Genomic DNA, 71,547 nt, shown 5'->3' on the forward strand with positions numbered 1-71,547 from the left:
TTAAACATATTTCAACACGATTTAAAACTATTTAACATGGGTCAAAATTGTTGGAATGTTGGTCTAATTAGGACTGTAAATAAGTCGAGCTGAATTAAATTTTGAGATGTTCAAGTTTATTTGATAAGGTAACGAAGCTGAGCCGAACTTAAAATGAACTAAGTTTTTTAAATGAGTGTTCAAGCTTGGCTTGGTTTATTTTTTATGAGCTTGAGTTTGTTTGAAGCTTGGCTTGAGCTTGGTTCGTTTAGATGTTATCAAACTCTCAATTCAAACTTGGCTTAAGCTTGGTTCAAGCTTGGCTCGAGTTTGGTTCGTTTAGATATTATCAAGCTCTCAATTCAAGCTTATTTGATTGTTTGAAACTTTTAATTTTTTGATTGGTTATTGAGCTTGATAATTTAAATTTATTTATTTATTTTATTATTTATTTAGTATATTGAAAAGAGTTTTATTAATAAATATGGTTCATGAACGTTATTCACGAACATTGTTCACAAACGTTAACGAGCTGAACACATATGTGTTCAAGCTTATTTGTTTAGCTTAATTAACGAGCTGTTCAATTTTATTTGTTTAATTAATCTTATGTATATTGAATAAACATAAACAAGCTCTTACGAAATCGAATACAAAACTTGTTCACGAACGCTTGGTTCATTTATAGCTCTAGGTCTAAATCGTCCGTTCTAAACAGTGGCCGAATCTAACGCGCTGGAGAACAAATCTGATGGGCCAACAGTGGATGGTTAAGTGCATAGGTTGCACAGACCTGATTGACAAAGCAGATGGGATTAGCCTACCAAACTTGCATATCAAAAAACTTGATCTCAAATAGGACTTAATAGTTTGCCAAATAAGACTTCACAGTTTGCTAGATTACTCCCTCACTATGTTTTTTTTTTAATTGGCAAGGGGTACCCAATTTACCTCCATTAATTAGTGATTGATTTTGTCCTATAAAATTTTTTTATCGATCATATATAAGTTTTTTATCTGAATAAATCGAGAAGCACTTGCTATGATCAATCTAATATTCTTAAATCAACCGTTTATTAAAAAAAATTTATTCATTAATTCATCGAGAACTCAATCCTTAGAAATATGAAAAAGAAGATATCATACAATTGCAACCCGTAGCTACTTTTCATTGATTATTTTTTTAAATTGGCACTACATATCCAAGCTTTTGATTCAATTAATCCAGGGAGTGGCCGATCAAGTCCTATAAAATTTTTTATCATCATCTGACTAAATTAGTGAAATATATATAGAAATTTATTTGGCAATTAATATTCTTACATCGGCTGTACATCGGCTGTCCAATGTGGAGAAAATCAGCTCCCCACTAATTTGATCAGATGTGAGGTGTTATTTAATTTTGATGATAACGGGTTGGCTACTTGCTGACAGAAAGTGAGATGGATCAGTTCGTGATGTCAGATTTCATGAATGGGCCTTTTGTTTTGCAGGTGTGGATTTAATAAGCGGTGGTGCTTCATGTGATATCCCATACGCGGTGGTCCAAGGAATTCAACAAAGCTCAAAATCTTGCCAAACATTTTCATGTAACTGATTGTTTTCTTCCCAGAGGTTGTTCATGCATCTAACTGTGATTGTTTTTCTGCCAACAGGTTGTTGCACATGATTTCAGAATCAACGTGGTAAAAGGTGAGTCGTTTATCCTAGCGTCCCTCAACACGGAAGAAATAAATCACAGATTACTATTAGCTATTAGTGCAGTGGCCATGACACGGGAGAATACATATTCAAACGCGCCGAGTTTCAACCCTATGACGTAATATGACAACATCTCATGCCTTAATCATCGTACCGTCCCAAGAGGACATATAATTTCATAATCAAGTGACAAAAGATGATTCGCTCGTCCCAATACCCTCGTCAACTCGTTTCTAGGTCAACACAAAGGAGGTAAATCACAAGTAACTATTAGTCATTAGTGCATGTGGCCAAGACACGAGAAAAAGCATACTCAGACACACCGAATTTTGATCCCGGCCAAAAACTCGTATGACAAGACCCCATGTCTCAAGCACAATGAACCGGTTGGCATCTTAATTGTGCTCTAGAACCGAGTAATGATCGTGAAATCTCCATGAAATTGACTTATATATATAAACTATTTGTGACGACTACATTCTAGCTATAATCTACTTCTTAGTCAACTAATTTTTGCCACGTAGAGTCATAGACCGTCTCTAGATATAGAAGATGTCATCCATCGAGTGTATCTTTAGTTTATTAGAATACTTGGAATTGTTGATGTCGTTCGAGGCGATGAATAATGATTTGCGATTTCATTCGATCGTTCTTCGTTCATTGTGCTTGTCGATAAAGAATTAAACCTGCAACAGAAAGATACAAATACGAGAATAAACACTACAAGAAAATTAAGATTTTACAATATTTAAAAGACAACGTTTTTTTTTTAAAAAACATTATCTTTTTTTTAACAACGCTTTTAGTGAAAAGTGTTGTCTATTTCTTTATTTTTTTACTAATAGACAACGTTTTTTTAAAAATCGTTGTCTATTAGTGATTGTTATGGGTCAAACATAATATTTTTTAAAAATCTATTAGTATTTTTTTAATGTCTACGACAACGATTTTTAAAATATGTTGTCTATTCTCAAGCCTTCATTTAAATCTGGGATGATTTGAACCGTTAGATGCAACTAAGGAGTAGAAAAGACCTAAGTTTCACTTTGGCACCCACATTTCTCCCGAATCTCTCCTACCGAACCCCTCTCACGCATAGTCTTCTCCTCCCAAATCTCTCCTACCGAACCCCTATCACGCGTGCATACTAGTCTCCTCATCTCATCTTATGCCCTCTCCGTCCAACCCCTCTTTGACGAACCCTCTTCGCGAACCTCTCCTCTGAACTCCTCTCCGTCTAACGATATTCTGTTGAATCCCTCTCCCGCTGAACCTAAAATCCAACTTCCGAATTCAGGAGCCATCATCTCTTCATGCTGCAAATTTCTCCCAATCGGGAGAAGTGCTACAACCGGCTTCATCAATCCATAGCCTCTTCGTCGACAGATCTCTTGTCGGAGAAGCTTCATCCAGCCATCCCACACAACTTCTTCGTCACGAGCACAGCTCAACCCACTCCATCCGGATCACACTCGCAATCCCTCTCTGATCAGCTCTTTATCTGTAGCTCTTCTTCCAAGAATCGAACAACAACCATCTCTCCGTTCAAGCCTTCCAAGCTCCTCAGATCAGTTCCATCTGAAGCTTCCAACAATAACCTTCAAGATCCGGATAACATTGGTTCGATTCCTTGTATGACTTGTTGGTTCTTTACTTTTAAGTCTTGAATTGTAATGGAGTTGTCATTTCCTCTTTTGATTGCATACATTTTGCCTCTTTTGTTTCTTGCATGTTAAGTGTTTGAAGAAATGCTTGTTACATTAGATTCATTCAATTTTGCAATGTTTTAGTTTAATTGCTTGCAATATCATTTGTGTTGAATTGTAGGTTGGTTATGTTTGTTAATTAGATAATGTTGCTACAACTTGGTTTGTTTCATATCATCCATTTATCATCATCGTAGTTAATTGTTAGGTTTCATTTAAAGTACATTCACTTAGTTGTTCTTATTTGTTTATTGAACCTCAATTTACCAAAAGCATCTTGTCTAAGGATTAACACTCATTGTCATACTTCTCAGTACATGCATTATTTCATGAGGATGACCGATCTTACATCAGGTCATCTTGTCTTTTTGTTTATTAGAATCTTAGTTGTTGAGTGCTTAATTCTTTAAGTTTACAATGGTCATACATTATTAAACTTACAATGAACATACATTATTTCATAAACGATGATTGACACATGACCTCTTAATTGTCTATAGTTTTGCTTAATAAGATTTTTAGTTGTTAATTACCTCATTCTTTAAACTTATAGTGAAACATACGTTATTAAATTATTTCAACTAGTATCAATGTTTCATATCAAATCTTAAACTCATGATTTTACAATCAACTTGTAATCCAAGCATACGGGTTGTTATCCAAGTCTATGTATATTGGTGAGGACCAACTGATTTAATAGTTATAGTTTTTTTCAAACTTGCTGTATCACATTTGTCATATTACATTAATTGTGCCCACATGATCTGGTGTGAAAGATATTGCTAATGGGTAATTAAGTATCTTGTGCTTTTATTGGCCTTATCTAAAAGTGAATGAATCATGCTAATTTACAATTTGGTTGGCAATGTTTTGTTTTGTCTTGTTGATAATTGTATTTTATCTTTCAGATTTTGAAGATACCAAAAGTATGAGACACTCGAATGCAGACAAGTGATAATTAGGCTTAATCTATCAATAATCATTGCCAACCCATGACGATTATGATTAACTGTTCTTCATAAGCTATGCTATCATTCATTTTTTTTTGCAATCTTATTGATATGTTTGTTCTGTAATATTACAGGAGCAGCAATTACATGCTATGTGGCACTGCATCCGAACCTCAGGGGTGTGACTGGGAAGTACTTCGACGAAGAATTATCAAGAAGGCTTTGAGATTTAAGCGAGAAGATGTTAAAGCCAATGAGTAAAGAACATTCAAGTCAAGAGGATAAGTAGCATCTATCAAGATCCTTTAAGTTCATGCAATAAAATGTAGTCAATAGAAGTAGTTTTGAGTGTCTCCTAATTAAAATTTTTTGTATTCGAGTAATTATGTTTTTATAGAAGTGTAAGGATGATAATTTGTATATTTATCTTGGTTGATTATTTAATAATATGTTATTCATTGAAGTAGATTCGTTTTCATTTATCTTTTATTTATCTTTGATATTAAAAGACAATAGTTTAAAACCTATCTTTTGCTAAAAAAGATAATGTTTTTTTATGCGTTGTGAAACTGTTGTCTTTGCTAAAAAAGACAACGTTTTTTATGCGTTGTCTTTGCAAAAAACAACAACGTTTTTAAAACATTGCAAAAGCATTGTCTTTGCTACAAACGACAATATTTTTAAAGTGTTGTCTTTAGTAGACTTTTAACAATAGTACTTTTAACAACGTTTTTTCAACCACAAAAACAACGCTTTTAAAGCGTTGTCTATTAACTTTTTTCTTGTAGTGAAAAAATACAAGCACCATACCTGGATTTTTTGTGACTTAGAACCCTCAATTTTTACTCCACGGTCTAGTCCTAGTGATACTCTTACCATGCCTTCTCCTTATGAGACATCCAAAGAGGTAGAGAAACTTCTTACCATATCTGTTCTTACAAATAATACAAAGCAAATATAAATGCACAAATGAAATCATAAGAAATCGAACTAATTAAATGTATACAAAAGAAGTTGGCTTTGCTCGTTGATCACGTTGATTTGCCTCTTGAGGTCTGTAAATATAACAATAACTCCTCAAAAACCTCTGAGAATCGACTTCAAAAATCTTCTTGAAATCCTTCACTTACCATTTTCATGTCGGGACTAATTTTTACTTATTAATCAACTATTCATCACTATTAGTCGATTGCTTTATTAAACATTAATGTTGCAATTAAACAATTAAAAGACCTTATTCTTATTTTTGAAGAATATAAAGAGTGTGTATTTGATAAAGCCATGATAGAAGCGAAGCAAATGATGAAAGAAATAGAGATTGAAGCTACATTCAAAGAAAACGTATTATTCAAAAAGAGAAATAATTTAATGAAAATAATAGTAAAGATGTAATGCAATCAGTGAAGAAGAAAGAAACAATAGAGTTAACTATTTCTCTTCTTAATGGATCAAGTTACATCTTCACTAAAAATTCGATTTGAACAATTTTAGAAGTATAAAAAAACATTTGGATGTTTGTTCAATTAAGAGAGATTGACATTTATAAATGATAATAGCATAATGAAATCTTATAAAAATCTCAAAAAAAAAAAAACTTTGAGATATAATGACAAGTCATATATTGATGGAAATGATTTGTATATGAGTTATCAATCTTGAAATAGTCTTTACCAGTGGAAGAAAAAAAACATTAGATGTTTTAAATTATCTGAAAATATAGATAATGTTATCCAAATATTCATATTACCTTGACTATATGGTACAATGGCATTTGCAAAAAGGAATTTTTCCTAGTTGAAGTTGATTAAGATATATTTTCGATTAATCATGTTACAAGAAAGGTTAAATGGATAGATGATATTATCTATTAAAAAGAAAATAGTTAAATATTTTAATTATATAAACTTAATTGATATTTTTATCACCAAAACAGCAAGACATGATCCATTTAAATGATTATGACTAATATTAATCTTTTTTATTAATTATATTTTCTAATATTAAATGTTATTTAATTTCATATTTTACTTTACATGTTATAGGCTCACTAAAATATAATAGTAATATGCATGCATTGTCCTTTTTAGTTAAAATGGAAGCAAAACTTACTGTATTAAATGATTATTGGTAACATTTATTTTTTTTATATTTTGAAATATTCATGTTAGTATACATTTTGTAGGATCGCTAACAAGTTTTTATCACACGTTAAAAGGATGACCATATTTTAAAGTGTGGATGATTTTTATAGTTAAAATAGTAGTAAGGTATTGTAAAGGAGTCCTTTATTTTTGAAGCTCGACTCATGCCATTAAAATCTCATATAAGATACCGATGTGACTATTTGGTCTTTAATCTATTAATGATCTTTCTATGCTCCCATACATGCATTTGCTACTACAAGATATAGAAATATGGACTACAAATATTTTTATGATTTTGTTGATACTTCTACCAACCATAGCAACGAATTATTCTTGTTGGAGTAAACATTTTTGAGGGTCAAAAGTTGATGATCAACGTGTTCTATTACCTAGAGTTTTGCTAAACATAATGACAAAGCGAAGAATAAGTATGGGAGATGCATGCAAACAAGTCGACCATAACTAAAAGATCTTATAAATTTCCTTTAGACGAGAGTTAGCTCTACAAATAGTTCTCGTGTGATTTAAATTTAGGATATTGTTTGGCTAATATATAATCACAGTCCTTTACAAATTTCTCACTCAAAGGCTATAGATGTATCTAGACATGTCAAAATAACTACAAATATCCATTCTTAGGGGCTTAGAAATGCTCTTGTACTAGCCAAATGATTCAAGATATATAGTATTACACAACTATTTTGCAATTATACTATAAATCTAAATTATATCGATGCAATACTATATATGGGTTTAAGTATTTCATCTACGGTTTTACTTTGCACTACAACAAAAGTGATTTTCCGCAGCACATCATCAACGGCGTACAATTAAAGCACGCCGTTAATAATCGTTTTTACAGCGTGCACAATTATGTGCGCTGCGAATAGTATAATATTTATACAAACGACAGCGTGTAGAAAAAGTACGCTGTCAATAAACTTTTCTACGGCATGCAGAGTGTGCTGTTAAAACTTAATATTAACGGCATGCGGAGCGCGCTGTTAATAGTTCACTACAACAAATATGACTTTCCATAGCACGTTATTAACAACGCATGGTTAGGGCATGTCGTTAATGATAATTTTTATGGCGCGCTCAATTAAGTGCGCTGCGGATAATATTATTTTTTTATAAACTGCAACGTGTAGAAAAATATATACTGTTAATAAATTTTTTTTATGGCGTGTAAAATACATTGTTAATATTTAATATTAACAACACATTTTTTAAAATATAAATATTAACAGTGTGTGCAAAATGCACTGTTAAAAATTAGAAAAAATGTAGTGCTTTTGTAACCCAATGTACCACACCAGAATTAATCCGTGAAACCCTTCCTATGCCGCCGCCCATCCCTTCGCGCCTTTGCCTCTACCCAAAACCCTATGCACGCCACTGCCCTGCGTGACTTCGACTTCGTCTTCCTCTCTGCCCTTCGCCTCCTTCGTCCCTAACGCTAAGGCGACCTTCACACTACCCTCGAAGATGAGAACGAGGAGGAGGTGCCAAAGAATGGGGAGGATTTCGATTTTGACGGAGCCGTGGCGGAGAAGGCAGCCGGCGCGATCGGGGTCAAATTAGGGTTCCATGGGAAGGGACAGGGAGAGGGATTGGGTGATCGAACTCATTGTTCTCTGGCTCCTTCCTCAACGCCAACGGCCAGTCGGATGCGGTCGTGAAGGTGGGCCGGATCTACTCCCGCGGCCTCCTGCCTCAGCTCATCTCCTTCACCCTTTATTACCCAATGCAACAATTCCTATAGGCTCAAAACATCATCAACCCCATGGCCGTCATCGTCGTCGCCGTCCTCCTCTTCCATATCCTCATCTCCTAGCTTGCCGTCTTTGTCCTTGACTTCGGCCTCCTCGGCGCCTCCATCACTCTCAGCATCCCTTGGTGGGTGCTCGTCCTCTCCACTTGGCTCTACATCATCCTCATCCCTTCCTGCAGGGCCACCTGGACTGACCTCTCTATTAAGGTCTTCACCGACATCTGGCTCTTTTTCGAACTCACTGTTTCATCAACCATCATGCTCGTGTAAGTCAACCCTCCAACTTTCTCCCCCTCTCTTCCTCTTCCCCCTCGCTCAAACTCACATTCATCATAGCTTGGAGATTTGGCACATCCAAGGTTTCGTGCTGATCACAGGCTACCTCCTAAATCCAGAAATCTCACTCAATGTCATATCTATCTGGTAATCAATGACCACACAGCTTATCAATTCCTATCTAAATTTCTTACTGACAGTGTGATCGATTCCAGTGCAAATTAGTGGAATTGGGACTTCATGATCATGCTCGGCTTGAGCAATGCCGCAAGGTTTGATGACTACTGCACTTGCATCAATCTCCATGAATCATTCACTAATAACCAGAGGTTGTTTGTTGAAGTGTGAGGATAGGGAATGAGTTGGGGGCTGCTCATCCTCGAGTCGCTAAGTTTGCAGTCCTTGTTATGGTGACGACCAACTTGATCCTTAGCTTGATCATCAGTGTGTTGGTCCTCATACTGCACACGCTCTTGCGCAAGCTCTACACCAGCAATCATTAATCTAACTCCTCTACTTTCCATCTCCATTTTATTGAATGGAGGTTTGTCAATTCTGTCTAGTACAACATTGATCTAAAATTCTATAATTATTTTTTTAATGGACGACTAGCTTCAAGTGTTCACGAGGATGGATGATGTAGGAATTGCTATTGGAAGTGGGTGGCAAGCCATAGTGGCTTATGTAAATGTGGGTGCTTATTACCTGATTGGACTTCCCATCGGCATTGTTTTTAGATTCAAGTAGTTTAGCTACTACTGTAAGTGAAAACTAAGATTTAAATTACTCTTTTGATCTGTTTTGATTTAGGAAAAATATTAAACAATTGTTTTGATGCTGCTGTGGCTCAAGGAATATGGTGGGGATTGATCATTGGAGTCTTTGTTCAAACGATCTCTCTCATCGTCTTAATTGTCAGAATAAACTGAAACAGAGAAGTTCTCAAACTGCTGCTCACCCATGAAACACTTTTTTTTCATAAAAAAATATCAAAATTTTCATTGTCTGAAAATGGTGATAGAATTTTTTTCCCCTCTTTTAGCCTAATGAAATAGGACATATGAGAATGACCTCTGTTTGCAAGTGGACAAAGCGATCAAACACTTGAAGCATTCTGTTGATGAAGATACTTTAGCGATAGTCGGCGACATCAAGTGACTAGTCAGCAAAGTTAAGTTTTGTGAACATTTCGTGTAGTATGTGATTTACACTGAAAAAGAATTCTTTCATGTTGTTCAGTCACTTTGCTTATTCTTCAAATCCAGAAATATATTATACTTTTCTAGCAACTTCTGTAGTACAACTTAGGCATAGGAATAACTACTAGACTTACTAATGTAGCTGCATATGGTAGTTGCAGGTCTAACCTTCTGTTGTATGAATCTAGACTTGGGATGATTAGGTTTTGGTTCAAGTATTCTTGTTAGGTTTTGGTCCATAGTAAGCTACATTATCATTCTCTGCTTGAAATGGAATCACATAATTAGTTGTTACATTTTGATTTAGAACATTTTTCAAGATATACTTATTGTTCTTGTGAGATGCCATATTGGTCTATTTGAAATGGAATCACATATTGTAATGTATGTTTTTTTAGTATAGTTAGCAACTTCTATGTTCTCTTTGTGCAACTACTTTTGAGATTCCAACTTACTTTAATTTGTTGTGTAAATACATATTGTAAATATTCACATTTGCAAGGCATGATATATTATTAGTTTGGGTGAAAGACAAGGTGCTTCCCTCTAATTTTCAATCTAACTGTTTCAGATTCTTTACACACCTACAAGGTAGAAAATCTGCAAAAGCTTGGTGAAGATGAAGAATATGCTCGAATTATGGCAAGACTAGAAGAACTAGAAAAGATAGAGGAGCTTGAAAATAGAAATACTTCAAAAGATAACACTCAAAAGAATGAGCACAGTTCGTGATGGAGATGGGGGTAGCAAAGCTAGAGATAAAGATAAAGATGAGGACATTGAGGTTGGTCATAGTCTCTCGACATCAGATCATAAATATGAAGCTGAGAGATGAAGGCTAAGATAGAAGTCTTGAAAACGGCACAAACACTTGTGGCAAGTGGAATACTTGGATGCATATTAGATTAAAGCAGTGTTGGAACATTGTTGACAGTGAAATCTTTGATTGTTAGAAATTCATGATTTTTGTACTTGACTTGGAGAAATTTGTGAGCTTTGTAAAATTATTATTAGATGAATAAAAGTTATGTATTCACATTTTTATTGTATTTTATAATTTTTTATTTCTATTTTAAGTGATCAATAAATTATGATAATTTTTAAATTTTAAATTTAAATTATATATTTTAAATAAATATTAGTGATAATTGTATGATATTTTAACTGCAGCGTGCATCGCGCGCTGCGAATGTTGTTAACAACAGTGCACAATGTGCACTGCAAATGTTGTTAACTGCAGCACATGGTGTGCGCTGCGAATGTTTTTAACCGCAGCGCGCGATGTGCGCTGTCGTTGTTTTATGACTTTTAACAGCTTGCAGTTATGCAGCGTGCAATGTGCGCTGCGGATAGCATATTTGCACCCTGCGGAAAGTCATATTTGGTGTAATGTGTCCAAATGACTAAAAAGAATGCCCATTTTATGAAATTAAATTTTACCAATATTAAGGATTTTTTTATCTTTCTGATACGGTGGTAAGGAGGGGTCCATCTTAGAAAAGGTCTTCGTAACAATGAAGGTCAAAGTTAAGACGGTCAATGTCCCTATCACAGGCCGAGCAAGCAAGTGGTTCGCCCCACTGAGATATGAAAAACCCGATCCAATATCATCACTAGCTCGGGCACTAGCTAAGCTAAGACACTCAAGACAGGAAGAAACATAAGTATCTGCGGAAGCAGGCCGAACGACTACCCTGCTCGGCCTTACATCAATACCCAGATCAGCGGAATAGAGTCATAACCGAGCAGACTACACGTGGACAACACTACTACAGCCGAGCGGCTATCCCGCTCGGTCAAGATACACGTGCCGCAACCAGACAATGGAAGTATGGACCGAGCGACTACCCCGCTCGGCCAAGAAGAAGATTCATCAGCTAAACAACGGATACTTCAGCCGCCCCGAGAATGGACGACACATGGACAGGAAACTTCCAGCCGAGCGACTATTCCGTTCGGACGAGGAACAGACAGCAGGATATCCTTTAACATCCTTTTGGGAGTGAGTGCCGCCGACGGACGGCGTGGTCAAACAGAGAATCATACGGCAGAAGCTTCTACTGTCAAGGACACTTTATTGACATGTCTCTTCAAAGAAAGTTTGGGATTACGTGCCCACTTTAAGAAGTATGCACACATGCTATAGGAACCCTATATAAAGGGGGAGTCCAGACATCGACGGAGGTATGCTTCTCGTGATCTCTACAGTTGCGCTATAGTTTTTGTTACTTCTTGCTTCGCCGGAGGTTGACTTGAGCATCAGAGGGTCATCGTCAGGATCCCTTCCTTGGCTCGACACTGACGTTGCTTATGTTGCAGGCAAGCGTGGAGTCCCTTGAAGGTCAGTAGGAGCATCACATCTCTAGCATCCACCTCCCCGACTTTCAGACAGGATAACTTTCCATAAATTGGATTAGCCAAACATTTTTAGATTTTTATAAGAATAAATTGGGCAACATTTGATTTTATTAAAATATTCTATTAATAAAAATAAAAGGGTATCATCAATAAATAATTTTAAAAATTAGGATCGCCTTTTAATCTTTATCCTTAAAATGTGAATGATGGGGGTTAAATTCAGCTTATATTAAATTAAGTGTCAAATTGGGTAATTAAGAGTTATTAAGTAGTTCTGAATTCATAAGAGAGAAAGGTTCCTAAATGTGGCACGTGGCAAAAGGTAATTTATTTATCTTAATATTCCTATTAATCCGTCTCTATATTAATTTAAAAGAGAAATTATAAATGACTTGAACACATTAGATTTGAACCCTAAAATTTTATTTTGTAATATTATATCTCTCAATCACCACACCAGCGCGAGGAGTAGAGAGAGATTCCTTAAATGAACTGACGATGATAAATGATGATAACCCCTTTCTATATGATCTCCTGACCCAACCATCTACCCACTTCCTCTCTCACCTCTCGACCCATAGTCCCATATAAATACACCCTCCCTCCTAGAGAGAGAGAGAGAGAGAGAGAGAGCGAGCTGTGCTCAGGTTCATCGCGATCCATTTCGTTGCTCTCCTGCTCGCGACGAAGGCAAGAAGCGATCGCTCTTCCTCTGCGATTCTTCACCGGTCCCTTCAACGGAGACTTTCCCACTTCTCCGTGGCCCCGGTAGCCACTTCGCCTTCTTTCTCCGCGCCGTAGAAGCTCCTCGTCCGTTGCTTACACAAACCCTCGCCCCCTCTTCTCGGGTGGACTTTCGCTTCCGAGGCTCGGATCGGCGCCGCTGTGTCTCTTCCCCCAGCTGTGTCCGGGTTTGGGTTGCGAACTCCTCGGCCGAACTGTCCATGGAGAGATTCTGGCTGAATCTAAACCCTTTTCGGTTCAGGCTGCTGCGTCGGGATCGATTCCCCTGATAAAGGTGATGCCTGTGAGGTTTTATTGTTTGCTTGGCTCCCTTTTTGTTGGATTTAGGTGCTCTCTTATTTGGGAAAGGGCTTCCGAACCTTACTACCTGTGCTCACTCCCATCCCACCCCCGCGAAGATATCGTTGCCTCAAGCTCTTAGTGCTTATGTGAGCTTTGTGGTTTTGGAGCCCGATCCTACTTCGACTGGGATTATGTTTCTGGGAAGTTGAGATTTCCTAAAACTCTTTTGTCATCGAGTTGTGTAATGGCAAAGATTAGTGTACTTCCTGTGCTTAGGTTTTCTTTTTAGTTTGGAGTGCTACTTTGATTCGGAGCCATGACCATGTTGGCAAGTGGCCCTGATTTTGTAAAATGGAGCGAGAAGTTCATCTCTCAGGAGCGAGGGCATCGCGTTGTTCATTACTACCTTGAGGATTCTTCGGGGGATTCCTACCTTGCAGTCGTTGGCACTGAACGCAGTCTGAGGCACATGCTTTATGTTATCGCAGACGAATTTTGTCAGATGTATGAGGCTGATAAGTTGCAGTTATCTTCCCTCAAATGGAGATCGAGAAGAGAGGTCGTAGATTGGCTTGCTTCATTCCTTCCAGCAGAAGTCTGCTGCCCTCATAATTCAAGTATTAATCTCACTTTGTACTTAATAACTGTTTGTCTTACGCTGATGTGTGTACTGATTTCCCCCCCCAAGCTTAGATGCCTTTCTGCATGACTTTTCTCATTGATTCTGTATTTCTAGATGTACCTAGTTTGCATCAGTGCCATGCACGAGTGTATGTGATTGAAACCTTGTATTCGATCCGGATTTTTTTTATCCTTGTATCTAATTGAGCCAAATTTTCTCATGCCGTAGCTATAAATATAAGTCATCAGTCTAAAGATTTATGTTAGACTCAAGACATGCTTGCAATTAATTATAATTAAAATGGATTAGTAATGTTTATGATGTGTGTGATGTTGTCATTGAAGAACTTAAGGGTTCATTTTAAGCTTATTTTCTTATGTTGCAAATAACCTGTGAACTCATAATCATCTTTTGATTTGAGAATCCTCTCTTACATTTCTTTCTTCCACTAGAATTGGTATATCTTCTCAATATAATTATCTGCTTTGGTTCTGATTCTGCTGAAGGGCGTGTGCCCTGGAGTTGTGAGATACACAGATGACAGTTTAGGAATTTTACTATTTTTGAAATACTAGAAATGAACCGCTGCATAGTTACTTCTATACATCCCATTAGCTTTAACAATTGCAAACAACAATTTATGCGAACTTGTTTCTTTAGGAGCTTTGTTATTTTGGATCCTCGTAGATGTCTAAAATAAATGCTTCTGTGATCTGTTCTTTAAACTTAACTTTACACACTGTAATGGAAATAGCTGAATATCTGATTTTTCTTTATTCGCAAGATTTTCTATTCCATGGTTTTGCTTAGTTTATATTCTCAAAGGTTTCAGCAATATCATTGCGATTTATGCTGTCAAGGACTTATCCAATAAACACCTTATGTCACAGAGTTGCCAAAATTTCCATTGAAGCATGTTTTCAGATCAGGAATGGAAGTTAATAGATGCAATGATACTGGGCGCCACTTACTTAATATGGTGATAATTTTTCTTAGTCTTTTTCTCACATCTACATGTTGTTTGATTTTTTGTAGAATATTCTTAATGTTCTCTCAGGGAAAAAACAATCAATCTGAAATTTCCTGGTCTGGTGCTTCTTGGACTTGTGGAAAGCAGCTCCAGCATTACCGAGCTTTTTCTCGCAATGGAACTACAATAGTAGTAAGTTTGAACATCTCTTGTTTTTCTGATACAGTGTCATGATTTGGTGCTCAGTGATTAACCATCTCTTTTGTAGGCCCATTCTTTTGTCCTTGTAATGTCTGAGGAGGAGACTAGATATCTTGCTTATTTAGAAGATATGTATGAGGATAAAAAAGGGGAGAAGAAGGTTAAAGTACGATGGTTTCATCAAAATCAGGAATTTGCTTGCACGATACCAGCACCTGCCCCTCATCCCTGTGAAGTCTTCATAACACCTTTTTCTCAGGTCATCAGTGCCGAATGTGTGGATGGCATAGCTACTGTATTGACTCCTGGGCACTATGAAAAATGCATGGAGTCAATTTCTTCGTCTGCAGGACTTCGACTCTGTTTTCGCCAGTACAACAAAAATAAATTCAAGCCTTTTGATTTAAGAACTTTGCGTGGTTATTTTAATCAAGATGTTCTTTCATGCTTTGGTATTTGTAATGAGACTGGAAAAGGTGATGAAGAAATAGGCTATGGTTCATTGAAGGAGCAATTTGGTCCCAGGAGAACTAGATTTGTTAAGGTGCGGAACAAGCTTTTTGAAGAACATTTAAGTACTAAACTATCAGGACTTTCAGGTCATGCAGCAACCTGCAGATCTACTTATCAGGATGCAGGGTATGATTTGCTTCAAAGGCCTTTCCCAATGAATTTTGTTGGGTCTCCTGATTGGGTTGCCCCTCCTTTTAAGGTGGGAGAGAAGATAGAGCTTCTTTGCCAAGATAGTGGTATCAGGGGTTGCTGGTTCAGGTGTACTGTTTTGGAATTATCACATAAGAAATTAAAAGTCCGATATGAAGATGTACTAAATGTTGATGGATATGGAAATTTGGAGGTAGGAGTTGTTTTTCTTTTAAAGTTTTGAAGTGAATCATGGACTATTTGCTAGCATGAAAAAAAATGATCTTTCTAGAGATGTTGCTTCGTGGATGTAATTAAAACATTCTTCTTTAGGTATCTTCAGTTGCATTTAGTTCATCCATACAATTATGATGTCTAATACCACCACTAGAACGTAACTGGTAGTGTATTTAGCTTTATGTATTTAATCAACCTTGTTCAAGTTTTCTTTTGTATTAAAATTGCCTCCAAGGCTCCAAGAAAAAAAATCATATAATTATTTTATTTGGATGAATATTTTTTATGAAAAATGATTTTTTTTTTAATGTTGATTCCCTGATTTTCTGCATCTACTATTCAGTAAAGGAGATTTGTTTTCACAAACTGTGTTGCTGATGTATGCTTATTATTATGGTATAGGAATGGGTACCTGCCTTCAGAACCGCAGCTCCTGATAGATTGGGCATGAGATATTCGGGTCGTCTCACTGTTCGACCATGCCCTAATTCTATTGATTTGCTGGATAATGTTGCTCTCCAGAAAGGAATGGCTGTTGATGTAAGCTGGAGTGATGGTTGGTGGGAGGCAGTAGTTATTGAGCTGGGCGACAGCATTGATGATGATGTGCAACTATATTTGCCAGGTACATTCCTAAATTGCTTGAAGTTACTTATTTTTTGTTGTCTAAGGTTTTATTCAAGTGAGTATTGGCCATCAATACCATACCTATTTTGTTGTCTAAGGTTCCCTAACAAGAGAATTATCTGTTTTGCACCAACTTTATCGTAGGTATTCTTTAGTCTGTTGGCATTTAGTCTAAAGTGTCGATAGACTAAAGATGCTCTTCTATTTTGCCCAGACGAAGCTATTTAGAGGGATGATAACTCTATAATCACGAGGAAATAACTTATAAAGAATTGTAATTTGTATTTAATCTAGTACTATTAGTCAAGATGGGTAGTTTGCTACAGAGAAGTCGTGGTAGCTTTAAATATCGTAAACACTTTGATTAAAAGAGTTGAGAATGTAGAATCACCTTATGGTGTATCATTAACTTTACCTGCCTGTATCTAGTCGGGGGCCGGCAATACTGGGACGTTTGGGGTGAGTGTTATCACCTTTTACCATAGATTAACTACACGATTGAAAAATGCTCTCCAAGCTTGTAATGGACATGCTCCTGGTATTCATCTCTCAAATAGATTGGAGCTGCCATTATACCTGCAATTTATGTCTTTTTATCCTTCTACCCTTCAAAATGTTCACTCAAACTAGTTATGGAACTTGGATCAAATTAAACAACTGGATATTATTTGTCGGAAATATGGACACTTTATTGTCTTGATGCAAGGAATTCTCAGGCCCACTTGTAGTGACATGGAGGTAGGCAGTACGCAACTAAGACCGCCCCCCTTGATTTTGCCCTTAATTTTTGGTGTTCATGCTTACAATTACATCCAGTTTTATGTTCCTACTGGATACACAATGCTTAATAGAGAATTCCAAACCTGCTACCTGAAATGATACTGCAATAGCGTTATAATTTCTGTTATTTTGACTGTTGGGTATAGGAGCATCTCTGCTGCCTAATTTGGGACCAGTAGCACTCAATGTTTCCTAGTTTTTTCTTGGAAATATTTTTATACTAGCACGATTGAGATTATGTTGAAATACAACGATGATGTTAAGACTTCTTATGAGTGGCATGGGTGGACCTATACCAGATGAATTGGGCTGATCGGGCCATGCAGGACAGTCAGTTCAGGTGGATCAAGTGTGCCAGGTGGATTGTATGAGCCCGGTGAGCAGGGCTGGCTGGTTAGATTGAGCTGGCTCATTGGGATGGATTGATTGGCCAAGGCAATTGAATTGGCCGGTTGGTTATGGTTTTGGTAGTTTGTCGTGCCGATTAGATTATTAGATGGGATATTTTTCATTGTAAAAACTATTCGTTATCTATTATGTAAAACATTCTTGCAAACTAAACGTAGGAATTCAAATAAAACACCTAATTCCATCCCAATAACCTAATTCTTTTTCATTCCTTGTCAATTCCATTATTATGAATTAGTTATTCCATCCTATGAACAAAACTGGCCCATTAGCCTTTGCAACTATTGGCATCAGTTTCCTTCTGTTGTATTTAGTAAACAATCAAATTTTCCTAGTAACCCTCCTGATCTTGCAGGTGAAGACATATTCTTAATATGTGAACTAAAAAGACTTAGAATATCTAAAGATTGGATGGGGAACAGATGGGTTGATATCACCTCCAAACCCGATGTCTTGTCCACAATATCTTCAGTTAGCCAAAGGACAAACCCTATTTCATGTCCTCTCATCATCAAGAGGGCGGAATCTCGTGGCTCTGCAATGTCTGATCAAGAATTTATCACTAGTCAGGCAAATTCAGTTGAACAGGATAAACAAGTTGAAGCCGGCCTGGTCGCTAATACTTCTATGCCAATAAGACAATGAAGCAAGTCATGCCAAGGAAATGGTTGAAAGGTGAATTGTAAAGGCAAAGGAAGCGGTGTTGGACCAGTATTAGTGCTTGGTGTATGTGGTTTTGGCTGTGTATATAGTCGAGGATTAGTGCTTTAGTAGTACATAAGCACTTGATTCGCTGAGCTAGCTTTGACCTACTGAAGTAGTTGGCATGTAATCCCCAGCATTTAGGTTAAACCATAATATCTGGAAGGCATGATAGTAATGTTTGTTTTGTCACGATCCTTCATGGTGCCCCAATATTATTGGTACCATGCATCATATGGAATGGACGTCATTAGCATGTTTCTCTACGTTAAATTCTAGTAGTTGTATCAGTTTTGACTGCTTTTCCTTTCTGTAGTGAATTTGCAGTTACTCGATAGGCAGAAGTTAAGTTCATTTGTACGTTTTCTACAAGTTGCTTTTCAGATTCTGAAAAAAGCTTGTTTGTCCTAATGTTAAAGTTGACTATCATCACTATCTTCCAATCATGAATGTCACAATGCACTCCCTGCGTCTTAGTGCAAAATTGTCGCAATGCACTTTCTTTTGGAAAAGAACGAAAATTGTCAACTAGAGTTCATTGTGGTGGTATTACGCATCTATGAATTCCTAGCTAGCCCTCCCTATAGCTGACAATTTTTTGTTAAAAAAAATGCCTCAATTTTATAATTATATAGGTTAAACTATTTTTAGACTTAGGTTAGTGCAAATTATAGTAAAATTCTTAATGTGTTTCCTAAATCTACCATAACCTTTTTATTTTGTACAAATCTTATTTATTTTACTCTTAAACAAACCTTATTAATCATCACTTAGCATCAACATTGGTGTTATAATATCTAAAAGGTGTTACAAATTAATATAATATTGATGAGTCTTATAATATGTACACATTAAAAAATATTCAATTCTTTAAATACTGAGTGGATATTATCTAAAAAACAACGGCAATTTACCAAAAGGCGCACTTAAAAATCTGAATTTACCAAAAGGCGTACACTACTTTGGTATTTACCAAAGAGCGCACTTTTTTAAAAGCATTTCCTATTTTACCCTCATGATAATTTGACTTTTCCTATTGTTTTTCTTTTCTTCATTATATTTCTCTCACTTCTCTCTCTCCTCTGTCGGCAGAATATAGGAATAGCATTAGTCAATCTTTAATCACATTTTAATACATTTGAAGAAAAAAATAATGTAAATACGGAACTCCTCGCAATTTTAGAAATCCACTGAAATGGGTGCAATCGAGCTTTGAGTCGATCGGTGGGTTTCGGCCAAACCCAATTGATGGACCTGAGAGCTCGATTGCACTATTTCGGTTCCTGGATTTCTAAAATTGCAAGGTCCAAATATGGTGTCCATTATTTTTGCTTTATAGATGTTAACAAGCAAAATCAAAGAATCGGCATAAAGCCCGTTGGGCCCGATATCATTCCATATCGGCCCGTTGGTTTGATATGATTCCATGCTCGGGCCCAATGTGGGTTTGCCAATTCTTGATTTTACTGTTAACATCTATAAAAGCAAAATAAATAATGGACACCATATTTGAACTCCTGCAATTTTAGAAATCCATAGAAATTGAAATGGGTGCGATCGGAGATCTCAGGTCCGTGGTGGGTTTGGCCAAACCCACCGATCGATATAAAGCTCGATTGCACCCTTAGTTTCTATAATTTCTAAAATTACAATGAATTCAAGTGTTGAAAGAAGCTAACCAGAGGTTTTGAAAAACCCTAAATCTCTCTTTCTTTTTTTTTTTCCTTTTTTTTTGTTTAGGCTTGATATCAAGAGCTCTCATGCCCACGTTGTGCCTGGTTTTTCTTCTTATCAGGCCCAATGGGGGCTTGCTATTTCCCCATATCAGGCGCACTGTGGGCCTGATATGGTTCATATCAGGCCTAAACAAAAAAAAGGAAAAAAAAGAAGAGAGATTTAGAGTTTTTCAAAACCTCTGGTCCACCACTAGAAGTGCCAAAAATAATAATGGACACCATATTTTCACTCCTTGTAATTTTAGAAATTCATAGAAACTGAAATGGGTACAATCGGAGCTTTCTAGAACGATCAGTGGGTTTCGGTCAAAACCCACTGATGGACTGAACTCGATGCACCCATTCTGTGGATTTATGATGTTGCGAGGAGTTCAAATATGTTTATTATTTATTTTGACTTTTATAGATGTTTATACATAAAATCAAAGAATCGCAAAACAACCCATGTTGGGCACGATATGGTCATGTCGGGGCGCTGATATGGAATGATATCGGGCCCACGTTGGGCTGATATGTCCATATCGTGCCCAACATGATTCTTTGATTTTATATATACATCTATAAAGATAAAATAAATAATGAACACTATATTTGAACTCCTTGCGAAATCCAAAGGCTGAAATGGGTGCGATCGGGCTCTCAGGTCCATCGGTGGGTTTGGTGAGAGTCCGATTGCACCCATTTCAGTTCCTTTGGATTTCTGATGTTGCAAGGAGTTCAAATATGGTGTTCATTATTTATTTTGGCTTTTTATAGATGTTTGTACATAAAATCAAAGAATCATAAAAAAAACTCATGTTGAACCTGATATGGAATTATTTTAATACATATGTTGCATTTCTTTGATTTGTATGTATCCTTGAATCAGTAATAGTTACATTCATAATACTGAATACATAAACTTATAGTAACTCCATTTGAGATAGTGATAATGAATGTTGTGCTGGACTGAAGGGAGATCAATTGGGATAGGGACACAGCTCCAACCCTGACCAATTGAACAAGTTATTCACAACCTCAGAGTCCAACCGAGCTTGATTTAGTCATGCAAAATTCCATTCATCATGCAGTTTTCACTACGAAGGAGCATTCCCATTCATCACCTACTGATCCATTTGTTGCAACTCAACATTCCGAATTAATACTTTTTGCAAGGAAACACACGAGAAATGGAATTGTGCAACCGAAATAGAGAGGAATAATTTATTGATCTAGGCATAGATTCAGGCAAAGAATGTATTAGAGAATCACTGAGAGTCCTGTTGGACCTGATATGCTTTCATATCAGGTCCAAGTTGGGCCTGATATGGAATCATATCAGGCCCAACATGGGCTATTTTTGCCGATTCTTTGATTTTATGTATAAACATCTATAAAAAGTCAAAATAAATAATAAACACCATATTTGAACTCCTTGCAACATCAGAAATCCATAGGAATTGAAATGGGTCCAACCGGAGCTCTCTAGGTCCATCAGTGGGTTTTGGTCAAAACCCACTGATGGACCTAGAGAGCTCCGGTTGGACCCATTTCAATTCCTATGGATTTCTGATGTTGCAAGGAGTTCAAATATGGTGTTCATTATTTATTTTGGCTTTTTATAGATGTTTATACATAAAATCAAAAAATCGGCAAAAACAACCCATGTTGGACCTGATATGGAGTCATATCAGGCCCAACGTGGGCCTGATATCATTCCATATCAGGCCCAACGTGGGCCTGATATGACCATATCAGGCCCAACATGGGTTGTTTTTGCCGATTCTTTGATTTTATGTATAAACATCTATAAAAAGCCAAAATAAATAATAAACATCATATTTGAACTCCTTGCAACATCATAAATCCATAGGAACTGAAATGGGTGCAATCGGAGCTCTCTAGGTCCATCAGTGGGTTTTGACCAAAACCCACTGATGGACCTAGAGAGCTCCGATTGCACCCATTTCAGTTTCTATGAATTTCTAAAATTACAAGGAGTGAAAATATGGTGTCCATTATTATTTTTGGCACTCTTAGTGGTGGACCAGAGGTTTTGAAAATCCTAAATCTCTCTTTATTTCTTTTTTTTTTTAATTTTTTGTTGTATCTAGGCCTGATATCTCCCATATCATGCCCACATTGGGCCTGATATGAAGAGATATCAGGCCCAACGTGGGCATGATATCTCTTCATATCAAGCCTAAACAAAAAAAAAAGGAAAAAAAGAAAGAAAGAGAGATTTAGGGTTTTTCAAAACCTCTGGTCCACCACTAGAGTGTCAAAAATAATAATGGACACCATATTTTCACTTCTTGTAATTTTAGAAATTCATAGAAACTAAAATGGGTGCAATCGGAGCTTTCTATATCGATCAGTGAGTTTCGGTCAAAACCCACTAATGGACCTAGAGATCTCCGATTGCACCCATTTCAATTTCTATGGATTTCTAAAATTGCAAGGAGTTCAAATATGGTGTCCATTATTTATTTTGGCTTTTTATAGATGTTAACAAGTAAAATCAAAGAATCGGCATAAAAGCCCACGTTGGGCCTGATATGGAATCATATCAGGCCCAACGTGGGCTTTTATGCCGATTCTTTGATTTTGCTTGTTAACATCTATAAAAAGCCAAAAAAAAAATAATGGACACCATATTTGGACTCCTTGCAATTTTAGAAATCCACAGGAACTGAAATGGGTGCAATCGGAGCTCTCTAGGTCCATCAGTGGGTTTTGACCGAAACCCACTGATCGACCTAGAAAGCTCCGATTGCACCCATTTCAGTTCCTGTGGATTTCTAAAATTGCAAGGAGTCCAAATATGGTGTCCATTATTTTTTTTGGCTTCTTCAAATGTATTAAAATGTGATTAAAGATTGACTAATGCTATTCCTATATTCTGTCGACAGAGGAGAGAGAGAAGTGAGAGAAATATAATGAAGAAAAGAAAAACAATAGGAAAAGTCAAATTATCATGAGGGTAAAATAGGAAATGCTTTTAAAAAAGTGTGCTTTTTGGTAAATACCAAAGTAGTGTACGTCTTTTGGTAAATTCAGATTTTTAAGTGCGCCTTTTGGTAAATTGTCGAAAAAACAATTAAAAATAAAAAAGATAAACTTTGGATATAAAAATAAAAATGAATAAATAGATAATAGGACCACAAATAATCAATGTTAATATTAAAATGAATATGAGTATGCTAATAAAAGAGATATGTTAGTATAATTGATATATGACATGTTATTTAAAAAGATGATATATATAAATGTTCAAACGGATGCCTTCTTTGTACTTAAAATTTATTTTTTTAATTTTTAAAATTTTTATATATAATTTACTCATTAACGGTGTCAAATAATTGAACGTGGTTAATATATGGATATTATAACAATCATCCATATTGATTTATAATACTAATTAGATATTATAACACTGATATATTGACACTAATATAGATGCTCTTAGGCAAATATGTTGGCAAAAGATGACTTATTCATCCCAACACCCTAGCTAATTCGTTTTAAGACTAACACTAAAAACATAAATCATAAATAGCTAAAATACAGTTCACACGTGAGTATTATAATACTTATCTTTATTAATTATAACACCATTTAAATATTATAATACCCACTTAAATATTATAAAATCATCCGACTTTCTCCTCGGATGGGTCTAGTGGCTAGCACATGAGGTATTGCCATTAATGAGGTCTGAGGTTCGAATCTTGGTAAAGCCGAGGTAAATGTCTCCCTTATGTGCTAGTCACTATTCCAAAGGCTAGTAGCCGCCCGTGATTTACCTCCTCCGTGTTGGCCCTGGGACGGGTTGGCGGGGGCACTGGAGGCGAGCGTATTCGCCTTTTGCCATTAATGTCTGAAACCCTAAACCCTAATCATGAGGTCTGGGGTTCGAATCTCAGTAAAGCCGAGTAAATGTCTCTCTTATATGGAGTCGGATCCTCTGGACCGCTTTTTGCGGTCCAAGGGATGATCCCTAAACATGTATTGGTGAGGATGAATGGTCCCCATCTATTTTATAAGTGGGGACGATGTATTCCACCAATGCATGTTGATCCGCCGGTAAGAATGGGGAACTCACTTCCTGAAGGGTCTCAGCTTGAGGACCGATGAAGGGCTGACTAAGCGGTTAATGGCTGCGCCGAGCAGCTGAGTAAGTCCGAGCGGATCTAGAGACAACCCATCCAGGGGCTTGGGTTTCCGACGCCAAGGCAGGAGGATCGAAGGGCCGAGCGGGAGTCCGCTCGGCTGGGGCCAAAGGGCCGAGCAGGTTGTCCGTTCGGCCAAGATAAGGGCGAGGGTACAAAGGTGGCCGAGCGGCCTATGCTCTCGGCTCGGGATATGGGATATCAGCAGAAGCATGTCTAAGATCGCACGATGGAGGATCTTGCTGTCACATCGTGGAAAGGTTGATACAGTAGCAGTATGGCCTCATGGACGTCTTCCTGCCAGGTCCATATCTGGGCATGGCCCTTCTGACAGACCCATGCCTGGGCATGGTCAAAGGCAGGTGGTTGCTTTGATTGGCGCGCCCAGGCTTCTTCGAGAGGCCTATATAAGGCCTCCATTTCTTCACCGGAGGTATGAAAAAAGTCTTCATCTTGAGGCCACCCTTTTGTTATTCCTCGCCTGACTTGAGCGTCGGAGGGCCGCCGCCGGGACACCCCTCCTGGCTCGGTTTTTGCTGCAGGTTCGCCGGAGCATTCGAGGATTCAGCAGGGAGCGCCACGTGCCCAGTGTCCGTTGACTCCTGGTTCGGACAGGATCAACTGGATTGATGACGTTTCACTGAAGAACTCGAGATAAGGTTGAATGAATATGTCAAAAACAGAAAGCAGCAGCCGAGCGGCCTGAGCAACAAGCAACATCTGCGTCAGGTGGCCGAGCGGAAGCACCTCCAGCCACCGTCGCATTCCATCGGGCCTTGTTTCGCACCCCTGAAGTCGTACCAGCTCGAAGAGATAGGGGATCTTCTTCAGACGAGATGCCTAGGCGAGATGACAGAAAGGGGAAAACCCCCTGAGCGGATGCATCCCCCGAGCGGATCAATCGCCAATTCTCGGAGGCTATTCTATGAGACCCTCTGCCCAAGCACTACGTGCCTCCGACGATCGGCGAGTATAATGGAACAACAGACCCGGATGATCATCTAGGTAAGTTTGATAACACAGCTACACTCCACCAATATACAGATGGAGTAAAGTGCCGCGTCTTCCTTACAACTCTCTCGGGATCGGCTCAACGGTGGTTTTGGAGGCTGCCGGACGGATCCATCACAAGTTTCAAAGACTTCCGAACGGCCTTCCTCCACCACTTCGCCAGCAGTCGGCGTTATCAGAAGACAAGTGTCAGCTTGTTCGCCATCAAGCAGGAGCCGAGAGAATCACTTCGAACTTACATCCAGCGGTTCAACAAGGTGGCAATGGATATTCCAACGGCCACATCAGAGACCATGATGAATGCCTTCACACAAGGCCTAGTGGATGGGGACTTCTTCCGGTCGCTCATCCGAAAGCCGCCCCGAGATTATGATCACATGCTACACCGAGCCAATGAATACATCAACGTAGAAGAAGCGCAAGCCGCCCGGAAAAAGGAAACTCCAACCGAGAGGACGCCTATTCAGGCCGAGCGGAAACAGCACGCCGCTCAGCAGCCACCTAGAGGACCGAGGGCCGAAACAATCCGATCCCCCCACGCCAGGTCGCACGTACAAGAAGTGGCTGCTGCTCGGCCCAAGCCAAAGAAGAGGTGGACCCCTATGTTCTGCTCCTTCCACCAGACGGATACGCATAACACGAGGGATTGTCGAAGTCTTTCCTTCGTGGCTAATCCTGTGCCCATGAAGGCTGAACTACGGTCTCCTTCCGTCGACTGAAGACAAAGGACCCATGAAGCCGACCGGATTCACACCGAGAGGCGACATCAGCAGACGCCCGATCGGCACCGATCTCCAAGACAGGAGAATCGCCGAGCGTCCAGAGAGCGGTCCCGGCCGTCCGCTCGGGAAGAGGAAAATAGGAGCAACACTTCCCGAGGCGAGATCAGCGCTATTGCTGGTGGGCCGACCGGAGGAGACTCCAACCGAGCCAGAAAGGCGGGCGTCCGGCAGTTCCAGATCCACGCGGTCGGTTGCAGCCAGGAGCGGGCAAGTGGACCGGAAATCACCTTCGGACCCGGGGACTTAGAAGGAGTTGAAGTGCCCCACGACGATGTTCTACTCATTAAAGCGGTAATAGTAAATTACACTATCCACCGCATATTCGTTGACACAGGGAGCTCAGTCAGCATCATATTCAAGAAGGCGTTCGATCAGCTGCAAATTGATCGAGCCGAGCTGCTACCCATGACAACCCCGCTCTATGGGTTTACGGGTAACGAAGTTCAGCCGGTCGGACAGATCCGGCTGGCCACTTCGCTGGGAGAGGAGCCGCTCAGGAGGACTAGGACCATAAATTTCGTGGTGGTCGACTCTCCCTCATCCTACAACGTCATTTTGGGACGACCGGCGCTCGGCGAATTCCGAGCGGTCGTCTCAACCTTCCACCAGAAGATGAAGTTCCCCGTGGAGGACAAAGTGGGAGAAGCAAGAGGAGATCAGCTAGCAGCTCGGCGATGTTACATCGAAATGGTCAGAGCAGAAGCTAATTCTGCTCGAAAAACGCCTCGGATCGAGGTAAACGCCATCACCGAGAAACCTCCTGCTTTAATTTATGATGAAAAGGAGGAGGTTCAGATCCATCCGACCCGATCGGAGGCCACGACTTTTATCGCCTCTGATCTGGAGGAGGAGCAGAAGGAGGAACTGATCCAATGCCTCCAACGAAATCATGATGTCTTCGTCTGGTCGACACATGAGTTGCCCGGAATTTCGTCGAGCCTGGCGCAGCATGAATTGCATGTCCGACCGGACGCTCGGCCAGTGAAACAGAAGAAAAGGGATTTCAGTGCCGAGCAGAATGTCATCATCCGGGCGGAAGTAGAGAAACTTCTGGAGGCCGGCCACATACGAGAAGTGCAGTTCCCGAGATGGCTGGCTAACGTAGTATTAGTCTCCAAGCCGGGCGGCAAGTGGAGAGTCTGCATCGACTTTTGGGACTTAAACAAAGCATGCCCCAAGGACTTCTATCCTCTGCCACGGATAGATCAGCTAGTGGACTCTACGGCCGGCTGCAAATTAATTTGCATGCTTGACGCCTATCAAGGATATCATCAAGTGCCGCTCACCCGGGAAGATCAAGAAAAAGTAAGCTTCGTAACGGCCGACGGCACATATTGCTATAATGTGATGCCGTTCGGATTGAAGAATGCCGGGGCCACCTATCAGCGCTTGATGAACAAAGTGTTCAAGGAGCAGATCGGGCGGAATCTGGAAGTCTATGTGGACGACATTCTTATCAAATCCGTCCGAGCGGCCGATCTTTTCCAGGATATGGAAGAAACCTTCCGAACACTGCGCAAATATGGAGTCAAGCTAAATCCCCAGAAGTGCCTGTTCGGAGCAAAAGGAGGGCGTTTCTTAGGGTACATAGTGACCGAGCGGGGAATCGAAGCAAATCCCAGCAAGGTGAAAGCTCTGCAAGACATGCCGCCCCCAAGAAATACAAGAGAAGTGCAGAGGTTGACCGGTCGGATAACTGCTTTGTCCAGATTCATCTCCAAAACCGCCGACCGGAGCCTTCCATTCTTCAAGATCCTGCGCAAGGCTACTAAGTTCCAGTGGGATGAAGAATGTGACAGAGCGTTCGAAGAATTGAAGACTTATCTTAATTCTCTGCCAGTGTTAGCCAAGCTGATCGGGGGTGAGTCACTTTATATTTATTTGTCATCGACTGAGCATGCTGTAGGCTCAGCACTTGTGAGGGCAAGCGGCGAGGAGCAGCCGGTGTATTTTCTAAGCCACATTTTAAAAGATGCTGAATCTCGTTACACCGGGCTCGAGAAGTTGGCCTTTGCTTTGGTTCTAGCCGCTCGGCGCCTTCGACCGTATTTCTTGGCTCACACCATCATTGTCCGGACGAACAGTCCACTCGGAAGAGTACTGTTGAATCCAGAAGCGTCCGGACGGCTCATCAAGTGGACGACAGAATTAAGTGAATTTAACATCCAATATCAGCCCCGCTCGGCGATCAAAGCCCAATCCTTGGCTGATTTTGTGACCGAAGTGCAAAGGCCAGAGCCGGAAGCTATGTGGAGAATATATGTGGATGGGTCCTCCACTCGGCTCGGAAGTGGGATTGGAATATTGCTGCTCTCACCTCAAGAAGAGAAGATGCACCTATCCGTCCGGCTGGATTACAAAGCTACCAACAACGAAGCAGAGTATGAGGCCCTCATAGCCGGATTGCAGGCAGCCCGGCATGTGGGTGCCGGTAGGGTGACTCTCTATTCGGATTCACAGTTGGCCGCTCAACAACTTTCTGGCACCTTTGAAATCAATAGTGTTCGGCTTAAACTCTACGTTGAGGCCTTTGAAAAACTCAAAGCTACTTTCCGAGAGGTTCTTATACAGAAGATCCCCCGAACGGAGAACCAGGCAGCAGACGAGTTAGCCAAACTCGCGAGTTCAATAACACCAGCTGCCATTCAGCAACCAATTGAAAAAGTACTGCTGGTGGAGCACGTCGATCGGATGCAAGGCCTCACGTTTCCAAGCGACTGGAGGACACCTATTATAGAATTTCTCCGTTCGGGTACCACACCCTCCGATGAATATGCAGCCCGGCTCCTCAGAAGAAGAGCCGGTCGGTTTACACTCATCGGAGATCAGCTTTACAAGAAAGCTTTCTCGCGCCCGTTGCTGAAATGTGTAAGCTCGGAGGACTCAGCTTACATCCTCCAGGAAGTACATCAAGGGTCATGCGGTGGTCATCCAGGCGGGCGCTCGTTGGCCAAGAAGATCCTCTTGGCCGGATACTTTTGGCCAACTTTACAAACAGATGCCGCTCGGACAGTATCTACTTGCCTTTCATGCCAGAGGTATCACAACTTCTCCCACCGACCGCCCGAAGAAATGAAGGCGTCAAGCGTTTCATGCCCGTTCGACCAATGGGGAATGAATATTGTCGGTCCATTTCCGATGGCGGCCGGGCAGAGGAAATTCTTACTAGTGGCGGTAGACTATTTCTCCAAGTGGGTGGAGGCCGAGCCGCTAGCAAAGATCACTGAACAAATGGTCAAAAAATTCATCTGGCAACACATCATTTGTCGGTTCGGCATCCCTCGCCGACTAGTGTCCGACAACGGGCGGCAGTTCACAGGGAAGATGTTAGAGGATTGGTGCAAGAGCTATGGGATTGAGCAACACTTCACGTCCGTGGCTTATCCTCAGAGCAACGGTCAAGCCGAAGTGACCAATCGGGAAATCCTTCGCATTCTACGCACTCGGCTCGACCATCTCGGAGGAAGCTGGCCAGAAGAGGTACCGGGCGTCTTGTGGGCCATCCGAACGGCTCCAAAGGAAGGAACGGGTGTTATGCCTTTCCATTTGGTGTACGGCGGTGAGGCAGTCATTCCGGTAGAAGTCGGCGTTGAGTCCGTCCGGGTCCAATTGTATGATGAAGGCAACGCCGATCGGAGGAATGTGGAGCTGGATTTGATTGACGAGGAGCGGGCCAAGGCATCCGTTCGGCTGATGGCGTACCGTCAGCGGATGAAGCAAAACTACAACCGGCGTGTCATTCCCAGATCATTCCAGGCTGGCGATCTTGTCTGGAAGAAAGTCAAGCCGGTCGGCGACGTCGGCAAGCTTGAAGCTCCGTGGGCAGGTCCCTTCAAAATCATCGAGAAGCTCCGCTTGGGTGCTTATTATTTGGAGGATGAGGAAGGTCGGCAGCTAGATAGGCCGTGGAGCGCGAACCACCTCCAGCCTTACCGGGCAGGGTGAAAGGTGTGCCTATGTAAATCATCTTGTGTACTTTTTTCGACTGAATACTTGAAATGCAGAAACGGAAAATCAAAAGAACAAATAAGGCACCGCCAACAAAAAAACGAAGGCCCCGAGCCGCTCGGCCGGAGGTAAATGGGTCGAGCCAAGCGCTCGGAAATTGAAGGCCCCGTACCATTCGGACGGAGGTATATTATCCTAGCCAAAATGCTCGACGAAGCAGACCCTGAGTCGGTCGGCCGGGAGTACGTTCTCCAAGCTAGGGAGCAAAAAGATGAAAACACATGGAGCATTCTCCGCTGAACGGCGTATGCATTTAGATTCGTAAGCAAATGACCCGTGCCGGTCAGGGATAAGTTATGAAGGCCAAGGTCGCTTGACCTGGTAAGGAGTTAGCCTTGAAGGTCGTCTAGCCCAGACGTTAAACCGTAGAGCCGCGCCGACCGGCTATAAACATCCGCGCCGACGAGCACCGTCGTTAAAAATCGAGAGCCGCGCCGATCGGCTATAAACATCCGCGCCGACGAGCCCCGTCGTTAAAGATCGAGAGCCGCGCCGATCGGCTATAAACATCCGCGCCGACGAGCCCCGTCGTTAAAAATCGAGAGCCGCGCCGATCGGCTATAAACATCCGCGCCGACGAGCCCCGTCGTTAAAGATCGAGAGCCGCGCCGATCGGCTATAAACATCCGCGCCGACGAGCCCCGTCGTTAAAGATCGAGAGCCGCGCCGATCGGCTATAAACATCCGTGCCGACGAGCCCCGTCGTTAAAGATCGAGAGCCGCGCCGATCGGCTATAAACATCCGCGCCGACGAGCCCCGTCGTTAAAGATCGAGAGCCGCGCCGATCGGCTATAAATATCCGCGCCGACGAGCCCCGTCGTTAAAGATCGAGAGCCGCGCCGATCGGCTATAAACATCCGCGCCGACGAGCCCCGTCGTTAAAGATCGAGAGCCGCGCCGATCGGCTATAAATATCCGCGCCGACGAGCCCCGTCGTTAAAGATCGAGAGACGAGCCGGTGTCTATAAACGTCCGAGCGGAAGGTCGACGAGCACCGTCGTTAAAAATCGAGAGACGAGCCGGCGTCTATAAATGTCCGAGCGAAAGGTCGACGAGCACCGTCGTTAAATCGAGAGCCGCGTCGATCGGCTATAAATATCCGCGCCGTCGAGCTCCGTCAAAGATCGAGTGCCGAACTCGCGACTGTGAACTTGGACGGAACTGAGGACGCCAAATAACGAGCGTTCGCAAGTACTAAATTAATTAGGTCCGATCGGCCATCGGCTTGCCAACACTTCGCATTCACTGGATGCAAGCAGTGTAGCCAAGCGTTAAACGATTTCGAGGAAAACGAGTCTACCGATTAACCTGATCAGTCGTTTGGTAGGAAACATGAGGAGCCCAACTGATTCTACGAATAAGCAGCAACACACTAAAAGGAGACAATGAAGGGCAAACAAATACAAGCAAAGGGGCATCGTTTCATTAGAAGAAAAATTATGCCGAACGGCATGTACAAAAATTTTACATCCGCCGAGCGGATGAAATACAGAAAGTACTTGAAATAACCCGCATCACTCCAGATCCTCAAAATTAAAAAAGGCGTCCGGAATGTCATCAATCATGGCCGCCAGTTCAGGAGGGGGAATGCTCAGGTCAGCAGGAAGGTGCCCCCCCTTCTTAAAGTATGCCGTGGTGACCTTGACCGCCTCGATGAAGGTTGAGGAGACGTTGCCACCGAACTTTTCGCCGAACCGTTCCGAGCGGAGGTATTCTTGGCGCGCTGCTACGGCTCTCCCTCCTTATATTTTTTGAGTGCCGCTCGAGAAGCGGTTAAGGTATCTTGGGCGCCTTCAAGTCCACCTCGGCTTTTGTGCGTTCTGCCGAACGGTCCTCCCGCTTGGCGTTCAGCTGGGCCTTGGATTGATCTAGGGCCCGGACTTCAACCTTCATCTTATCCGGATCCGCGATCGCCTCTTCTGGCTCCTGGTGCGCTTCACGTCTGCGTCGCGTATCTTCACCAGCCTTCAAGTCGAGCCACCTCAGTAGCTAGGTCGGCTTCTGTTCGACCTCGAGGGCTTGTTTCTCCCGCTCGGCGTGGGACCCCGACACTTGAAGTTTTCGGAGATCCTCCAACTCGGCTAGCCGATGGCTAGTGGCGATTTGCTCGGCCCAATGCTGTAATAATGAAATCGGGAACCAAACAGTAGCATGGCACAGGAAGAAAGATGAATTTACAGAGTGGCCTGCTGGTTGTTGTCGCCGAAATGCTTGGGCGTCATGAGGGCCACTTGAATATGCGCGTCCTCAAAAGCTTGGCGACCGGACCCGTCAAGGTTATTTCGTGAACGGGGCTCGGAGTCGATCGGCGGACAATAAATATTCCTCCGATGGGAATCGGAGGTAGTCTTGATGGTTGGATGACCGGACGGCGCTTCTTGATCGCGGCGCGATCTGAGGACTCCCTATAGTGGAAGTTTCCCAACCCGAAGCGTGGCGGACGAGTCCGGGAGGAGGCCGGAGGGCTGTGCGGTGGCGAAGCCACGGGGTCCCGATCCGTGATGGCGTGCGGCAGCGGTTACGCCGATCGAGCTGTTTCCCCTCTTGGGTCGGAAGGTGGAGTCTCTTGACGTTCCGCCGAACCTCAATGGTGGATCTCCAACTGGGGGCCTCGGTGGGGTGAGGAAGCGAGATCCGCCTCAACCTCCGTTGAAGCGGATGGGGCAGCTTCTGTTTCCGGGGCGGACTGTGTCCCCCCCTCTCCTACATCCGCCGGGCGGCTAGGGATAAGACCCCGCTCGGCGAGTTCCTTCTTTGTGGAGGCCTCAATCTCCACGGCCTTCAACTTCAGATGATCAGTAGCCTTGGAGCGCCACATGACTTCAGCTGTAGGTAAAGAAATTAAAATCAGTTAGATAAAAAAGGCGTAGAGAGTAAAGAATCCTTACTCATGCGGAAGGGGAGATTTGCCCGAATGGGAGACAATCCGAAAATATACAACACCTCCCTTGAGCAGCAACTGGTCGATCTTGTATCGCTGACCGGACAACCAGTTCGCCGCATGAAGATAGGCTGGATTGCTTCTGAACTTGCCGAGCTCCGGCTGGGTTGGCACAGCGGTCTGCCATTTGGTTCGGAATGCTGGCCGCTCGGGAAGTCGGATATAGAAGAAAAACTCCTTCCAGTGTTTGTTGGAGGTCGGCATATTATCAAAAAATTTAAAGTCTATTCTACTTTCGAAAATAAAAGTGCCCGGCTCGGATTGTTTGGGGTAGAAGAAGAAGTGGAATATTTTGGGGTCAAGAGGGATACTGTGCAGCTTGAAGAGGACGACCACCCCGCTCAGCAGCCTAAAGGAATTCGGCATAAGTTGGCCGAGCGAGATGCGAAAATAGTTACAAACCTCTAAAATAAAGGGATGGGTAGGAAATCTAAGGCCGCCCTGGAATTGGTCTAGAAAAAAAACAAATGGTGCCGATCAGGGGGTCATGGGGCCGGTCAGTCGGGTCGGCTACAACTATTTTATAGTTATCAGGAATCCCATACGTCCGAACAAGGCGCCGAGCACCCTCCTCATCAAATCGACTCTCCATGGTCAGGTACTAGGGGCCATGAACACCAACAGCGGGTTCGGAGGAGCTTGCCATCTCGGAGAGGCGAAAGAATAGCAAGAAATCGAAGGAAGGGGAACGAAAGGGGCGAAATGAGCAGAGAAGACCTAGTAAGTGAAGGAAGAAGACTCACTGGGAAGGAAACGGGCGGAAAGAATCACCGATGAGATGATCGCCGCCTAAAAACAGACACTGGATCGCCGGAGACCGCAGCAACAGAACGAAACAGAAAGACAAAGCGCGAGCAAGTGGCTGGCCAAAAAAGGGGACGGAGGCTTTATACGGCCGAGGCCGGTCAGCCTCCGCCGTCCGATCTAGGTCACGAGAAACGAGGACGCCATCGGGCCATCCATTTCAAACGGGGGCGTCCCATCGTAAGTGACGCCGCCGCCACACAATGGTCGACACGTGGCGCCCTGTCACCGAGCGCAATTAATGCGCCCATACCGCGCACGCTTCGCCTTAATGAAAAAGATTGCACGATTTCCGAGAAGATTTAGACAAGCAAACACCCATGTTGAGCGACAAGACAACCAAAACGAAGAGCCGAGCGGCCGAATTTGGCAGAAGGGTCGAACGGCCCCAGGGATATTATAAGCTACGGAAAGGCGGCGACCGCCCGCTCGGACACATATAGTCCAGTCAGTCGGACTCACTTCCTCCTTCGACTAGACTTGAAGGGAAGGCAAGTGATCCGCCGGTAAGAATGGGGGACCCACTTCCTGAAGGGTCTCAGCTTGAGGACCGATGAAGGGCTGACTAAGCGGTTAATGGCTGCGCCGAGCAGCTGAGTAAGTCCGAGCGGATTTAGAGACAACCCATCCAGGGGCTTGGGTTTCCGACGCCAAGGCAGGAGGATCGAAGGGCCGAGCGGGAGTCCGCTCGGCTGGGGCCAAAGGGCCGAGCGGGTTGTCCGTTCGACCAAGATAAGGGCGAGGGTACAAAGGTGGCCGAGCGGCCTATGCTCTCGGCTCGGGATATGGGATATCAGCAGAAGCATGTCTGATGATTAGGCCGTACACAAGATCGCACGATGGAGGATCTTGCTGTCACATCGTGGAAAGGTTGATACAGTAGCAGTATGGCCTCATGGACGTCTTCCTGCCAGGTCCATATCTGGGCATGGCCCTTCTGACAGACCCATGCCTGGGCATGGTCAAAGGCAGGTGGTTGCTTTGATTGGCGCGTCCAGGCTTCTTCGAGAGGCCTATATAAGGCCTCCATTTCTTCACCGGAGGTATGAAAAAAGTCTTCATCTTGAGGCCACCCTTTTGTTATTCCTCGCCTGACTTGAGCGTCGGAGGGCCGCCGCCGGGACACCCCTCCTGGCTCGGTTTTTGCTGCAGGTTCAACGGAGCATTCGAGGATTCAGCAGGGAGCGCCACGTGCCCAGTGTCCGTTGACTCCCGGTTCGGACAGGATCACATGTTTAGGGATCATCCCCTGGACCACAAAAAGCGGTCCAGAGGATCTGCCCTCCCCTTATGTGCTAGTTATTATTCCAAAGACTAGTAGCCGTCCGTGATTTACCTCCTCCGTGTTAGCCCTGGGACGGATTGGCGGGGGCGCTGGGGGCGAGCGTATTCGCCTTTTGCCACCATGTCCGAAAGTTGATGAGATGAATGTTGGGGATGTGACGCTCACGCTGACCTCCTGTGGACTCCCAACTGACGTCAATGCCGAGCTAGGGAAGGAGTTCCCAGCAATGGTCCTCCAACGCTCAAGTCAGTCTCCGACGACGAAGAAGAAGAAGAAACAGTAAGCGAAATAACAAGAACTGTAGCGCAATAGTAAAATATCGTATCCCTCCGTCGATGCTTGGACCCCTCTTTATATAGAGCTTTGGTAGCGCGCGTGCACGCTTCCCAAGGTGAGCACGCATCTTAAAGTTTTTCTTAAAAGACTTATCAGTAAAGTGTCTCTCACACAATACCTTAACGGACCGAACATATCTTTGAAGTGACAGTGGAAGCTTCCGTCGTATGATCTTCTGTTTGACCATGCCGTCTATCAGCGGCACTAGCTCCCAAAATGATGTCGAAAGATAGTCTGTTGTGTATGTTGCTTGGCCGAGTGGAATAACCTCTCAGCTGGAACCCCACTTTCCATGTGTTGTCTGCTGTCGAGCCGAGCGGGATAGCCGCTCGGCCGGAAGTCCACTGTCCACGTGCTGTCTGCTGTTGGGTCGAGCGGGACAGTCGCTCGGCTGGAAGTCCACTGTCCTCATGCTCGACTGATGTCGTGTCTACTGCTAAGCCGAGCGGAGGAGTCGCTCAGCTCGGTTTCTGCATACTGCTCCCTTTATCGTACTCTTATTTGAGCGTCAGGTGCTCGGCTCATGGCCGAGTCAAAGGTGATATCGGATCGAGCCTTTTTCTTCTCGATCAGGATATACTCATCCAATCAATAAATGACTTCTAAGCGTTGATCATCTTAACTCTGATCTCCATGTGATAACTATCTTCCGAAGGACGAGGTTCCTTCTCATCACCACATCACATGTTAATAGGATACTCTTTTATTCGAAAAATATCCAATCCTTTTACCATCCTCGCGCGGTGCGGTCAACATGCGATTGGGGCGCAAAAACCTGCGTCGCGTTTCGACCAAACCCGGAAGAAAATTAGCGCTCGACCTCGGTCAACGGCCGCGCGTGGCCGAACAAACGAATAGCTTCCATGCGCAAGAAGAGATAAGGCGAACCGCGAACGGATGTTGTTGCCCTGCTCCCACCGCTGCTGCCTTCCTAATCCTATCCACGCCATGGCGACTGCTAGGCTGCTTCTCCCGCTCGCTTTCACCTCCTTGCCTCGTCACCTGACTCCTACCCTTCGGCGGCCCGTCGTCTGCAAGGCCAAGGACGCCGGCAGCGGCAGCGGCAGCGGCGGGGGCATCGAGATAGCGGCGGGGATTGGGGGCCTTCTTTCCTGCCCGGTGATTGGAATTTCCCTCTACGCGCTTAAGACGACCGGGTGCGGGCTTCCGCCGGGACCCGGCGGCTCGTTTGGGGCGGCGGAGGGAGTGAGCTACCTGGTGGTGGCCGGAATCGTCGGGTGGTCCCTCTACACCAAGGCGAAGACCGGATCGGGGCTGCCGGCGGGGCCCTACGGCCTGCTCGGGGCGGCGGAAGGGCTCTCTTACCTCGCCTTGCTCGCCGTCGTGGTCGTCTTTGGCCTGCAGTTCTTGGAACGGGGGTACATTCCCGGGCCTCTTCCAGGCGAACAGTGCTTCGGCTGAACTAAACCATTCTCCCTCATCTCTTTTTCTGTACTTTGGTCGATTGATGCTTCGATATGTTTATATTTGATCATCATTTTGTAAACAATGGATCGTCTTGTACTAGATTGCTTATAGTGTTTTCAGAAGGCTATTTGTTTAATTTGCACTGGATAGATTATGCATATATTATTCATGAAGAACATAATTATACAGTTTGATATCGGTTTCAATTTTTACTTTCAGCATTTCCTCTTTTGATTCTCAACTTTTTTTTTTTATCTACTTTTGACAATTTAACAAATACCTAAATTCACACCTCAAAAAACTCACTGAACCAAAACGAAAGCACAGAAAAAAGCTAGAGCTAAAAGAATTGGATTCCATGATTCCAATTAAGGATTTGGTTGTGTGCTCTCAGACATAATTTGTAGAATCATAATCATAATTGTAGAATCAATTTGAAGTTAGGATCAAATCGATCGAATAGTATATTCTATCAAAAATCCTAGATGATTAATGATTAATAATTATTTTTTTTTTAAAAAAAAATATTTATATATAAATAGATTAATAATTTGATGTTATTATCTATATACATTTAAATTAACTAGTAATTTAACTATTATTCTAACACAATAACCCTCAATCATATTTATATTTTCATATTATAAAATAAAAAATATAAAAATTTTATTAATACAATAACAATAATAATCACATTCAATTTACAAGATAACCCAACTAAAAGGCCAACAAATTAATTAACAACTATTAAATCCTTTAATTTGAACACAAATAGTACAAATAATTTTCTAAAAACGGATTGATTCCGCTTAATAATAGGCAATATACATCCAAATACAACTTATTTTGAAGAAAAAAATGATAAAATATTATTGATAAATTACTAACTAAATATATATTTAAATAATCTCAAAATATTAACCACAAAAGATGAAAAAAGATTAAATTGAGTATGAAACTGGACGGTTAAAGGTAAATCTTATAATTAATTATAAATCTCTAAATTAATTTCAATTTGATAGATTAAATCTCATGGTTCAACATAAATAAAAAATTATGATGCTACTCTGATACTAACGCAAAAATCACTTTTGCACGATCCAAAATCAATTTGTACTTTTGGATCGTGCAATCCTACAAAAACAGGCTCACAATTTTACAAACTATACTCTAGGGAGTATTGTCCCTACGATGGTAAATTTAAATTTATTTTACCATTTAATAACTTATAATTTGCTACTTAATGATTTTCAAGAGACTTTTCAAATACTTAAATACGGTTTAATAGATGAAAATAAAAGGATTTATAATCCCGATTCATTCAGGCCCATCATTTTGAATCCAATAATAAAATCTCAATTCTTTTAATCTGAACACTAGTTGATCAGAACTCTTAATAACGCGTTAATACTTTAAGAGTCCACGGATAAAGCTTCACGAATGAGGTTGTGAGTGAGACCCTTTGCAAGTCCCATGACACTGTCCGTGGCTCCTATCTGCAACCAAAACCGCCATGCATGGGCACAAGTAAATAATGTTGCCGAAGTTTAACGAAATTGATGAGATTTCAGTGACTTCCATTGTTACTAACCACTGATTCAACAAATGGCAAGATATATGGGTGTTCCAGCAGCAGGCCACCAGCAACGTTGAATACGACACCCTCATCGATCTGCACCAAGAAGAAGATACAATGCACACAAAAAAAAAATTCTAGGCGTAAATAATGCAGGAAAATACATAATACAAATTATGTTACAGGAGCTGGAGGGGAAAAAGAAATACCAAGTTCTCGATGATCTCGTCTGGTATGTCATGAAAATATACCTAGATGTGTTTAAAGAGGTTGTTAGACAGCTATTTTTTACATGTTAACATCGACATGAAAAAATGGTGGCCTTCTGCCATGCATATTTCTGCTTCTAAAACACAGGCATGTAAATAAGTTTGCACGAACCTCAGCCTTATCTAAACCTCCAAATCTCCTGCCAGTCTTTAGATTGGTAACAAGAACTGAACCAACTGTTGATACGTGGCCTCCAGAATAGCCTGTGGAAGAAAAAGCATGACTCTACTTGCCTTGGAGAAAAGAAAGATATATTTTTGATAAATTTTGAACAAGAAGTTGAGTGGAAGTCATGTAGATTTAACCTTTGAGGAACTGCCGAGCTTCTTCCTTGCTGCTAGGCTTTTCTCTAATTATCCCTTTATGGACCACCACCTCCAAATCAATACCAACATAGCACTCAAAACAATTCAATTTATTATGCATGAAGCTCAACGGGTGAAACCTTGTTACCATTTAAGCGAAAAGATAGCTGAACTACATGCAACGATAGATCTTGTGTTTGCTTAATCTAGGTCTATGGAACAATGAATATCAAACAAGATAACTCTTTGGTCTAACATTCTTATGGTGAGTGTCTGATGAAAACATAACAATATTCAGTCACCACTCACTACTTAAAAAAGTGCATTTTTAATTATCAAAATTTAATAATATATTGTTAAAAGTTTTTGGTGATAAAAATTGTATAACTAACTAGATTCATCAGCCTAACTCCCATAGTAAAAAGTAGTAATCATAGCATTAAATTGACCCCTCATAAAATGTCCCATTATTGACAATTTTTTCACAATTAATTGACAATTACATTTTATAATATTGCCACAGAGTGATATAATAATGATAATTTTTTTTATCATATATAATTATTATCCGTAACTTTGTACCATAAATACTTTTAGTGTCAACTATTTTGCATTGGTTGTGGATAAAGCATAAGCATTAGTTATTGGGTTTCTATAGGCCATAACAATTATGATGTGTTCCTATACAGCATTTCATCTTAAAGGACATGGTTTCGAGCGTTGCACCAAGCTGCCAAGTAATAAATATCTTTTTCGTGTCCTATAAATAAGACATGTACTATATCAAGGACGTGACAGTATGAAACAAGATCCATGTTACAAGCACACTAGCATGGCTTTCTTTCTTGCAGATATAGTAGACAAGATCTTGGATGTACAATTAGGTAGCCATAGTTCACCAAGAAAAAGAAATAACTAGCACAATAACAACAACAATAATCAAGCTTTTATTCTCACTAAGTGGGCTCGACTATATGGATCCTCTTATGTCAAGCCCCTACTATAAAAGAAATGAAAAGAAATAACTAGCACAAAAACAAAATAGAAAAAGACTTGATAAAAGGCAAGCTTATCAAAACATCATCATAGACATAGATAGACAAGGGTTTTTGAGTAATCTCTCTCTCTCTCTCTCTCTCACACACACACACACACACAATATCAAAATAAAAAAAATTAGCATCCGCAATGGAAAACACATCTAACCTCTAACTGGCCTGTAACAATTTGTCCAATAGGAAGCCAAATGGACTGAGTTCAGGACAAATTCTAGTTGAAGCAGTCAACCATTGGTCCAGTCCAATTCTTAAAAAAACAACCTAAAGATGAATTATAGCACAGTTCAAAGTAGCAACTCACATAGAAGATAATTTTATTGGAGCACGAGTACATAATAAGATAAACAGAAGCTGAGATGAACATAATTAGTAGCAGGGTTACTTTTTTCCCCTTTGCATTGCTAATCTATAATTATAGCATGCCAGCATGAAAAATAAGAAAACAACGGTCCAAATATTTTAGCATAAAACATATGGAGGAATCATAAGTATATGAAATGCACCGTAAGCAAAGTTAAGACATACTATATCAGAAGTAATCAAGAGGGTTGGTTCCTCAATCTTCTCTATAAGACCTTCAACATTCATCCTTGATATGATAGCATCTGCCTGACACAATATCATACATCAGTACAAGTAAAAAAAAAAGGAAGATGAGACTGTAAGGAATAGCATAAATTTTTACTAATATGATAGGATGTACAGTTGTTTAATAGAACAAAGATTATCAAAGCCATTGACTTAGGGCAGAAATCCAAAGTAAATTTCCTCTGATTCATTGGAAGAAGCCTACTACAAAACCATAGAAGTTGCAGATTACCAAAGCCTCTACGTTTCAGCATACACCTCCCACTAGAACCACACTATCCTAAAGGGCATTTCAACTAGAAAAAATTGTTAACTCAATCTTTCCCAGAACTGCCATCTAACAGATAGAGGTCAACTCAAAAACCTAGAGAAGGTTACCCTGACTCAAACCCAAACCAAATTTGCAATGTTATGGGCTATCATGATAGGGATCATGTAGCATAAATGCATGCCCAAAGTACTGTCCATAGAACTTGTGCACGACTCTAAACATGAAGACACATACTCCCCAACCATGGGAAGTGATGACAATATTGGAACCACAGACAAACTCCTACAAGCTAAAAGAAGTGAGGGAAAAGCAATAGGTTTCATATAGTGCACCTCATCTTGTACACACCCACAAGAGATGGCACGTGTAATCATACTTCGACAAAGTGTGGAGATAGAACATATAAGATTGTTATAGATACTTAGAGTTGCATGAGTGTAATTTCCACACAAGCCCTTTCTATAATCCAACTCACAATAATCTACTTCCCTTCTTCTACCTTTCTTTCCTCTTCAACTTGCATTTCCTTCAAAAATTTTACTTCATTTTTGCTACTCAAAGTTAAAAGGGTCTTATGGACATAATAGCACTATCAAAAGGGTGACATAGACAATATCCTTGGGGCATAAGAGAATTAGATTCAACTGACACAGAGGTTATAATTTTGAATTAGGACGAGCTTTGGCTTGCCTCCGCTTTATTTTATATTTTTCCTTAATTTTATTTTGCATAATTAGCATAAACAAAATTTGTATCAGATATCTTCTAGAATTGATATTTAGTTCTAAAATCATAATCAAGCCTTCTATAAGATCTTAGGTTACTTAAAGAAGCGCAAAGAAACACATTGGAACCTAATTTGAAGAATCTTAAGATGGTAAAATGTGTCATCATCACTTAATCCCACATTATGAGTTATAAGCTAGGTTAATTAGCTTATATGAATTAACTACTATTAAATAGCTTTAAAATTTTTGGTCATTGATTGAACCTGACAAATTAATAGATTAATTTTCTTATCCATGTGGATGATGAAAAATGAGAGCATATATCCTTGGCATGACGGGTTGTTGGAATGAGTTGCTTGTGTATAGAAAATTCACTGTTGGGCCTCACATGTCACCAATTAAGGATACTCTAGGTTATCAAATTGGTCTTTAAGTCTTGACATGAAGGTCAAGCTTTAAATGAGGCAGTTTGTACTACCCTAGTTTAGTCACATATGATGAGTTTTGGGCTAATGATGAGGGATAAGTTTAGATGAGTAACTTACTATTAACATAGGCTTAACATTTTGGATGAGTAAGTAACTATTAACATAGGCTTAACATTTTGGATTAGTGGTTGGACTTGGCAAGTTATTACATCAACCTTTTCTGTATCAGAAGCACATCAAGACTATTATGGAGTTAAATATGTACATAAAAAATAGGACCAACCATGCTACAGAGGCAAAATAACAGTTTTTGAACACAAAATGGGTACCACACAAATAAATCAAACACGTATAAACACAAGAGGACCCTAATCTTAATGTGCTAGTGAAAGTCAAGTTAAAAATCAATCTCCAAATTATTTTTACTGTACTTTCACCTTGTTTTACATTGTTATGCAATAAAAAAAATACTTGGACTAATAAGTTATCAAGCATAAATGCAAGTGAAGCCACGGAATTTCCCATATTTAGGCTACATACCTTAGCTTCAGCAAGAACCATGACCAATTCATCTGGATTTTCCCTACGAATACTCTTCTCGTCAATGTCTGCAGTCTAGAAATAAACCAAGTTAATATCTCTATCCCTTGAAAAGAGGAATGCAGATCATTGTTAACAAACCATGACATCGAATAGAAACCCCATCTCTTTTAAGATGTGACGACGAGCCACCGACATTGATCCCAATATCAACTGCCACAAGCCAATAACAAATTAACGAAGTGACAAAAATGGGTCAAAAAGAAAGAAAAAAACGGCACCTTTTATCCTATCGTAGTAGAAGAGATTAGAAATCCCACAATAAAAGAAGGAATCGCAAGTTTTTATGTGATTAGAACTAGGGTGACACGATAAAATAGTAAATTCATACAGAGAAGGAATTAGATTGGAGCATACCTTAAACGGAGGAAGAGTAGGAGGATTTGCAGTCATCTTTGTAGATCCCAGTAGCGAGAGAAGGGAAGGGATGAGGAGAGACGCGACTGGGGAGAGCAGACAGCAGCTAGCCGTGGAGGTTCCAGCGTCAGGCAGTAGGGTCTGCCGGTTGGGATAGAATCCGATAGAGGTGATCGGTTTCCAATGTCGGCGACGCCGAATATTTCCTTCTTCATTGAATCCAGACCGTCGATCCTGCCGAAAACATCTACTCGGATTCATCCTATCACGTTGTGTTAAAATTGCGGAATTTAAAAAAAAAAAACACATCTACTTTTCATATTTGTCAAACGACGCACTTATTTCTTATTTTACCCTTCCAATTAACTATTATAATGCTGCATTTAAAAAATCAACACTATTATAGTGTTATATTTTGAAAAATAATACTATAATAGCATTATTTTTTGAAATCTAGCACAGGTGGTGTGATTTGGACGGAAGAGGTAAAACGGAAAATAAATATATTTTTGAAAAATATAAAAGTTTGGTGTGTTTTTTGGGAAATTCGTAACTTTAATTGCACGTTTTGGTCCATTTAGGAATATAATGGAATCGAATCAAGTCAAACTCTTAAATATTTAAATTTAACTTATTTATAATTGAGTCGAACTCAAATTTTATTTAACTAATATATTCATAACTTACAAATTTATTTGAGTTTTTATCCCATTTAAACGAGCTTAATAAATATAAATTATAAATTTAAATACTCATAAAAAATTAAATTATATATTTAGAAAAAGTTATAATATTCTTATTAAAATATATAATTTTATTCTAATAAATAAATTTAATATATTTATTTATATTTTTTATAAGTATGGTGTAAAATCTATAAATTTAATATGAAAATTATTATTTTTATTTAAAAGTTGATTCATGAGCTTATTAATAAACATGTTCACAAGAAAACAAGCCGAGTAATGTTAAACTTGAACTTGGTTTGTTTATCTCAACGTCTCATTAAACAAGCTCAAACGAGCTTTTATTAAAACGAGCTTTGAATAGTTCATGAGTGAGTTCATTTACACCTTGAGATTAATTATTGATTTTTTTTTACGACATTTCACTAAACCACATGAAAAATTTCAATGTTATTCATTTCACGTATCTAACTTTCATAATTTTAAAATCATGCAGCATATTCCTATAATACTCCTTTCACTGTTGTCAAAAGTTTATCTCTTTTTTAAATTTTTATTATATCCATTCCAAAAAGTATTGCTCTTAATATATCTGAGACTGACTAATAAATCTAGAAAACTTTGAATTACTTTAAATCAAAATCAATGTACTCAGAAGTCTTTTTAATGTATATACGCCCATATATCTTAATTTGATGGTCTAAATTGGGAGTAGTAATCATAAACTCATTATAAGACATAGAACAATAATATTCACTAATCAACATCATCAATGGGTTGTCAAGACTCTCATGATTTAAAAAATATTAAATTTTAAAATTTTCAAATGGTATAGATTCATCAATTAATTTCATTTAAAATTAATTGATGAAGCTAACAGATTCTGAATCACTTTAACCAAAACTAATATATTTCGAGAGCACTCCTTCAACAATGTAAATTGAATTTTTAATTTGGTAAAGAATTGATAAAATTTATCATAAATTTATTATAAAGTTTAGGACAATATACTCACTAGTGACACCATCAATGAGTTACTAGGACTCTCATGATTCAAAAATAACAAAATTTTAAATTTTTAAATAGTGTATGTCTAAAATGAGTGTACTCCTGTCAGCATTCTTAATATACTTATGCTCTCATATTTGAATTTTACGTTTAAAATTGAGAGCAATAAATATGCTCTCATATTTAAATTTGACATTTAAAATTGAGAGTAATAAATTTTTAAATAATGAGATAGTGATCAGATTGATAGAATTATAAAAATTGAGTATATGAAAGGGATAGTATTGAATCATTCTTTTTCTTAATCATAATTATTTTAATATTTTTATAATGATTGTAGTTATAGATGTTAGAATATGGAGGCCACATCCTGTGGGTCAGGATTTTCTGGACCAAGGGAAATCTTGCAAGTTTATTAGTTGGGTAAATTGGACCCTACTTATTTAATATATAGGGTACAATCCATTTTACCCATGAATACATAAGGGTCCATGATTAATCTAAGGATCTTGGTCAATAAGATCTTTGCCTTAGAATATGAAGTTTGTTGTAGAGTTTCACAATTATAATAAAATTATTTTAACTTAATTAAATTATAATAAATAAAATATTTCTATATCAAAATATTTTTTATGAACTTACTTAAAATTACTCTACCTTTATTAAAATAGATTTAACATTATTTAAACCACAACATTACAATAGTGCTAAATAAATTTTATTAAAATAGCTTTAACATTATTTAGACCACAACGTTACAATACTGCTAAATAAATTTTATTAAAATAGCTTTAACATTATTTAGACCACAACGTTACAATAGTGCTAAACCAATTTTAATCTTTAGAGTAATTTTATAAAATAATATTTTATCTTGATTAAGTTAGAATAATTTTATTTCATAGTCAACACAGTCATAATTACTGCAAATAGTATTAGAATAACAATATTTTTAAAATAAAAAAATGTTGGAGTATTATTTTCACAATTTTTTTGAAAAAAGATGTTTTTTTTACTAATAAGTCTTTTTCATCATTTTTGCCCAAATGTAAATTCCATTCAGGAAAGAATTAGTTTTAATTTTATTTAAAAAAATGAATTAAAAATACAAAAATTTGTCATCCTTGGAATTAAAGATGTTTACGGGCCTAGTTCGGCACGGGCCTGCCAAGCTCATAAGTTTCGGTCGTGGTTAGGCTTAGTCCAATTCTTGCCATTGGGTTGTCACAACAACGTCTAATTCTCAATCAAGCTTGAGCCCATTAAACCCCCATTCAAAGTATAACATTTCAAATAATGATAAAATTTGGACTTTCAAAAACCATTTTAAATTAAATTTGATTCAGAATGGGGTGAGCATGATGCAAATCGGTGGCACCTACACATCAATACCATTTTGTGGTTCAGGCCGTCATTCCATTTCGTCTGTTGGATTGATCAGAGCCATCCATTTGGCACGTCAACCCTTGGCTCTTTGTAATCCTCTACGTCTTAATTTCAAAGAGAGAGGGAGAAAGCGTGCACGCAGAGAGAAATCACTTTAGAGAAAATTAGATGCATGTCTCTGCTATATGTCATACGTTCATTATACTTTTGACCGTAAAATTTCTTTCATTTTCTAGTTATTCAATGGTCGATTACAAATTAAATTCATAATTTACTTATTTTCATATAATTTGAGGATATGTTGTAGAGATCGTTTGAGATGAGTATAATCATCTTTGCTACAATTATACTTTTGATTGCGAGCAATTGATAAGGCTTCTAGCGAACTTTGACCTTCTCCTTCAATTGAAGTAGCGACTTCTCTTAAACAAGTTATCCATAGGTTGGAACCTCACCTTAACATTATCATGATAGCCAAGTAAAGTGGTAAAATTTTACAGCACCCACGTGTCTTATGAAGTTAAAAGTTATACTAAGTTGTCAGCTAAAGTCAAGTTAAAATGGACTTAGCTCATAGGGGGTCAAACGCAGTCTAAAAAGGATTTGGGTCTAATAGAACTCGCTCAATACACTCGCCTCGAAGGTTTAAGTCTAATCAAGTTCAGATCTCGACATCCTACTAATCTCGACCTTAGTCCTCGATATTGCTTCCTTCTCGGCTTCAAATCCTAACACCTCACTGATGTCTCAGCTTCGGTCGTCAACATCCCCTCCAGCTCAGTCTCGAATCCTGCATCATCCATATCTCAGCCTAAGTCGTCGACATCCTACATGTCTCGAATCTTGGCATCACTCGGCTTCAATCGTCGGTATCCCCTGCCGTTGTCTTAGAACTCAACATCATCCATGTCTCGACACAAGTTGCCAACATCCTACATGTCTCGAATCCAAGCATCACCTATGTCTTGGTCTCAGTTGCTAACATCCCCTTCTAGCTTAGCTCATGATCTCGACATCCCACACATCTCAGTCTTGGCCTCAATTGCCAACATCTTCCCAGTCTAGGTTTCACTCGCTGACATTGTTTATTCTCAAGGTCACTCGACATCAATGCTATTTCTTCATCCGTCCTTGGATTGAACACCCTCTTTGTGGGGTCCGGTTATGATCATTTCTCCCTAGAGAAGAGGACAACGGTCGTGAAAATTTGACGACACGCGTCACCGAATGAATGGAGAAGCAGTTACGAGATTGTTAAATTTGGTTTCCTAGATGCCCTCCTTTAAACACATAACATTTAATAAATGGAGAAGCAACTAATGATGGGTCGGATTTGGTCCCCTCACTGGCACATACACGGATATAGAGGAGCATATGGGCTTTGCAATATTTGACATGGAGATGCTCTTGTGACATTACAGGGGGCTCTGCCTGATTCTATAGGGACTCCACCAAGTTCGATATTTCTTCTCCATCTTCTTTCTTCATCATACCATCTTATGTAAACTCTAACTTGAGTGTCGGAATGGCCTGTTGGGATTCATCCCCAACGTCATTTTAATCCTCTTTTAGAGTGCATCTCAGGTCCCTTCACCCTCTCCACTGACGATCTCTGTAGAACGCACATGTTAGTTCATTCATTGACTAGTTGCTTGACTATCCATGGTATTTGACCTGAAATTCCTAGCTCTGTGCTAGCGGATCTCTCAGCCTTCCTATCCCCTCGCTAGTGGCTTCGCCTTATGACATGCCCAGAATTCCTAGCTTTGCGCTAGCGGAGCTCTCGACCCTCCTCATCCTTCGCTAGTGGCTTCATCTTACGACATACCTAGAATTTCTAGCTTCGCGCTAGTGAAGCTCTTAGCTCTCCTAGCCCCTCATTGGTGGCTCCACCTTATGACAGACCTTTTTTAACTCCGTGCTAGCAGAGCTCTTGGTCCTCCTAGCCCCTCACTAGTGACTTTGCCTTACAACAGACTCAAAATTTCTAGCTCCACTCTAGCGGAGCTCTCAGCCCTCCTAGTCCCTAGCCAGTGGATCCGCCTTATAATAGGTACGGTGCTCCTAGATCTGCGCTAGTGATTCAATATTACAACAGGCCCAACACTTGGCCCTCTTAGCCTCTCGCTAGTGGATCCGCCTTATGACATGCATAATGCTTCTATTTCTTCAGCCTTACGATCGACCTAGTGCTCGACTTTCCTAGCATCGTACATGAAACTCAACCTTACAATTGACCTGGTGCTTGTCTTTCTTAGCACCGGACATGCAACTCAGCCTTACGATAGGCTCAACTTCGGACATCTCGGACTCGACCTTGGGTAGTCCATCCTTCCCTTCTTAGTAACTTAAGGCTTGTATATAGGACCAAAAAGACGTTAGAGAGGGAGGGGTGTGAATAGTAATCTTCGAAAATTGATAGCGAATTAAATCAAAGTACGCAGTGGAAGAATAAAAAAAGAAAAGAAAATAGAGAAGCCAAACACTAACACAAGTTGGTTTTACTTGGTTCAGAGCCTTCGATGACTCATACTCCAAGGCCCGCACTCGACGAGTGTTTTCATTAGACAATCCACGATTAGTTTATAAATGTATTACAGGAATTAGTTATAAGAACTGAAAAGAATAAAGTTACTAACACAAAAAGAAAATCTAAAGAACTCTTTGTTCTTCGAACTTTGGAGCATCCTTTCTATATTGTTGGAACCTTTTCGAAGCAGCATGCAAGAGAGAAACTTGTACTAGTTATTGTTTTGAAGCTCATAGTTGAAGACCTTTAAATAGGTCCATTCCGAGTGCCTGGAATGCCTCCGGACACCTGGACCACGTGGCTCGGTCAGTCGATACGCTCCACATCAGTTTGTGAATGATTTTTGCAGTCTGGGCGTCTGGACCGACTCTGGGCACCCACGACAGCCTCCAAGGCGAGCTGGTCTGGGCGTTCAGACCCCTTCCGGGCGCCCGAACCCCCTTTTTTCAACACTTTTTATTCTACAAAATATTAGTCCTAGGCAATAAAAATAGGTTCATATTATAAAATAGAGTTAGTACAACTCAGCAGATAGGAGTAGTAATTAGATCCGTCTCCTCGAGACCAGGATCTAGTCAAGATTTCAACTTAGGTTTCCCAAATAGACTTAAGTTGGATCGACACCTACAGTTCCCTCGACGGGGAACGCGTCCTCACTTGATCTCTCCTCCAGCTGTTTACCTTCACTTACTAACAACAATCATTTGACTTGCCTTTAACCCACCAGGTCTTTCCGCCGGTTGTCAGGTCTGCAAACCCAACTGGACTTCGGCTGGTTGTCAGGTCTCACGGACCCAACCAGACTTCCTGCCAAATATCGGGCCCTGCAGACCTATCTGGGCTTCCCACCAGCTATCAGGTCCCCCGGACCTAGCTGGATTTCAGCCCGATGTCAGGTCATTCAGATCAGTCAACTCCTACACATTTGGTAGAAAGGTTAGACACATACTACATCTAACTTTAACCTATTTGTCATACATCAAAACTAAATTATTAGTGTAACCTGCAACAACAATCTCCCTCTTTTTGATGTAATGACAACCTGGGTTAAAGTTAGAAAAAAATTCCAACTGTTCATAAAAGTTGACAACTTAATTTTTAAAATAGTTAAAATGTAGATCCGCTACATTAACGATCCCCCTAGTGCAGACCCCATGGATATGGAGAGAGGTACATGCAGGTGCACAAGCGTTAGGCGCATGGTGGGATAAACCCCAGGTTATCAGTTTCTCAGAATCGACCCCTGACCATTATACCAGAGATGTCATGCGTCCATCGTCTGTGCTACGCCCTGGGGGCAATTTTTTAAATAGTTAAAACAAAAGTTGCAAATGTTCAACCAATTATTTGACTAATGTTTGGAAATTTTTGAACAACTTAAATAAAGTTTTAGCAAAACAAACTTTGCAAACTTAGTTTTTCAAGCAAATCTTCAAATAAGGTTTTTGGAAAATAACCTTTGCAAATAGAAAATGTTATCTTTTGAAAGAATTTATGAGTAATTTTTTTTAAAAAAAAAATCTAAGTATATATTTGCAACGTAATTTCAAAGAATTTTTTTTTAAAAAAAAATTGTAAAGTAATTTGAAAGAAGAATTTTCCTAAGAAAAGTATTTTTAAAAGTGAAATAGATAAACATAAGAAAAATTTTCAAATCTCATCAGAGTCATTTAAAAAAAATGAAGAAGTAACTATAATCAATTTTCAAAATAGATATTTGTAAAGTAGAAGAATAAATTTTTGAAAATCATTTTTTGAATAATTCTAAGGTAATTTTTCAAACACATACTTTTTAAAATGATTTTTTGAACCGTTTAAAAGGTTTTTCGAAGTACTTTTCAAAATATTCATAAGGGTTTTTATAGAAAAAAAGGGTTTTCAAGAATCTTTGTTTACTTTTAAACTATTTGAAACATTTTCAACCCTTCCTCCCTCTTAAATTAGTACTCCCCTTTAAGTTAACACTCCTCCTTAATTTGTACTAGAGTTTGGGTATGTTAAATTTCAAGGTCTTAGCCTACCACCTTATGATTATTTTTGTTAGCTATAATAAGTTTTACCTGAATGTTTATTAGGGGAATTAGTGTTGGCAAAAAAATTTATTTCAAGACTTGTATTTTTTTTTATTAATCTCCTATTAAGTTTGATTAACCATTCAAATTAATCATTTAATAAATTATTAACCTTGGATTAAGTTAAGAAATAATTTGTTACTAATTCAATAATAGTTAATCATTATCAATAGTTTATTGAATAATGCTTACTTAACTCAATTCAATAATTTAACACTTATTTAATTAAAACAACTTAACTTTTGTATTGAAAGTATTAGTTATAATTTTAATCTTTCATTTACTTGATCTTTAAGTTTTCATTAGATTTGACTTAAGTTATGTTAAATTAGGATTAACATAATTTACAGTCAGTATTATTTCAGAGTTAAATTTGTTAAAGTTATTAAACAAAGTTAAGTAAAGTTAAGATTCAATTTGAGTCCATTCTTTAATTAAGATATATTATGATTTAATTTTTAAAATCATTTTTCAAAAGAATTTTGAAAATAATTTTTTAAAAGGAGTTTGAAAACAATTTTATAAAAGGATTTTTAAAATAATTTTTAAAAGGATTCTTAAAAAAAATTAAAAGAATTTTTAAAATAATTTTAAAAAATATTTTTTAAAGGATTTAAAAAGAATTTAAAATATTTTTAAAAGGATTTATAAAAGTATTTTTATAATAATTTTTAAAAGTTTTTTTAAAATAATTTTTAAAAATCAACAATTTTATAAAAGGATTTTTAAAATAATTTTTAAAAGGATTCTTAAAAAAAATTAAAAGAATTTTTAAAACACTTTTAAAATAATTTTTAAAAATATTTTTTAAAGGATTTAAAAAGAATTTAAAATATTTTTAAAAGGATTTATAAAAGTATTTTTATAATAATTTTTAAAAGTTTTTTTAAAATAATTTTTAAAGGATTTTTAAAATAATTTTATAAATATTTTTTAAAACAATTTTCAAAATAATTTTTAAAAGGTTTTTAAAAGAATTTTTAAAATAAAATTTTAAAGGATTTTTAAGAGAATTTCTAAAATAATTTTAAAAACAATTTTTAGAAGGTTTTGAAAATATTTTTTTAAAGGAATTTTTAAAAGGTTTTTAAAATAATTTTTAAAAGGATTCTTAAAATAATTTTGAAGACATTTTTAAAAGTTTTTTCAAAAATATAATTTTTAAAATATTTTTTAAAAATAATTTTTAAAAGACTTTTAAAACAATTTTAAATTATTTTTTTTAAAAAAATTAATTTTTAATATATTTTTTAAAAATAATTTTAAAATAATTTTTAAAATACGTTAATTAACATATGTTTAATTTAATTTAATTTTTATTTAATCTTTATTCATTTCACCCGATCTATGTTTCCAATTATGAAATCTTATGATTTTGTGAGATGAGTTAAGTTAATTTCAGGGTTTGGTTTTAAACTTTTGTTCGATTCAATTTTAAATTTGGGTTCAACAAACATATATTCTTTGGATAAACTTCTAAGCTGTGGTGAGTCACCTGGACATCATTAGAATAACCATATCTATAAAATTTTTCAAATAGTCATATCCATTGAACTTAATAACAAAGCTTTAGTCTAACTAGCTAGGATTGGTAAAGGGTAGTTCCAGTTAGTTCCATGAAGTCAAATGCATCAGATCGAAGTCATATCTTCCTAGACATGTATAGACATAGTTTTCCTAACCTACTATCATCCAAAATTTCTTCAGTACTGTTTGTCAGGTTAAACTTTTGTCTCTATTTAAGTTAGGCCTAATTACCCAACTGGGTAAATTTTTATTTTGGAGGTGCCAACTAATTTAGAGTCTCCCTCTGAGTTATTGAATTTTTAGGTTTATGTTTTAGATTTATGTCGATTATTTTCTTAGTTATAATTGACTTGACTGTAACTTGAATTTAAATTAACTTTGTAGTTATTTGATTTAAATTTGTTTTTTCTATTTGAGTTTAAATTGTTTGACTTCATTTTACATTTTAGATTTAGATTTGATTTATTTGATTTTATTTTATTCTTTAGTTTGGAATTTAGCTTTGAATTAAGGTTTTTGGTTTGGTTTTGAATTAATTGGTTTAGTTGGATTTGATTTTAGTTAATGAATTCCATTTTTTAGGTATATAAAATTAATTAAGTCCTACTTGCGTGGTTAGACATTCTTTCGGAACTCAAACTTTAGTTTGTTTCTTATTTTGGCTTATAAGTGATATAAAAGTTTTGTTAGTCGAGTTAGACTTATATCCGAGTCCGGATTTATTATACATAGCTCTTTGTGATCCAAGTATCATGTCTAGATATTTGGATCTGGTCGTGAATTTTTCTAACAAATCTTTTAAATTAGTTACTTCAGTTTTTAATTTAGAGTTTTCTTCTTTAAGTCTTTCGACTAGATTTGAGTTAGTGTTTTCTGTTTGGGAGTTTAATTGTTCCTTAAGATGTTGGTTTTTCTTAAGGAATGAGTTATTTTGTTTTTCAAATCTCATCAAATTTTTATTGAGACATGCGATTATTCTAAAAAACTTAGCAGTTAAGATAGACGATACCTTGTTTGAACCTTCGGAAATGAGTGCGGACTCGTGGTTTAATTCATCTTCGGACTCGTCATCTTGTTCCGTCTCGCTTTTTTATTCTGATCCCGATGCTATCAGCGCGAGGTAGTTGTGATGCTCCTGATATTCAACGTCTAATTCTTCAGAGGATGCTTCATCCCGAATCATCTTTTCTTCTTCCTATATTTTGATGTTAAGTAATTTATTCAGAAATGAGTCCTTTTTCAGTTACCTTTGCTTCATTTGTTCCTTCATGTAGCTCGATGAGTTTATCCCAAAGGTCCTTTACATTTTCATACGAGCCGACGTGGTTCAGTTCTTCCTTCGTGAGTTTGCACTAGATCGTATTCAATGCTTTGAAGTTGATTTGCACTTTCTTTTTCATTTTCGAAGTCCATTTTTTAAGGTCCATCTGAATTCTGGTGTTGTTATCAATCGAGACTTGTATCCCTTGTAGATGCTGAACCATTCGCCGAAGTCTATCTTCAGGTACGCCTCCATCCGCTTCTTCCAATCTCGAAAGTCGTCCCTGTTGAAGAGGGGGGAAGGGTGATGCTGTATCCCTCATTTTAGGCCATTACTTTCTGAAAGAAAAAATTTAAAATATGGCCAAGACATTGGTCTTGGGATAAGTAATGTGGGAGATAAAGAAATGAAGATGTTTCACCAATTTTGAAAATAATAATAAAAAAATAATAAAAAAAAATATTATGACAAATTTTATCAAAAGGGTTATTTCACCAATTCTGACTAATAATGACAAAATGAAAGTGAATTTTTCAAAAAAAAAATTGGAGGGAAAAAATGAAAGACGTAAGAATAATTTTTAATAAAAAATTGTATATATATTTCTTTTAAAAAGGAACCCCCTTGCCTGATTAATTGTTGCACCAATTCAGAGCGGTACCTGCTCTGATACCATTTGTAAGATCGAAAAGATGTAAGGGGAGGGGGGGGGGGGTGAATAGCGGTCGTCGAAAATTGATAGCGAATTAAATCAAAGTACGCAATGGAAGAATAAAAGAATAAAAGAAAATAGAGATGCCAAGCATTAACACAGGTTGGTTTTTCTTAGTTCGGAGCCTTCAATAACTCCTACTCAAAGGCCTGCACTCGACGAGTGCTTTCGTTGGTCAATCCACTATCAGTTCATAAATGTATTACATGAATTGGTTGTAAGAACTGAAAAGAATAAAGTTACCAACACAGAAAGGAAATCTGAATGACTCTTCGTTCTTCGAACTTTAGAGAAGCCTTTCGGTATTGTCGGAGCCTTTTCGGAGCAGCATGTAAGAGAGAAACTTGTAGTAGTTGTTGTTCTGAAGCTCTTGGTTGAAGGCCTTTAAATAAGTCAATTTCAAACGTCTGGACCACGTGGTTCGGTTAGTCGACGTGCTCCACATCAGCTCGTGGATAATTTTTGCGATCCGGGCAGTTGGATCGACTCCGGGCGCCCAAATCGCTAGGGTGCTTGCGGCAACCTCCAGGGAGAGTTGCTCCGGGCGCTCGGACCCCCTTTTTTAGCACTTCTTCTGCACAAAATGGTTAGTCCTAGGCAATAAAGATATATTCATCCTGCAAAATAGAGTTAGTACATCTCAGCAGATAGGAGTAGTAATTAGATCTTGCCTTCTAGAGACTAGGATCTAGTCAAGATTTCAACTTAAGTTTCCCAAATAGACCTAAGTTGGATCGATGCTTACAGTTCCCTCAACGGGGAATGCGTCCTCACTTGATCTTTCCTCCAATTGCTTACCTTCACTTACCAACAACAGTCACTTAACTTGCCTTTGACCCACCAGGTCTTCTTGCCGGTTGTCAGGTCCGTAGACCCAATTGGATTTCGACTGGTTGTCAGGTCCCGCAGACCTAATTGGACTTCCCGCCAGATATCGGGATCCACGGACCTATCTGGACTTCCCACCCGCTATCAGGTCCCACGAACCTAGCTGAATTTTAGTCTGGTGCCAGGTCCTTCAGACCAGTCAACTCCTGCACACTTGACAAAAAGGTTAGACACACACTACATCTAACTTTAACCTATTTGTCATATATCAAACCAGATTATTAGTGCAACTTGCACCAACAAGACTATCAGTTCAACCCCGCTCTCGCAATTCAGCTTTATGACAAACTTGAATTCGTAGTTCCATGGTAGTAGATTAGCCTTACATTAGAGACCCTCGGCCAGGTCACTCACTGCTCAACGTTCCTCGAAGCAAACATGGCAAGTAAAAGGCAATCATGTTACTCAGCGAAGCTCTTGGCCATTTCTTGCTTAGATTCCCTAGGAATGGTCATTGACTTGGTCACTGCTTTATGTTGGGGTTGCAAGGTTGCAAACATAGTCCCATATTGAAAATACATGGGAAAGATCATGAGTTTATAAGAGAAAAGATATCTCCATTGGCATGAGGCCTTTTGGGTAGAGCCCAAGAGCAAAACCATGAGGGCTTAGGCCCAAAGTGGACAATATCATACCATTGTGGATATATCTAAATTCTTTTCGATCCTATACTTTACTCAGATATACCATAGAAGCTCACATTCGACTCATTCACGCAAGATAAGTTTCAAAAATCAACATATGTACATGAAACAAGTTTTGATAAGTAACATCTATTCATAATAAGATTTTTACATAAAGTCAATATAACGAAAAATGACACACAAACAACAAAAGTAAAGACAAGTTTCCAAAAAAAAATTAAAGTTGGAGGTAGCGTGGGATAAAGGAGGTGAGATCAGTTGACCTTTTCTGAGTCGGGAAACTCGTCTCAGTCTATCTTTATGTCTAAAAATGACATATCACTCCCCCTTGGGATCAACTTTGACTGAATGGATTGGTAGATAACGCCCTCAAATCCGTGCTTGCGCATATTGTTGGTCCTTTGTGTGAGCGGGCCATAGAATTCTTCAGAGGCTAAAAAAAGTCTTCTTTCGATCCTCCTAATGATTTTCTTCGCTCACCTGATATTCAGTCATCCCAGCCAATTCAACCTTGGTAGTCTCTAGTTCAGAATTCAGCTTCACCTCCTTCTCCTTCTCTTCAGACAATTACTACCGAGACTTTCCTTAGCCAAGGTCTTGACGTGAAGATCAAATTGAAGCTGCAAAAGCTAAGTTCCCAATGTGGTTGACTTCACTACTTGTATAGCCAGTTTACGTTGGGCTTGGAGGAAGTCCTCTCGAGCCTTTTAGCTTACCCCCACTAATAGTATTAACCTCCATTTGTTGACTCTTCCGAGCTGCATTGGCCTCAGTCTTAATGATATCAATATAGCACTTACGTGCCACCAGTTGGTTTCATTTGACTTCCCTGACCTGATCGTTATGAGAAATTTGATCTTCTGATAAAAAGTTGAAACAACCACCCAGAACTCATTTAAGGCCGGTCGACCTAAGATTACATTGTAAGCTAAGGGTGTGCCCACTATGATGAAGGTCGATTGACACATTCTCATCAGGGGCTCCTTCCATTATTGTCCGTCGCTCAGTGTGAGGGACCGTCATCGATGCAACCTGGTATTGCGGTAGAGGAGCCCCGGCTACAACTTGTTGTTGCTGCACTAACCTCTGCGCCCGAGCATTTATCAGCAACTCCAAATCTTCTTGAGACAACGTAACCATGGTGAATCATCCAGTTTTATTCATCTCTATATTTCAGATTCATGCGAAGATTTCCACAGACGACACTAAATTTGATCCTGTCTGAAATTAGAGGAGATAGCACGCTGGATAAATTGCTCTACTGTTGACTATAAGAAGACTCTGAGGTAGAAGAAAATGACCTCAAGCGTTCCTTTCTACGCACACTAGAGAGAGCAACTGGGAACGTTAGAGCGAGAACCAAGGATCCATGGCACAAGCACTCTGACGCTCAAGTCAGAACAGTGGTTAAAAGTGGAGGAGAAGATGAACAATAGATGCATGGTCATACTTGCAGTAAAGCGTATGGTAAAATGTCTATTAAAACGTAATTGACCAATAGAGAGAACCCCTTTTTATATTGACCCTCATAACCTTCACAATAATGAGGCATGAGAGAATGTCTGGTGTTAGAAAATGTCGAGTAATGGTGGATGCATGGTCACCCTTAGAGGAAGGTTCCATTGTGTGTGGTCCTGTTTGAAAACTACAAAGATGATGCACTGGGCACAGTGGATTGACTGAGAGAAGACCTTTTACTCTACGGAAGAATTTCCTTTTAATCCTATGCACACGAAGACAAACCAACAAAGTGCCTTGAAACCAGGGAGGGAAGTCCTTGGCAAAGGCCCTTTGACACCTAAGTCAATACAATTCTGACTAGGCGAATGAAGAACAGTAAGAACGTGCGTACGAGAATAAGTTGACGATGTTCAGAGAACATACATTCGCTACAGAGAGGACTCCCCTTTATATACCACGTCACATAACTTCCATAATCATGAGGTGACAAAGTGTGTCAGAGTTTGTTAGGTAAAGGAAAGTGTACAACCTAGGCAATGTGCAATAATTATCCCAGGAATCTTCTCTTTACCCATAAGCATACCTCTTTTGTCGTTTATAACTTATGTCTTTGCTGAAGTTGTTGAAGGAATATGTTATTATAAATGGTCTGCTGAAGGGAGACACGATGGTCCCTGAAGAAGGTTCCAGAAAAATATTCTCTAACACATATTTATTATTTTGATAAGTTGTTGAGATTCTCTAATTATACTATTGGCTAGGTATATCCCTGCCGACTTATAGGGTCTGCCGTCTTTATGTACGTCCTCGCCTTAAGGTGCTTTGTTATGTATTAAAGATTATGTAGAATTCCTCTTGGAAAATGATATAATGCCTTGAACATGTTGGGACTTTGTTTGAGAAATAATATAATAACTTGTGCGTTTTGGAAATCCATCTGATAACATGTGTGCATTGTAGATCCGCTCAGGTAGTAATTATGAAGATAAGCATCTTAGTCCTGATCGATATCTTGTCCGACCAGACATACAATGGGCTTTTGGAGAAAAGAAATTGCATTCTAAGAGGTTTAATCGATATTTTGAGCCAAAGTGTCTTAGACTTGGTCAGGCTTTTGTCCGGCCGGGAGTATAATAACTTGTAGGCGAAGTGCACCTAACATTCTGACAGGATGGGTAAAACTATTTTATCCTTATTCATAGAAGAGACGAGGGTGGAGCCATGTAAACCTGTTCGACTTTACCATTGAACGACTACCCATAGAGCCGACAAGTAATCGAGTTGATCAGGTGTGTATAGAGAAGCTCATACAGAGTAAGGAGTTTGACCCTTCCTTCGACCAGGTCTATGACTAGCCGAATATGAGGTGGATCGATTATTCCGACAGGCTTATAAGGACGATCATGCTTAAACTCAATCATCTATTGAGTGACCAAACCCGCTGTCTCTTTAATTCAAGGGTAAAATACTGATCTCCTTATGTTCGACCGGCTTAAGGGTCGGTCGGCCTTTCTTCTGCATGACTTGGAATCTGACCAAGCCATTTCGATGAGCCTTAGTGTCGGGCCTCCAATCGGAGCCAGATCGGAAAATGTTCTACTTCGCCAACCTTAACCACCACATCACCTTGACGTGGACCACCACGCTATCTCCTAGGTTCGCTTGTTATAACTCGTATCAGCGTGCATATGCTAGGGTAGCAGAATATTCCCCAATGAGTAACCGTTATTTTTGACAAGCTGTTATGATTCTTTGACATTGTTGTTTCCCGGAATAAATCCGACCAGCCTGGTAGTTAACCGGTTGTATGATGGGAGACTGATATATGAGAAGTGAGGAGCTTAACCCCATAGGTCTGACCGACACTTTGGGTCAATCGGTCATACGATAGAGACCTTGCCTTTGAAGAATGTGGTGTTAAGTCTTAGAAGATTTGACCAGCTCTTTGGCTGATCGGTGGTATACTGTTAGACTTGTTTTTGAAAAGTGGGGAACTATGTTCCAGAAGGTCCAACCGACATTCTGGGTTGACCGGACATATGCTGAAGACCTTGCCCCCGAGGAGTGAGGAACTGAGCTATGGATACCCGATCGACACTGGAACTGATTGGCTGCATGTTGTGTGTTTTGGCACTGAGAAGTGGGAAATTGAGCCCCGTATATCAAACCAGCTTTGAAGTCGACCGACTTTATACTGACAGTTATATTGTAGAAGTGGAGAGCTGAGCCCCGAAAGTTTGACTGGCTCTTGAGCTGACCGACTTTATGTTGAACACCTTAGTACTGTGAAGGAGGGAGTTGAGCCTCGTAAGTCTAACTGATCGATTATATACTGAGAGTTATATTGTAAAAATGAAGAGCCGATCCCTAATAAAAGTAACTCGTTCAACTATATAATCCTTGACTATCATTTCATAGTGATTTTAATTGTCATTCTGACTATCATATCATCTTAAACAACGATGCATGCCACAATCCATTTGGTTCATGGTATTTAACCGAAACATCAACCTACGAAAACGGCAAGGAATGGAAAACTAACTTACTGCCTTTTGGCTTTTTTTGCTTTTTCTTGTCATTTCGACAGGAATCGAGTTGAGTTGCGTGTTCGTGGTCCGTCTCTCTCCGTTCTTTTTCTTTTTACCATTGCCTTGTCGTCTTTAATTTCTTTCCCACTGGATTCATCTTTCTTTGGCATTTGTTAACCCACAGAATGGGATGCTAATTAATCGCTTTCCTACTGTTGACAACCAGATGCCGACTACTCGGTGCATCCACTGTTGACGAAGGTAAATGTGTTTGATTTCGACAACGAGCCTGGCACCATGGATATGGTCGTGGATTGGTCCACAAGCTTATCCACGGACAGTAGAGTTTGCGCAAACAGCGATGCTCTTGCGTTTCACCAAAAAATTAGAGAGTTTCTCTTGCGTTTCCATATCTGCTTCTAGAGAAGACGGGTCTCCTCGCTATTTCTTGCGTTTCTCCTTTAATTTTCTACCTCTCTCGCAAAACATTCCATTAGGCAAGTGTATATGGACTCATCATCATTCAATGAAAGCGGCGCCTAGGGTCAACGTACGTAGCCGTCGTGCCTTTAACATGCATTAATTAAGCCTTTATTTTGTTAGTCTCCAAGCCTTCCACTGATGCCTGATCTCTTTCATGCTTTGCTTTATCAGTGGACAAATGATTCAAGTGTTGACTATACAGTGACTTGAACCAAACGTGACTTTGTCCCCTTTTGCATTTTCCTCTGACTAATCACTTCAGAGATTTACAAAGCTGAGAGAGATTTCCTGACATAGATAAAAAAGGAGTGTTTTTTTTTTAGCTGAACGACAACGTGCTCGTAGGTCTGAACGAGATGCTTGGACCATTTGATTGCAATATCTGTTAATAATTATTATTAAATTATCCCATCTAGATTCTGATCTTATTTTTGACACAAACTGTATATATTTTAATCATTATACTAAAAATAGAATTGAAATCTAGATTGAATAACACAGTAATAGACACTAAGTTATGATCAAAATGTTTAATTTAATTTTAAATGCACAATCAAAGATTTTATACATTAAAATATATACACTAACCATCAATATATTAGCAAAAGTTTGTTAAGTAAATAATATATCATTGATGATACTTTCTGATGGTGGAGGAGAAAACGCGCTGAATTTGGGACGGCGTTGAGGTGACTTATATATTGATTGAGAGAAGATTTGGAAGAAGATGATGTTAAAAGATCCTAGAGCTAAGAGCTATGGACCTGTGCACATCACAGATAGAGCCAACGAGAATGTTAGAGCGAAAATTAGAGAAGGGATCCTGACGCAGACACTTCGATGCTTAAGTCAAAATAGTGGCCGAGCGAAATGGAGAAGATGATGAATGGTAGAACAATAGTATAAATACATGAGTGTGTGGATGCGTATGTATTTATGCGTGGAGATGACTCATTTTTATAATGTTTCTCATAACCTCCGTATTAATGAAACGACATAGAGTGTTTGGTGTCAGAGTATGTTGGGTGATGGAGTATGTATGATAGTCTTCCTATAGGCATAGGAAGGTTTTATTGTATGCATATGTCAGAGTAATGATATATTCTCTGATAGATTATTACGATTCTCTGATAATATTGTCTCCTAGAGAGAGTCCGACCTGCTCTGGACCGACTAACTGTAGACTAGGAGTCATGCTCATGTGGGGAACTGGTCCCATATGTCCGACTGACACTGGGGTCGGACAGATTTTATATTGAGGATTTGGAATCCGCTTGGACAATATGTCCGATCGGATTTTATATCGGGGGTTCATTTTGCACTTGGCCGCTTTACTTAAATATAGAATTTGGTCTAGTCCTGCGATGTGCTTAGCGTGTCCGATCAACTTTTTGATCCGATCGGCCAGAGCACTCGGCGGTGATATTGGACTTATTTCGGCATAACATTGATACAACATGAAAGTTGACCCCTTCTTGACTTTGACCACTATATCAACTAATTTTCTTGATATCAAACCCAACTTTAGAGGTCCACCATACGCGCCGCATCAATTGAAATTCAATGTCTAACTTTATTTAATCAATCCATTGAAGGTGTCCAAATCAACCTTTCAAGGTGAACCAGAGATATATAAGCCCTTGAACAGCTTTTATGCACTAAAAACTTTTCATGCACATTCATTATTATTGCACTGTATTAAGGTCAATGTCTAAAGGAATCTAAGCATTTAGACGAGGATTAAAAGGCTTTAACTCTTTAAGCACTTGATAATTTATCATCTTCTCTTGCACGTTCATTTATCTCATTTAGGAAGTGTTAATATGGATGCTTATTGCCCACATCAAAGGTTGCCAAAACAATTTGTGACCAAAGGTTACCAATGTAATTTTTGGAAAGAGACAAATCACACTCCTCCCATATGTATAAAAGGAAGAGAGTTTTCTCTTTTGAAATGAGCAAGACTCTCACTTTTATGATTTTCTCTCTTAATTTCACGAGTACAAGACTTTTCTCACGGGACATCACCACCGGATTCCGAGGACGTTTGGAGCAAGGAACTACGAAGAAGGCTCTCGTAGACTTCATCCTGATCCTGTGAGATTCCGGAACCCACGAGGTAATCTCGATCAAGAAATAACAAGAAGAGGTGAAAATCTTTTTTTGTGAAATAAATAAAGGCTAAGGTAAAAGCTTGTTAAGAGCTTATGGACAAACTATTGGTGTGCATTTGGTCAGTACCTTGAAGGTTTTACACTCAGCTTATAGAAGCTCATTCCATTGCCTCTTGTGAAGAGGTGGATTAATTAGTAGATTGTTGCAATGAGTGGAGTATCTTAAGCATGTTAAAAATCTTGATTACAAGTGAGATCTCTCTTTGAACCATATTAAAAAACTTGATTAGCATGTTATTTGCTTTTTATATTTATTGCTATTGCATTTTGAACACTCTAATCAACACACAAATGCACTTGCCACTAATCTTTAATTTGAGTTTTTGGTGTGCAAAAAATCGATAAAAAAACAAGCGTTATTTATTTACCCCTTTAGTTGAGTCATTTTGATTGTACAATTGATATTAGAGCCGCTTTAGATTTGAATGGAGTGAATTGCATTACATCTAAGATTTACAATTGGTATCAAAGTAAAGCTTCAAAAGGTTAAATTATCGTTTAAGGAGATGAAGTACTATGGAATCAAACAAAGGAACCAAGAACCCAAGCAAGGAATCACAACTTGAGAAAGTAAGATATGATGTTCAATATTGTACTGTGGAGATGAAGATGAGATATCATCATCTAACTCCTTAAATTGTGAAGGATCAATCTCTTCCACTAGTGAAGCATTGAAAGACAAAATTGATTACAATAATCTTTCATATTTCTTTCGATCAGTAAAAAAAAGTCAATTTCCAAATAAGCTACTAAATCCAAGTGCTAAAAAGTAGATTGCAGCATCTACTCTCCAATTTGTGAACAACAGGGGAATTCAACGCAAAAAGTTGTAACTTTTGACGTCGCTGTCTATGATCTTCCTCGCATTAGTTTTGGTCGCAGCTTCCAGTCGGTGAATGAAGGTAAACAAACAAAAAGACAGAGGAATGAATGGGATTAGGTTTACAAGAAAAACCTGATTATAAAACAAAAAGGGAAAATAAATGAATAGATGAACCCAGTTCAATCGATACTGAGAAAGAGAGGAGCTGTTTCTGAATCACTAGTTGCCGTCTTCACATCTTCGTGAATCACGGATAAGACGTGTTGTAGAGCTGTAGGCTTCTTCTCTGCTCCCATGGAATTAGTAAACAGAGGAGTTGTGGCATCAATTACGTCATCCGAAGCAGGAACAGAAATTGGAATGGTTGAAGATGAATTTGAATTAGGGTAATTGGTCAATTCTCTGGCTCTCTCTGCCTCCGCTATCCAATCCGTTCTGGTGAGTGCCAAGGCCATGAGAGCCGCGCACGAGGACTGCGCCGCGAGGAGCCCCAGCCACAGGCCCAGCAATCCCATCTTGCCGACGAAGCCAAGGAGCACGGCGACGGGCATCCCCACCAGGTAGAAAGAACTAAGGTTGATGTTAGCGCCAGTGGAGGGCCGCGCGCTCCCCCGAAGCACGCCGCAGCCCACCGTCTGTGGGCAGTTCCCGAGCTCGCAGAGCCCGGTGATGGGCAGCGCGAGCGCGGTGAGCTTCAGTGTCTCCGCGTCGCGGGTGAACAGCCGTCCCCACTGGTGCCGCATCGACGCCGTGAACGCGGTCGCCACGAGGCCGAGCGCGACCGCGCAGACGACACCTGCTGTGGCCGCAGCGCGGGCCTTGGAGGGCAGGTTTGCGCCGAGCACGTTGCCGACGCGCGTGGAGACGCCGAAGCTGAGCGCTGAGGGGAAGACGTAGACGAGGGAGGTGGTCTGGATTAGGATGCCCATGGAGGCGACGGCGGTACGGGGGTGCGCGAGGAGGCCGCTGAAGATGATCATGAACTCGTACCACCACCACTCGAGGCAGACGGACACGCACGAGGGAGCAGCGAGTCGGAGCAGTGCCGGCCACCCGCGGAGGCAGTCGGCGGAGGGGCCGCCGGGCCAGGTGTCCCGGCACACTCCGGAGCAGAGCAGGAAGAGCAACAGACAGGTGAGGAGGTTAAGGTCGGTCCAGATCATGGCAGCGGCCACGCCGGCGATGCCAAGTCGGAGGCGCACTGCCAGAAGGTAAGTCAGCGGGCCATGGAGCGCGGCGCAGAAGAAAGAGCAGTAGGTGACAGGGAGGGTGATGTTCTGCGCACGGAGGAAGACACGGAGCGGATGAAGGAAGGAGAGGAAGAGGAGGTCGGGGGCGGCGGCGGTGATGAAGACGTGCGCGGCGGAGGAGATTTGCTCGTCCTGGCCGCAGAAGAGCAAGACGGAGCGGGCGTTGAGCCACAGGAGGGAGATGGGAAGGGAGGCTGAAAGAAGAAGCAGCGTGGCCCGCTGCAGGGTGAGGCCGAGGAGTCTGTGGTGGTTGGCGCCGAAGGCCTGTGCGCAGATGGGGTCCATGCCCATCGCCAGCCCGGACAGCACGGAGTAGCCGGTGATGTTGGCGAACCCAATCGCCAACGAACCGGCGGCCAGCTCCAAATCGCCGAGGTACCCGAGGAAGAGCATCGAAATCATGGCGCGCGAGTAAAGCATGAGCCCCGTCACAGCGGCCGGCACCGATATCTTCCCGATGGCGCGCATCTCATCCGCTAACTAATCGACCAATTCAAACAACAGATTGGAGCAGAAATAGATCGACCACGTCAGAATGCGTGCATGTAAAATATATACATAACTATGCATTAATACAGTGCGTATGATTAACCTCAGAGAGAGTCGGATGGCGATGGAGGTCATCAGGAGCAGTGCTGTTCGAAATATGAGATTTGGTGAGAGAAGGGAAGGGGGGAGAAGAGGAGGGCGGAGCGGTATTGCACATCTCCTTCTCACTGTGCTAAGCTCGATCGGCTCTGCCAACAATGGAAGGTGATAATGGAGGTGGGGGGAGCCGTATGCTGAGGGCGTTTTGTTTCTTCTTCAAATTGGGAATGCGAGGGAGCAATGCACTTAAATAGGAGGAGCAGTGGGGGACACGCGTCCATTGTTAGACGGTCAATTGTACGACCAATCTTTGGAGAACCCGACTGGACCGATCCAGTCATTCTCCTTTTCCGGTCAAATTAGATCAGAGCATATTCGATACACAGGCAGGGACTGCCTGATGCTGATGGTCTAGCTCCCTCGTTCTCATCCAAAGAGAAACTAATCCTAATCCTGATGATGTCATGAATGAACCGAAATCAACGTCCGTGACTAAATCGTTGATGTTCAAATTGCTTTTGCATCGCTGCTGCTTTTGTTGAACATTTGACGGCCGACTTCACCTATCGTGTAAGATAGATATTGGTCATGACTACGGTGGTTGTGTGCCATCGCGGTCAGCCTTCTTTGTTTTGCCACACGCTTCAGAGGCTAACGCCGTCACTCCAAGTTCCAACTGCAGATTTTGTGAGTAGCACACGTTGGGATGAGTTGAAGAGTGGTCGACTTCCAAGCTTACTCACGTGTACCATCCATTTTGGGTCATTACAAAAGTGATCTTTCCTTTTAAAACAGACATGGAGGGTGCTATGTGGATTGAGAGGATAGAAGCTGGGAAGCAGTAATGGTGAATGTTGAACAATGGCAAGATGATGCTTGGCGTGCATACAGACACAACTCTTATCCTAACTAACTATTTGGCATGCAGTGCAAGGTTTGAATTAACGATGTGTCTTGTGTTGTCCAATACATTGGTAAGTCGATGGTTGTTGAGATTTTCGTGGTAGTATTTCGTTTGTGCCATCTTGCATTATGTATCTGGTGCCACTGTAGTTTGTATTGTTTTGCGTAGTGCAATTTGACACAGAAACATACAATTCTGACATTTTTTTTAATTTTAAAAATTTGGTAAAGTTGCACGTATATCCTTCCTTATACAGACATATACCACTACCACCTAATTAGGTGATTACCTGATTTATTGACTCTGTTTATACTAGTCACGGGATTATCTTGTTTGTCTCCGCGCGGCGGCCGCCGGGAGAGGGGAGAGGGGAGAGGGGAGAGGGGAGGGGGTAATTAATTCAAGGTGACAGATTTAATATAATGAGAAGAGATAAGTATATAACTTTTAAAGAAAAAAATTCTTTCTTTTATTCATTTATCTGTCGGTTATAAATTGAGTTCTATTATCTCTTTTCATATAATTTTAATTTAGGGATGAATTTTAAGAAATATCTAAAATGAACATAATCATTGGGTCTAAGTTAATTTTTAATATTTTTATAATAATAAGTTATATTTTTTTTACACCGTATTAAATACAAAAATATTTATTTAAAATGAAAGCCGCAAGAAAAAAAAATTCTTGCTATAATTTCATAGTCCGAATTCAAAATTTCATTTTGCGCTCTTAAATTTGAGACTTACATGTTGGAAACAGCTGAGACGGTTCGTCGGGTCAAGACCGAATCGGTTCGAAGGGTCAAGACAGAACCGCCTTTGGTGTTAAGGGTTTAAGTTTATGTATTTAATGACGAAGGAGGTGCGGGAACAGTTTGGTGCTGTCCCTCAATCACTGTTCCGGCGAGTTCAGGACGAATTGTCTTTCTAGTTAAGGTAAGGGCACTCTACTCCTCTTCATCGCCTGCTGCTTGATATTTTCCTCACTTCTTATTCTTCGCCTGGGCCGGATCCTGATCAGATCTGATCCGGCTACGTGAAGAAGGGTAGCTTCTCTTATTTCTGTTCTTCTGATTCTCTTTCTCTCTTTCTATTTGTTTCCAGATTGTTAGATCCTGGTTTTGGTTCGGGTGGAGAATTTTAGTGCTTAGATTGGGATTGCAACTTGCTTTATTGTTCTACATTTTCTGTATCTGTGGGTGCTGAGGTTGAATATGGACTGAGGTGGGTCTTCTCTTCTCTTCTCTTTTCCTCAATGCTGGTTCAGTTCATATTTGTATGTTCCGATCTCATGATGGCGTGGTTGGCTAGGAGATGTGGTAGAAGCGGCATCAGATTATAGGGCTCTGTTTTGGTGCGAGCCCTGCGGCAGTAGTATTAGGATAGTTCCTCCTTTTTCTACTTCTGCCTCGATATCGTGTTTTTGATGCCGGGTAGGGCTTTTGATGTTGGTTCCTCCTAGGTGCTTTGAGTGATGGGGAGAATTCAAGGGATGGCGAAATCAATTGGGTTAAGTAACATTGTGCTCAAGTCAAGTTTGGGTTAATTAATTTGAATCAAACTAATGGTTTTTTTTCCACGGGAAATTTAGTATTACATTTTATATTCCTACATATTTTCCCTTTTGCGGATATACTATTTTTTCTATATTTCTTTCAGATGCTTAAGTAAAAAGTTTCCTTTGGAATGGTTGACATTGAGCACTTCCTGGATGCTGCAGAGAAGTTTGAAATATATTTTCCTGGTAATGATTTTCTGATGCTTTATTGTTTATTACCTCGTGGATCCTCTTTTAACTTGCAGTTACTCAATGGTGATCAAAATTCAGATTCTATATGCTAAAACGGCCACATATTTTTAGGATTTCTTGCTAAATTGGTTTTATGTACCAAAGGCCACTATTGCAGTGACCTCTTGGTTTCAATACGTTTTTATTTCAATATATAGAAATGGGTAATCTCATTAGTTAATATTATCTCTGTTCTTTCTTATTTAGTCATACAGGAAACGTCTATTTTGTTTGACAGTGAGGTTGAAATTGCTAGACACAGAAGTTAGTTATGGTGTTTTTGTGAAGAAAAAAAATTAATATCAAACAATGAGATACTAAACTCTTGAGTTGTTTGTTTTATAACAGTATTTCTACCATTATTCAGTTGAATGTACCAACTGGAAAGACATGTTACGAGGGTACAATACTCAAATCTGAACTAGTACTCGAGTTAATTAAGCTTTCATTTGATCTATGCATGGCACCTGTGATTCTTATTCATAATCATATGAAATGACATGATCCTTCAATACATAACCTACAGAAAAGTACTGAAGACTTCAGTTTACATTTCAAGTCAATGAGAGTCTGTTTTGTAATTTATCTCTAATAATAGAAGCTTTGACTTTGATTATTTCCTCCATGAATTTTTGTATTTTTCTCCAATTGGTTCAACATACATTATAAACTTGATCAGGACTTGCAATTTAATTTGATTGGTTCATACTTCACCAAATGAAGTCACATCTACCAGGCCAATAAAAGCACACAATAATATTAACTTCAAATCCAGTTTCACTATTTGTTGCATCATGTATTAAATGCTGTCAATTTACCTACGGTTACTGTATTCTACTTTTTCACATATATATTATAATATTTCATATTGATTTGCTTGACTTCTAACATGACTTATAAGTCAATTCTTTTAGCAAATTTTACCTTCTTAAGTTTTCAAAACTGCTTGGTAGTAACCTAAGCTTGAAGGAGTAAGGAAGTCATGGCTAATATATGGTCACTCATTTTCCTTCCCAGGTTGGAGTTGTTAGATTTGGTACATGATATTTTGGTGTAATCTGATTGGTCCATCAATGGCTCAAATTAGGTTTTTTATTTTATTTTTAATATGACTCTCTGAATATTGATGGCTTGGCTATACCTTTCCTTAATTACAATAACCAAACCTTATCCCACTCAGCTATATAGATTCTTCTATGCCATTGGATTCTATCCCCTACTACATCATCATTTATACTTAAATAAATTTTATCTTATTCTATTGTTGCTAACCAAGTCTTTTTTAGTCTTTTTCCTCGTTTGATGTGCATATTTGTCATAATTTCACATTTCCTGGAGCATTTATTGGCCGTATAAATACATGTTCGTACTATTTTAAACGTGTCTCTCGGAGTTTTCTCTCAATAGATACAACTCCGACTTTCTCTCTGCTCTCATTTTTTATTATGTTCATTCTCGTATATTCACACATACACCTTAACATCCTCATCTTTGCAATTTTCATTTTCTGCTCATGTGCTCGAGTCATTGCCCAACATCTAGCATCATATAACATAGCATGTCTAACCGTCGTTTTGTAGAACTTCCCTTTAAGTTTTAGATATAACGATTATATAAAACACCCGACGCCCTCCTCTATTTCAACTAAGACATCTCTCTCAATTCCTCCATTGTTTTATAAGAATGATACTAAATACTTAAATCTTCTAGTTTCAGATAATTCATCATCTTTTATCTAAACAATTGTCTCATTATGTCTAATATTGCTAAACTTAAATTCCATATATTCTCTCTTTACTTTACTAAATCTAAAACTTTTCAATTCTAGTGTTTCCCGCCAAAATTCTAGTTTAGCATTTACTCTTTTATGCGTCTTATCTACCAAAATAATATCATCTGCAGACGACATGCACCACGATATGTGTCTAGTGAGTTCATCTATGATTAGTGTAAAAAGATAGGAATTTAAAGTTGATCCTTGATGTAACTCTATCTTTATTGGAAATGCTTTAGTTAATCCGCCTAAAATTTTCACTCTAGTCGTTACATCCTCATACATATTCTTAATTAGTTTAATATATGCTACGGTAACACTTCTCTTTTCTAGAATTCCCCATATAATTTCTCTCTATCATCTTTTTTAAAGTAATACCATGTGTAGATTTTGTTTTTGCTCCCGATACTTTTCAATTAGTTGTCTAGAAGATGTATAACTTCCTTCCAAGCATGAACCCAAATTGATTTTCAGTCACCGTGATCTCCTTCCTTGATACATCTCCCTTGTTCTTATATAAAGGAACTAGAGTACCTATCCTCGATTGATCAATTTTTTTTTTCATTTACAATATCATGCTAAATAATTTTATAAATCATTCAATACTTTGTTTTCCTAGGTACTTCCATACCTTTATCAGAATATCATCTAGTCCAACGACTTTTCCATTTTGTATTCGACTTAAAACATAATCTAAGTTTGAATTCTACAATAAAAATTTAAATTTTTATACTTATTTGACTTACTTTAATTACCTAAATTAAGTTGGTAATTAAAACTTTCATTAAAAAGTTGATAAAAATACTTCTTCCACCGCTCTTTTATTTCTCATTCATTTACTAGTATCCTATTGCATTTATCTTTAATACATTTTGTTTGGATAAGATCTCTTGTCATTCTCTCTCACTTTAGCTATTCTATAAATGTCTCTTTCTTCTTCTTTTGTATCTAATTTTCAATATAACCGTTCAAAAGTTTCATTCTTTGCTTTATTTATAGCTTTCTTAGTCTCTTGTTTTTGGCTATTGTATATTTTTTAAACTTTTCCTCGTTCTTACTAATATATAATTCCGTACAGGTTGTCCGTTTTCCCTTTACTTTCTCTTGTACTTTCTCATTTCACCATCAAAATTTCTTACTTGGTGGAGCATACCCCTTTGACTCACCGAATACACTTTTGGCTACTATTTTCAACTTTGATAATATCTTATCTCATGTTGTATTAGAGTCACTGTATAGTTCACCTAATATTTGTTTTCCTACCTTCTCCAATATGTTTTGTTTTCCATCCTTTAATTTCCACCACTTAATTCTAGGAGTCATGTATATTTTTCGTCTATTGATATTATGATCGAGGCGAATATCCAATACTACTAACCTATGTTGGGTTAAGCTTTGTATGACCTTGCAATCTTAACAAATCTTTCTATGCCTCTTTCTAACCATAAGAAAGTCAATTTAGGATTTATTATTCACACTTTTAAATGTGACCAAGTGTTCTTCTCTTTTCTTAAAAAACGTATTAGCTAGTATAAGGTCATATGTTATTGTAAAATCCAATATAGTTTTCCTTCTTCATTTCTTGTTCCAAACACATAACCCCCATGCACCCTCTCATATTCCTTTTTTTCACTCCAACATTTCCATTTAGATTGTCTCGTATTAAAATCATTTTATTTGACGAAATGTTTTGTAATACTTTTTCTAGATCGTCCCAAAACCTTAATTTGGTATCTTTATCTAATCTTACTTAGGTGTATATATATGCTAATTATGTTCACAGTTTCGTTCGCCATTACTATCTTGAGAGCTATAATTCTATCTCCTTTTCTAACTACTCCTACAACTTTATCCTTTAACGAACTATTACAACAATACCCATTCCATTTCTGGTTTTAATCTTTTCTATGTACCATAACTTAAAACTTGAGTTCTCTATTAATTTTGCCTTCTTGCCTACCCATGTTGCCTCTTGTGCACACAATATACTCATTCTTCTTCTAATCATCATATCTGATACTTTTATTGTTTTACAGTAAGGGTTGTATGTTTCATGTTCCAAATCTTAGACTATTAATTTTCCTATAATATTTG

The 71,547-nt window shown here is 39.4% G+C and overlaps 6 protein-coding genes and 1 pseudogene across 7 annotated transcripts in view; 5 read left to right on the forward strand and 2 right to left on the reverse strand.

Moving 5' to 3' along the window:
* The first annotated feature begins 2,721 nt into the window (after positions 1-2,721).
* On the forward strand, positions 2,722-4,802 carry LOC121985955. The gene is made up of 2 exons (XM_042539699.1): positions 2,722-3,300; positions 4,471-4,802. Exons 1-2 carry the CDS (start codon positions 2,994-2,996, stop codon positions 4,560-4,562), a joined length of 399 nt encoding a protein of 132 aa, XP_042395633.1. The 5' UTR covers positions 2,722-2,993; the 3' UTR covers positions 4,563-4,802.
* Positions 4,803-8,101: 3,299 nt separating this feature from the next.
* Positions 8,102-10,486, forward strand: LOC121985956 (annotated as a pseudogene).
* A 2,185-nt stretch (positions 10,487-12,671) lies between these two features.
* Positions 12,672-18,575, forward strand: LOC121985957. Its single transcript, XM_042539700.1, has 6 exons — positions 12,672-13,730; positions 14,626-14,714; positions 14,793-14,897; positions 14,974-15,762; positions 16,188-16,410; positions 17,956-18,575. Exons 1-6 carry the CDS (start codon positions 13,430-13,432, stop codon positions 18,243-18,245), a joined length of 1,797 nt encoding a protein of 598 aa, XP_042395634.1. The 5' UTR covers positions 12,672-13,429; the 3' UTR covers positions 18,246-18,575.
* Positions 18,576-36,191: 17,616 nt separating this feature from the next.
* LOC121987862 lies at positions 36,192-36,921 on the forward strand. The gene has a single exon (XM_042541575.1). It carries the CDS (start codon positions 36,255-36,257, stop codon positions 36,777-36,779), a length of 525 nt encoding a protein of 174 aa, XP_042397509.1. The 5' UTR covers positions 36,192-36,254; the 3' UTR covers positions 36,780-36,921.
* Positions 36,922-38,052: 1,131 nt separating this feature from the next.
* Positions 38,053-43,206, reverse strand: LOC121985958 (7-methyl-GTP pyrophosphatase-like). Its single transcript, XM_042539701.1, has 9 exons — positions 42,967-43,206; positions 42,691-42,762; positions 42,550-42,624; positions 40,520-40,603; positions 38,937-39,006; positions 38,743-38,834; positions 38,571-38,612; positions 38,377-38,457; positions 38,053-38,281 (listed from the first exon to the last, which is right to left on the reverse strand). Exons 1-9 carry the CDS (start codon positions 43,000-43,002, stop codon positions 38,198-38,200), a joined length of 636 nt encoding a protein of 211 aa, XP_042395635.1. The 5' UTR covers positions 43,003-43,206; the 3' UTR covers positions 38,053-38,197.
* A 19,838-nt stretch (positions 43,207-63,044) lies between these two features.
* Positions 63,045-65,382, reverse strand: LOC121987863 (protein DETOXIFICATION 48-like). Its single transcript, XM_042541576.1, has 2 exons — positions 64,992-65,382; positions 63,045-64,879 (listed from the first exon to the last, which is right to left on the reverse strand). The coding sequence occupies exons 1-2, from the start codon at positions 65,103-65,105 to the stop codon at positions 63,329-63,331; spliced, it is 1,665 nt and encodes a 554-aa protein (XP_042397510.1). The 5' UTR covers positions 65,106-65,382; the 3' UTR covers positions 63,045-63,328.
* A 1,282-nt stretch (positions 65,383-66,664) lies between these two features.
* The window catches only part of LOC121985959 (E3 ubiquitin-protein ligase CCNB1IP1 homolog), a 12,044-nt gene continuing 7,161 nt past the window's right edge, over positions 66,665-71,547 (forward strand). The window contains exons 1-3 of one of the 2 annotated variants that reach the window (XM_042539702.1): positions 66,665-66,826; positions 66,995-67,114; positions 67,550-67,634. The gene's annotated coding sequence lies outside the window, so the exon portion shown is untranslated. Of the gene's footprint in view, positions 66,827-66,994; positions 67,115-67,279; positions 67,400-67,549; positions 67,635-71,547 lie in introns of those variants that run through there. The other variant, XM_042539703.1, reaches the window with a different exon arrangement.

This window comes from Zingiber officinale, chromosome 5B, assembly GCF_018446385.1.
Source record: "Zingiber officinale cultivar Zhangliang chromosome 5B, Zo_v1.1, whole genome shotgun sequence".
NCBI lineage: Eukaryota > Viridiplantae > Streptophyta > Magnoliopsida > Zingiberales > Zingiberaceae > Zingiber > Zingiber officinale.

Coding starts and splice junctions, on each gene's coding strand:
- LOC121987863 (XM_042541576.1), bottom strand. CDS start 65,105: ATGTGCAATACCGCTCCGCCCTCCTCTTCTCCCCCCTTCCCTTCTCTC. Junction 64,880..64,991: donor GCCATCCGACTCTCTCTGAG/GTTAATCATACG, acceptor TTGGTCGATTAG/TTAGCGGATGAGATGCGCGC.
- LOC121985958 (XM_042539701.1), bottom strand. CDS start 43,002: ATGACTGCAAATCCTCCTACTCTTCCTCCGTTTAAG. Junction 42,763..42,966: donor CTACTCTTCCTCCGTTTAAG/GTATGCTCCAAT, acceptor GGCTTGTGGCAG/TTGATATTGGGATCAATGTC. Junction 38,282..38,376: donor TGCCATTTGTTGAATCAGTG/GTTAGTAACAAT, acceptor TTTTGGTTGCAG/ATAGGAGCCACGGACAGTGT.
- LOC121985957 (XM_042539700.1), top strand. CDS start 13,430: ATGACCATGTTGGCAAGTGGCCCTGATTTTGTAAAATGGAGCGAGAAG. Junction 13,731..14,625: donor CTGCTGCCCTCATAATTCAA/GTATTAATCTCA, acceptor CTTATGTCACAG/AGTTGCCAAAATTTCCATTG. Junction 14,715..14,792: donor GGCGCCACTTACTTAATATG/GTGATAATTTTT, acceptor ATGTTCTCTCAG/GGAAAAAACAATCAATCTGA.
- LOC121987862 (XM_042541575.1), top strand. CDS start 36,255: ATGTTGTTGCCCTGCTCCCACCGCTGCTGCCTTCCTAATCCTATCCAC.
- LOC121985955 (XM_042539699.1), top strand. CDS start 2,994: ATGCTGCAAATTTCTCCCAATCGGGAGAAGTGCTACAACCGGCTTCAT. Junction 3,301..4,470: donor TCAAGATCCGGATAACATTG/GTTCGATTCCTT, acceptor GTAATATTACAG/GAGCAGCAATTACATGCTAT.